The following is a 59,848-nucleotide window of genomic DNA, read 5'->3' on the forward strand; positions in this document are numbered from 1 at the left end:
TGAAACTTCCAAGTGTTAAAAAAAATTTGCTTGAGTTAACACATTTCAGAAGGGTTAGATCCTTTAAACTAGAATTACTGGTTGAGAGGACAGGGGAAGGAAGGAAGGGAGGGGAAGATCCTTTCCTGAAGGCTTGAGATGGCTTCAAAAACATCTGCACAGTGCTGCAACCAAGTAAATAAAAATAACAGTCATTTGATATGATAGCTGTTCTATCTCCTTTTCCTTTTTCCCCCCCATCTTGAAAGTCTTCATTAAAATTGATCTTTCGCTTGTTGAGTGAGATGTTGCATAACAAAAGTCACTGGAGAATAGGAACTTTTTTTTTATTGGCTTTCCCTCACAGGCCTGTTTCTGGCTTCTTATGAATGTTTGTCTCTGTTTTCACATTGGAATATTTTTAAAACAGTTTAATCAGGAGATGCTGTGAAGGCTTATAAAGCTGTAGTTCTAACGAAGGGATGCATGAAGGTGTTTTGATCTTGGATGAAGCATGTTGGTCAGAAGTTTTCTAGAAAGCCAACAGAACCATATTTAAATGCACTCAGAAGCCTTATTGAAGTAATTGCTAGTTATTTTGCATAGGTTTCAGAATTGCACTGTAGTGTGGTAATTATAACAGCCCTGCAGAAGGCACTGTATTTGCAGCTTCCTGATGCAACAGGAAAGGGGAGGGATGAGTTACAAATAGAGGAGAAATGGGGGGGGAGGGAACATGGGTTAGATAAGCACAAACCCAGCAACTTAGGAAAACATACGCAGGAAAAAAATCATGTGCTGTCGGGGCTTGGTTCCTGTGGTTAGCACAGGTTTAGCTCTGTTTTCCCCGTGACTGCAGTTAAAGCAGCAGAGCCGCAGCTGTGTACTGACACACAGTGTCTTAAACTGCAGTTGAAGTAATTGAATAGTAGTGAGGGCTTGCTTTAAATAGATTCAAGATGAACTAGGTTCATGTCAGCATGAGTTAGCTTATTTATAGCAGTTTAAATTTAGTAACATTTACTATGGTTTATGTAAATTGATTTTTAACAGTCAAACTTTATTCAAATTTTAAGGCCTAGCCTGTGTGCTAAAATGCACTGGCTTAAGAATATGTAGCAAATGTTTGAAGTGTTATAAGCTTTTCAAGACAGAAAAATAGTTAAAACACTTAAAAATGTCTTTTTCTGAATTTGTGAGGTAGTATGAGGGTATATCAGTTCTATGGCCTGTTGAAAAAAAAAAAAGGCTGATAATTACAGATATGTACAAATATATAATAATAAACATAATAATACTTTTCTGTTCCTGTGTCCTCATAAAAGCAGTGTTGTTTGCTTAACCATAATAGTTTAGGAGATCACTGGTGTGTGTCTTATTTAAAGTATTCTGCTTTAGAAAAAATGATGCATCAAATAGACGGGATGTTATGATTTTACTTACTTGGTTGGTAGATCTGTAGAACTTTGTGAGGTTGTAGTGGAAACAAGTAATGCATTGTTCTGCGGAGTCTTGTTTGGTCTTCGTTTTCCTTGGTTCTTCGGTTGAAGAACAGCAGAAACAGCAGGGCAAGGTGAGAATCCATCTGAGTCTAGCCTGACATGTACCTGTTTGTGAAATGAAGTCCTTCTTTACAGCAACTAAATATATGTATCTTTTTATTTCATCAATTCTGTTTCTTCACAGTGTCTCTTATTGTCAGTTGCACTTTCACACCTTATTCTAAGTGCTTTTTCTGTTTCTCCACTTAGACAAGAAGAGGATTTATTTCTTTCCTTACCTTCTATTGTTTTCTGTTCTTTAAGATCTGAATCTCCTGTACCATATGGTGCTTTGCTTCAAGAAATTGGAAACATGACTCCTTAGGTTAACTACAGCTCATATATTCTGTCGTCTGAGTACTATAGCATAACAATGTTAGAATTCTGTCCTTTAGGATATCCGAGGTATGTGTGGCACTTCCATTTTTAGTGTGCTTGGGGAGTGAAATTTAGGATTCAGGTGTGAGTTTGGATGAATGTTACAGGAAGCTTTTTTCAGGATTGTTAGTCACTGCAGGGCATTTTCATGCTTGAGGTGTTAGCAGCTCCCAGGAAGGCTGCTGCAGTTTAGTGGGGCAGTATCCTGTTATCTTTGACAATCTGAAACAATGTTTGCAGATGATTCAGGCTTTAGGGTTCACCTGACCCACAGGAACACTACCAGGTTGTGCTTGTGCCACTGTGACAATCCAAAATCACTCAAAACACCAAGCAGGCAAGGGTAAAATCAAATGCAGATCCTTGTTTACAGATCCACAAACCAAAAAAATAAAATTCATAAAACTGAGGAATGAAAAAACCAACCAACCAAACAACGACAACAACAAAAAACCCAAACAAAATAGTGGTACAGGACCTGAAAGTTTCCCTTACCTTGTATGCAGCCCTGTGGCAGCTGACCTCCAGCCTTCCCAGGGAGACTCTGTGCAACCCCATTGCCTTAGGTTGTGTGCAGAGAAAAGACTCTGATTTAAGGCTCTGTATTTCCTTTTATACTTAACCGATTTGGAGGTTAAGGGGTAGAAGTTTCTTTTTATTTCTTAAGTTGGTGTTGGCTCTTTCACTCAGCCTTCTTTCAGCAGACTATAGGCTGGTTCTTCCTGCTTTGGAAGTGTTGATGTCACTTGGGCATCACCAGGTTCAATGCTGCCTGCCCAGGCTTTGGAGCGCGCTTCAGCCAAGCACTAAAGAGATGGTTGCTGTGTCGCAAAGGAGATTTCATGCTGCGATGGGTGAATTTCAAGACTTGTGATATTTTTCTTTTTCTTCTACCTATACGCTTAACACACTAATAATGCTTTAAACAGTTGTGTAGTACATTTTCCCCCAGGCTACTATTGGAGTGCGGGAGACCTTGTTACTCCTGCTGCTACAGGTGACTGGTAGCTGTGTAGTCCATGTGCCCATCTTTGAGGGTGGCCATGGTGACCCATTTTGAACCATCTGTATTGCTACACGCATGTGTTATTCTGACTTAGCTTGTCTATTTACTTAGATAAGGTTTTAGGTAACCTATTACAACGAAGTATATAGTGTAGGAGTACTGTACAGTACAAATTTGTGTTAACTTGGCCCAGTGTGGCTGTGCTGTGGGAGAGAAGGGTTGGAGTGGGGTGTGCCATGCATCTGTGAATGAATCACATGGCCAGGAATGTGAATTCTGTGAGCCCGGGAAAGCAGCACTCACACCAGCTAAACCTGGGCTTTGAGTGAGCCAAGTACACACAGTTCCACATGTTTCTGTCTGGTATGAAAGCTACTGCCAGTAGGATGAGGTCCTCTGAAGTGTTTAGCGGTTTATCTTCCAGATGAGTTCCAGAACAGTTCTAAAAATGTGGGTCTGAATTTTAAGACTCCTGCTTATGCCAGTGCATATTTACCTACCTAGTGGTGCCACTGCCCGTGGTGACACTACTGACATGAATAAGTCTTTATTGAGACAGAAAACCAGAAGACTTTTGAATTTCCCCGATGAGAAACATGAGATGAATAGTTGGTCTATCTTAGGGTTGGTATTATACTGACATTCAGCAGAATCAAACTGTATTTAAATTGCTGTGCTGTTATTGCCTCCAATCTACTTGACTTCCATGATCCTCATTATGATGTACTTGTGCTTTTTGAAAAATACTTCTGTGTAATTTTGGAAAAAACATGTCAGTTAAGTATTAAATATAACTGCTTAGCTAATGACTTTTGAAACAGGGACAGTTTTTGTCTTTTCTTCAGTGTTCCAGGAGATGTAGCTCTCAGTGCTACTTACAAAAAAACTTTGCAGAATGGGATTTAAAAAAAAAAAAAAAAAAATTCTGCATTGTTTAGCTTAAAAGATAATGATAACTGTTCCTTTATTGTCTTAGGGCAAAAACACTTCCAACACAAATATATATGTAAATATTCGAGAATTAGGGACAGTTTTTGAAAGTAGAAAACTAGCAGTATCCTGCAGTACTGTGAAGAATACAGAGATGTAATTCACTATGTAGAATTCCAGTTGGTCAAAGGCACCAGTGAAATATAGGGTACACTGTGGCACCAGTAGAAGAATGCAGTGGCTTTTTGGTTGTCTGATGTACCCTAGGAGCTGCCTCCATTGCCAGTTACAGTATTCCATGATCCGATGGGTATCAATGCAAGATGGAAGTGGTGAAGGAAGTCATTCATTGTTTTAGCATTATGCTGATATTTTAATTGCTATAGTGACAAAATCAGGTTAACTCTTGAACCAGATTTAGTGAGATTGCCAACAAACATTCTGTTCTTAGATCTGTCAGGTGTGTAGTGTCATGGTTTTGGGGAGGTCACTAGGGACTGAAAGCTGACTTAGTCATTAGAAAAGGCACTTTGTCTTTTCATGTAAATGTTTTTTACATATTCTGATGAGTTGTTGGGAATTCCCTTCTCAGAAGCTCCTGACCATTTTGTGCTTTCTGTTTCAATGTTTCACTTGCAACTTCATTGTTGTTTTAGTGTTCTTAATGTATGGGTTTGTATTACAATATGTAAGATGATGGAATGAAAGATCTAGCCTATCTGCATGTTTTATCCTGCTATCAAAAGACTTTTTTTTTTTTTTTGGTGTGACATTCCTTCGTCCATCCTCTCTCAAAACTGTTGAATCCTTAGAGCTGATTTCCATCTCCATCATCTTCTTCCCCTGAAATAAGTTCTGTATTGAGTCATTGTCTTGGATGGTAATAAAAGTCCCAGGTTAGCCACACCTACAAATTTATTTAAGGTCAGTACAGGCATTAAGACGGTTACATGAAGTTCAAATTGTCCTGTCAATTATATTTTTTATAATGTTAAGTAAATTGTTCAGGTTTGGCCCTTCAAAAGGTACTTGTTAATAGTAATTTCCTACCTCTCATATATTTTGTACAGTATGTGCTAACATCTGCAAGTGGGTCAGATATTAGAGCAATGAGGACTAAGTATCTTAAAAATATATACATGTATATAAAGATATATACATTTAAGTCTTTTCTCTAACGCTTAAGATAGAGCAGATCATTCAGAATGATGAAATTGCACATTCAGATTATCACTGTGTGAGTAGCTTCTTTACAGTCTATGGGAATGTTCACGTGAATACTATTATTGATATTTCCAGATTAATAACAATGAAAGAGTTTGTTTTGGTAAGTAACTGGGCTAGTAAAACTACCTAGAACTCTAGTTTTAGAAAGAACTAGATTTTTTTTTCTGTTAGCCATAGTTGTCTTTATTTATAAGCAGTTTAGTGTGCAGAAAGGCAGAGTTCAACCATTAAAATATTAATTAGAACAGGAATAACTCCATAAAGTTCTGTGGCCTAGATTTTGCAGAATTTTTACCTGTTGTCCCATTTTAATTTTGAAGTCAAATTAAATTGCATAAATTCAAATATTTGGTTTATTCTTTTAGGAAATGCAACTTAAATTTACTGTGACTGTTGCAAAGTAGTGGTGTCTTACAAGATTATTAGTGTTAAGCATCCAGTGGTTACACAGATTGGTAAGCTGTAAAGGTAGGATTGCTGCTAAAAAAAGTGGAGCTGAATGTTCTTATTAAAAGTACAATTCCTTGAAATTGTCCACCATGTAGGACAAACCTGAAAGTAGTTGATCAGGTTGTAGTTCTGCAGTAAGTAGAAGTGAGTGATGAATTTATGTTAAAATGTTAGCTGCCAGCTGGGCAGATTGCCTTTCACTGAAGTGTTTTGAAGTTAATTATCAAATCCAAGTGTACTTATCTAAAGTATTTTCTGCTGTCTATAACTTTCTGATGTATAACTTTTCAGAGGTATGGTTCCTCAACTGAATTCTTGTACCAAGAACATGACTAATAAAGCTGTGGATGAGTTGGGCTCTGTGCCAAAATAAACTGGTTTATTCCTGACTAGGTTTTGACAAGGTGTTCATCAGCTCTACCCATACTTAGCACCAGATGTGGTTCAAGTGAATTGTCCCTTCCCCTTTCAGAGATGGAGGCTCTCTCACAGGGCTGCCGCAGCTGAATGTGCCGGCCGTGCTCATGCATGGCCTGCCGACTGCACGGACTTCTGAATGCACTGGGGAGTGCTGTAAGCACTGCTTGTATTCTGTCTGATTTTTAGCTATAATCACTCATATGTCTGAGCTAGACTATGGTCTGTGCTGCCAGAACCAGTTCATCTTGGCTGCCTAATTCCTCATATATTTAAAATGTTGTATTATCAGTACATCTGGAAGCTTTCCTAGGTGTTATCTAATATTTGTATTTTTTCATTTCAGACTTAACAATGATCTATAGCGTCTATGAAAATGATTCATTATGCAGTCAGACATTCACCCCAGGAGCTATTTGGAGTGTTGCTTCCTGTAACTTTTACACATACACCAAGGAATGGCATCCTGCATTTGCTCAGCATGCTGTTGCTAAATATTTGCAACTTACGTTTGTAAGTTACATCCAGAAACTTATTTCTCAAGTTAAAAGGAATTGTTAAGTGTTACTCATTGTCAAGTCACTGACATTTTAATTGTAGAATAATATCGTGTTGCTTGAGTTTCAGATATCCAAACTATATTCTTAACCACTTAACACCACTTTTCTCTCAGAGTTAAAAGTCTCTAGACTAAGAAGCTGTATGACTTAAAGCTGTGTTTTACAAAACAAACAAACAAACAAACAAACCACCAAAAAAACGTAGCTTGGTTTAAACCAAGAGTGAAATTTCAAGTTACAAGCCAAAATGCAATGGAAAATTGATGAGTACTGTGGACGTGAGTTAGAATAGCTCTTTGTTTGCATTATTCAAATGTAAATTCCAGATTTCAAGAAGAACAGGAAATTACAAATAAAACAGACATAATAAGTACACTTTTTTGGAAGTGCACGCACAAGATTTTGGAAAATATTGTCATTTTTGAAGAGAGAATAGAATGTTTTCAGCAATCAGAAAGTATTTGGTCTGATAAGTGATAAGCATCTACCAAAATACCATCCTTTAAAGAATGAGAAAAGACTGACTCGAGTTTGTTTCAGATAAGGTTATAAGAAAAATCTGACCCTAGGGCCAGAGCAGCATTGCTGCATGTGGTATGTACACAGGATTTCACCAAAGTTTTAGCAGACAGGTTTGAGCATGCTGCTTCTTGCCTTACTTGTAAGGCTTAGTTAGAGACATAGGAACCACATGTATTCACTGCAGTTGTCTTTCTTTGTGTATATGAAACCAAAATTGGTATAATTCCTGATTGTTTGTTGATTGACTTTCATGAGTCAGCATGATGATAAAAGAAACAATTGGAACTTCATTTTTCTTTCTTTTTTTTGGGATGGGGGGGAGGGCAAGGGAGGGAAAGACAGGGAGGGGAGAAAGAACAGCCACGAGGGTAAGGCTGCCGCTTTTAGCAGTAGCGCCAGCTCAAGCTATTCCTTGAACTGCCGTCTCAGTTTGTGGGGCCAAGTTAGCCTTAACCTGCCAACAGTCACGTCTCTCCCTTCTTCTGTCCCTTCTGCCTTCTTTCACACTTGTGGCTCTCGGGCAATCCAGATCACAGAGCTGATTGAGCTGAGATGTACAGGACTAACAATTGCTTCCATCACACTTTGGTATTAGCCAAACTGAGGGAGAGGCTGGCTTGAAAGCTGAGCTGCCAATAGGCCCCGCAGTCATCTTTGTTCTTCATTTGGTTCTTCGCCAAAGCTGGTTTATCAGACCAACAGATCTAACCACCAGGGTTAAAGTTTTTTTATTTCCTTATTACCACCCTTTTCCTTTTCCCTATCTGCACATCCTAGATCTCACAGAAAGTGCAGGTTCTACTTCACAGCTTTACCAGGAGTTGACTTTTAGTGTTAAAACACACTAATAATAACATTTGAAAGATTTCAGCTTTCTCTGCTGTTCTTAGTTGATCCCTTCCTACATTCAGCCCATCAAAGGTCAGTACAGACAAATCATCCCTAATATGCAGGTAGACATTCACTGAGGAGCTCCACCACAAGTTGCCTCCCCTTGGAAGTCTTGCCCTAGTTTTTATGCATGAAGCGTCAGTTTTAATCTTGCCTACATTTACAACTTTGAGAATTTCATCTTACTGAAGGAATACTGATTTCCTTTTTTATAAGAAGCAGCAAACTACTATTTATAAAAGCAGGCTCATGTGCTGGATTTTGCTATGCTAATTTTAGCAAACTCCTTGCAGTGTTTCATCAAGTCCCCAGATTTGTTGTGTTCACAGTATTGTGGTGAATTGCCTTAACATATGAAAGGACTCCTCATCTCTGCTTCCTTTATCACTTGCATTTAGGAAAAGATTTAATTTTTTCCTAACTTTGCATAAAGAGGATTAGATTTAGTAATTGATTAGGTTCCCTAACTACTATTTTTAAAATAGATGTTTCATGCTTTGATTTGTGTTGGCTTAAAATTCGGAAGTGTTCACCCCCAGATCATCTTAGATCAGTGCTTGGCAACTTTTTGTTTTAAAAAGACTTCTAAATTCAACTTCTCTGGGCTGTGGAGGTAGGTGTGCTGCTTGAACTGCCTTGCAACAAACAAATGTTTTGCTAGAAACGGCCTGTATCTGTTGAGACTGATGCTGAGCAAATGCTAACATGCCCTGCTTGATCCAAGTTGAATGGGATTAGATACTATTTGTCCTATATTAAGCATTGTATTCTGGAGTATCCTAGTCCTTGTTTCCTCAAACAGGGCTGAATAAGTGATCTCTCTATTAAGTATGCTGGTAATGAAACAAGTCATATGTATATTTCTGTAACATCTGAAACTGTCCTTGATGAAACAAAGTAAATACTCTTTTTCTACTCTTATGCATAAAACTTGTCTAGCTGGAGACAGAAAAAGGTGTTGGACAGTGTAATCACTGAGTACTGAGAGATGCAAAGGGCGTACTGACTGGAAATGTGAGCAGAAAGTGCTTCTCTCCACCTTTTGGGAAGCTAAACCAAGCTACAGCTGTAGGTTAGCAATTTGAAGACGTCTAGAGACAAAAATCACGACTCCCTTGTCTTTTCCAGGAGAAAATTGTCCAAATGTCAACATTTTCCTTGGATTCTTCATAGCATATAGTTTATGACCTGCTTTCTTGAAAAGCTTCTGGAAGGAAAAAGTAGAAAGGTATATGATACTGTCTTCTCGGTGTTCCAACGACCTTTAGTTTAATTCAAGATTAGATGGGATAGAAAATCTGAAATAACATAGCTGTAACTGCTTTGTATGTGTATACTTGGACACAGGCACTTTTTAATGGCAAGGGGGATGGGTGGTGATAACATCAGAGAAACACTCATAGTTTCTTTCTGTTTGTCAGGCTACATTTTCTGCTGCTAGTGTTTCCTGATCAGCTGGGGCCATCTTAAGTTGGTCTTAGTCATATTTTCTGTAGTAATAGCAGCTTCAGGATAAGTGTTGTTTGGTATCTGTCCAAACTCGTCATCGGCCAGATGAGCTGTTCTTGCTTCTGTCTTTCTCAGGAGTTAGGCGTAGCTGCTTTCATCATGCTAAACTGATTGTAATTTTTTCTGTGCTGCCTCTGCACGAGTAAATCTCCCAAGTGCTGCATAGGAGAAAGTTGTGCAAATTGTTCTGGGCATGACAGACTTTTCCTTTATTCCTGAAGAGCAGAGGTTATCCTGTGTCTGGCTGTGTATTATGTCATATATCAGTAAAAAATGGACGTTTTATGCCTCTTGTTCATTATGGCGTATTCAGCATATTTGGCCTAAAAGACTGGTTGTGGTGGTCTTTAATGTGACTGTGTAACAGTGCAAGATCCTCTCGGAGAAAAGTCTAAAGTTGACTGGTGTCCACTGGACCCACATATTTGGAAACAGTAGTGTTTTACACTACTGTCAAATCTTCTGCACACAGCTCTTTCTCGGCTCTTGCTTTTGCTGGGTAGGAAGTATGCTTAAAGTGCTGTGATAGTCATCACCTTCCATGAGAATGTGACTAACAGCTTGTCCATCCTGGAGCTGTGAGCTGCTTGCACGTAACTGCACTGGCATCGTTACCTTAATGGAAATCTTTGGTAAGTACCACTGCCACATCACACCCATACTGCAGTCAGGTGCCTGTACTGGGCTTTGCAGTGGGTTTTGCATCACTCCCCTCCCAAATGGCAAACGTTTTAAAAACAGTGAGTTCTTTTCTAATGACATTTGAGAGTCTACATTTTATTTTAGGAAACCACTTAGGGTCTCGAAGTTATTTAGAAGACTTTGGGGATTTCATTTGCAGTCTCATACGTGCTATACACAGTCTCATTAAAATCTAAAGAAAATTGGTATATGTGCTACAGTGTGCAAACCAAGCAGAGTTTGCTCCCTAGTACTCTACAGAAAATCCCTGTTTTGAAAAGTTTGTCAACATTATAGGCTTGTGTCTTCTAGTCTGTCAGTTTTATACAATGTTGAAAAACATAAAATACTTGGACAGATTTTCAACTTGTGTAACTGAACGCAGAACCACTGGGTCAGAGTGGTGGAACCAGGCCAATGTGTGCAATTCCAGAAAACTGACAGTTCCTTATATAATGAGTCTGATGGTTTAAAAAGTTGCTACTGGTCTTGCTTGTGTTCTAAAAATAGCTACATTGCTAATTTAATATTTAGCTGAGTCTGTTCAGTTAGGTGTTTTCATGGAGGAGAATCACATTTATAGAGATGTAGTTACTCTGCTATGAAGAATTATGACCTCAGTCTCAGACCAAGTGTGTATAATTACATACACACACATATATATATTTAATATTTATACTTTTCAAATATATATGGTATATGTATCTTGAAATTATATTTAATCTGCACTGTTAGTGTTCCTTGAATTAAGTATGTGCTTTCCGACTTATACTTGAGACTTAATACTTTATCAGCGATGTTGTATATGTCTTCATCCAATGTGTTGATTTTAATGAATTGTATCTGCCCAATTTTATCATGTTGCAGAATATAAGTGCCATGAGGGCAGTTTTTGAAACATCAGAAGTGAGTAACAAAAAGATGAAAGGACCTTTCAGCCCAGCACAGATGATGCTGACCTCACTTCTATGGCAAATATTATAAAGGACTATGGAAATACTTGTAGTGGAAGGGCCGTGGTGCTGGAATATGTTTTCCTGTTGTCCAGCTGCTGGAGAAGTCATTCATTCCCATGGAAAGGGATGTAAAATGCTACCTTTCTCACTGAAGTCTGATTGTAACTTGGCATAGGCGTGTAAGAAGGAACTGAGGAACAGAATTAAATATTCTTGATCAGTGTCACAATATCCTTTGTGTTGTGCTTGTGCAGTATAACCACAAAGGCTTGCTCTTTGCTGATACCGCTATAGTAGTTAGGCCTGGAGACACACAATGCATTAGACAATTAAGAAAGGAAAAACATTTGCAAAATGAATAGGAGGAATAAAATAACTACAGTAATCTCTACTTCAAAGCATGAATTGAGCAGCTCAAAAGAGGCCTTTCCTGTGCTTGTCTGATTCAGTCTTCACGAAGGCTTACAAAACTGGCTTCTTTTTCTAATTTTTTTTTTTCTCTGACGTGCCACCTTTCCTCCTGTTGGAGCTGCTGGTTGCAGTGAAGTGAGTGTAGTCTGTCAGAGAAATATTAAGATTTAGGAATGTAGAAGAAAGGGCCAGAGCTGGCTGCCTGCACTGTCCCATCTACGTTGTCAAAGAGTGCAGCAGGAGAAGCAGGAATAGGCTGGGATATACTGCACTGGGCTACCTATTAAATACTGTCATAGCAGAAAGATGACCTTGCCAAAAAGGAAGTACATGCTTTTTGAAACAGAATAGTAACACATGCACAGTGACAGTGCTGCTGCTGTGCTGGGTGTAATATACTGCTCATAAGGAACCAGCAATCCTAGACAAAGGATTTCGATAGGACTTGACTCCCTTGTACATGGCTGGGCACAAGTTCTTCACTTTATTTTTTTTTAACTTGAATAAACAGCAAATGATATAGCAGATCCCATGTCGGCCAAAAGAGCCATCTGTGGTCTAACCCTGTGACAAACAGTATAGCAATAATTCCAATGCCACAAACAGTGCGGAGTTTGCCAAAAAAGCAGATGCTTCTTTTGATAGGCGTGTTCGGTGCGGTGCTGTTTCTATCCTAGAATTGCTGTCTGTGGAGGGAGGGTGCATAAGGTAGCCAGATGAGCAGAAGGGTAGAATTGTAGTTTTGGGGGGAAAAAAGCAAGAGTTTGGAAAATAATAATAAATCAAACAAAAACCCCACTATAGTTTTTAAAAAGCTGCAGAATTCTCCAATGTGCTTCATGAAACTTGTGACACTTTAAGTAAGAGTCAATGGTTGCAAAAGCTTATAAGAAGTGTTAAATCTAATACAATGTGGACAAACAGTAAATAATTCTTCAGAAACTTTCCTGCAGAATTTAAAACTTTTCCAAAGAAAACATTTTCTTCTCTATTTTAAAGAGCTAAAGATCACTCAAACATACTTTTTTTTTTTTTTTTTATCTCTGTATTGCCAGTTTTTGTAATACAGATGTTTGAGCAGTTCTCTGAATAAGTCAAGGTATCTGAGTCTGTACTGTACTATTTTTTTAACATTGTCCTTAGACTGATCAGCAGAAGCTTAATGAGATATATAGACTTAGCTGGACTAACCACCAAAATACAGTGATTGATAGCATCCTTAATAGGTAAGAAAAGAGGATGGCCTCATGAATGTTGCCTATTTACTACTTTGTGAAATTAAAACCTTAATTACCTACAGCCATAAAAATATGGTTTTTAACATACCACAAATAGAAGTATTTGAAAAGAGTTAAGTGTTTTATCACATTGAATATTGCCTGTGGACCCATTTATTGGCGCTGGAGGTAAAAGTTCACAACAGGTAATGACAAAAAAGGTGAAGAAAATATCACTTGAGCTGGAGATCCGTGTTCTAACAGAAGAGTGTTCTCTGAGCAGAAGTAACTGTTGTGTGTGATGCAGGAAAGTCTCACTGCAAGAACTTAGTTTTGCAGGATTCAGTTAGATAAATGGTTATTTGCTGTCTCTTCCTTTACCAAAAAATATCAAGGATAAATCTAGGTGTCTTGTCCAAGTTTTAAGTCCCATCTGGTGGTGCTACTTTTGCTATGTTACTTCTTCCCATTACACTATAAATGTACTAAGAGGGTAATACATATTTTCAGATCTTAATACACTTGTTTCCAGATTCCATGAATAAGAAAAAATAATTGCTATTTTTCCTTTCCATTTTTCATTATGGGACATGTCTGATTTTTTTTTAGTTTCTAAAATAAATAAATAAATAAATAAATCTTTGTATTGCCCTAATCAGAGGAGTATTTTCTACTTTGAGGGATTAGTGCACCTTCTGTTCTTCTATCTTGTTTAGGGTAATGTCACTTATTAAGCAGCGGTTAAAACCAAAAAGTTTCAGAAGCCCCATGAATTTGAAGACTGGGGAGGAAGAGGAAGTGATAGGATCAATGATGCCTTTCAGTGTGCCTTTTGCTCAGCTCCTCCGCTCCCATGATAGTGCATGCTGAGGAGCTAATGAATTTGTTAGCTTGTGCTGTACTCCAGTTCACACCTCTCTTTTTGCTACAGAGTGCCTTAGAAAGGGAACTGCTGATCTAGGCAATATTTCCTTATTTGCTGATGAAATTATCATGTGGGACAGTGGCAGAAGTCTCAGTCAAGTCCCTAGATATTTACTCCTTCTGCCTTATCCACTAAGCTGGTTTCACTGGTAATGAAGAAAATTAGATTGTTTTGATGTGATCTGTTTTTGACACATCTGTCTGCTTTTTTTTTTGTTATTTTATCTACTAGATTCTTGTAAGCTGAGTCTTCAGTAATTTGTTCCAGAATATTTCTGGGAATTGAAGTTGGGATAACTGCTGTGAAATTCCCTGAGTCTTCCTCTTCCCCTTAAAAAAAAAAAAATAAAAATCTCAAGACATTTGATGGCTGACAAAGAAGTGAAACTATTTATGGAAATTCTATATGTCCCAGTTGCAGTTTGGCTGGACAGTTTTTTCATGTCCTGGGAATTTAACAACTTTTGTCAAGTAGAACAGTTACCTGAATACTTGTTTTTGGTTCCCCCTCCCCATGTGTTTTTGGGCTAACGTCTGAAGAGTTTTTAATTGGTGATAGTGAGTTTAATGAATGTTTAAGAAGAAACCTTACATAAAGTGAGAAAGAACCACTATGACCTTCTAGTTTAGGGATCTCTGAACCTCTTAATGCTGTGAGCACTGATACAGTCATCTAGCTGAGAAGGCCTGTGCAAATGCTGCATTTCTGCACTTTTCCCCTTAAACCTCATAGCTGCTGCCTTCAGTGCTTTAAAGAAACCTTACATGTGCTTATTGCTGGCATTTCGTGGACTCTGCTGAAAACATGGCCCATGCCACTATACGGTAGGACCTTCCTGCTAGGATATGACCCAGTGTGGCCCCCTCCTGAAATACAAAAAGCTTATTGAGTTTTTTTTGACTCAGAGAGTGTAAGTACTGTCTTCTGAGCTGACACTGAAGGGCTTGTGATCTTTATGTGATTTGCCATTTCTGGTCTAGTCTAATCTACTGCATGACATGAGTTTCTAAGTTAATTGCTGTTTCAGTTGAAGTATTTATCCTACTAATGATATCTTGGATGTTTCCTGTTGTGGAGAGCATTATAAGATTTTATACCCTGCTATTAACATGTACCAATAGGTGTGTAGTATAAGAGAGGAATTATTTTTATTAGTTGCATTCAGTGTTGTATGCTAGACTTGCTACCTTTCAGAGGCTTGCATAAACCCATTAGTATGTGAGTTAAGCCTCTCTGAAAATGGACATGTTTTTCTTCTTATTGTAATTTGAATCTTCAGTCTGGAACAAAAACTTGACCATAGTCTAAGGACTTAGTACTGTTTTCTCTCTGGATCCAGAACAAAAACCTTGGCAGGTTTCACTGAAGGAAATAGATCTTTGTATTTACTAGAGTCAAGAAGGAAGTTAGCAGTGAGTTCTTTTGTGTCAATAGCTCAATGAAGGGCTATAACCACAAAAAACATGTACGTGTTTTTTAGTCTGGTAGATCTTAGTACCAGGCTGTCTTTCTTCAGATAGTTGAGTTTTCTTATTATTTTCCTTTCAGTGGTGACTAGCTGTTGGATTACTACAGCCTGTTCAAATTTCAGAAAATAAACTCAGATATTTGGTTGAGCTGTATCTATAATTCTGTCATGGCTAGGGCATGGTACCATGGACATAGACCAGTTCATCACTCCAGTCTCTCCTTTGTGATACCTTTTGTGCTCTAGTGTGGCTAGTTCAATTTATCCAGCACCTTTTTGTCTCTGGATTAGGGGATTTAGTCAGTGGAGCACTTAAAAGTCCCTGACAGGGCGTAAGCTTCTGGGAACTTCTAAGCTTTTTCATCATCACTGAGACTTTAAAAGAGCTACCTGAAACATGAGGAGCTTGCTGCATCCATTGCTTGCTCTGTTGTTGCAACCTCTCCTGCTGTCTTCAAGTTACAATTTTTTTTTTTTTTTTCAGTAATAGTAATAATGAAAAAAACCCAAACCTAGTCTTGGAGGAAAAAAAAACCTGCTTGGCAGTGTCAGCTCATGTTTTGTCATATACTTCAGTGTGACCAGGATTATGCTCCCACTTTTTCAAGTGCCTTCATAAAAAAGAAATGCATAGATTTGGAGCTTTGTTGCATTACTAGTAGAAGATTGCTTTTGCACTAAGCTTTAATAGGTGTAATTTAAATACTACTGGTTCAATGTCCTGTAAAAATGTGAGAATGTGACATTTTGTAACAAGCTGGAATGGTTTCATTCTGTGCTTTCTGTTGTTAGTAATTGTTGCTTTCTGATGAGAATAACTTTAGTCGCACTATGCTTCTGTGAAGGGTTGTTTGTCCTCTCACCATCCTGAGGAAAAGGAAGCAATATAGCTGACAGTGGGTAGAGAGCTTGGGTTATAATCAGGAATAGTCTAGGGGTGAAATTGTTAGGAGAATCTGAGATGTGACTAAGTGTTTATGGAAGACTTTGTCTTGCTTTATTGCTGATAACGACATTCCCCATGAGGGTCTTTTAAAGAAGCTGGGAAAAGCACCTACTCATTCCTGCCTTTCTGTATTTCAAGGAAAAAAAGTGTATTGACTGCTTTAGTAGATTCTGCTGCAAATGTTTGTTGTTCCTACTGACAAAATAGTTCAAATTAGTTAAAACATAACGGACTTGAGAAGAAAAACATTATAAATAAAAAAGTCAAAGTGAAAATAACATCTTTCTAACTCTCATAGATATGTGATCATACCCATGTTTTTCTTTTCTTTCCTTTTAGTATGGAGAAAACTGTTACCTGTATTGAGAAAAATAGCTTTCATAGGACTTGGCTATAAAATACAGGCAAGAAAAAGGGCATACTCTATTATCTTACAAAGCTCCTCTTAAAACTTGTGTTAGGAACAAAAGTAAAGATGAGGAGTTTTTTATTTTCTGCTGTTTAGTGTAATTTTTGTTTTGAGTACTTGACTTTCAAACTGTTTATTGCAGTCCATCACTGTAATTTGTTTTGGGCATAGTTCTCCCATGCCAGAGGTATGGAAAGTTTACAGAGCTTTTTGGGAGAAACACAGGGTTAGATCTCCAGGCACTCCTGGGCTGTCTTGTGATATTTTGTAAGAGGGAGAGTCTCTGCTTGATGCCAGCCTCCACCCATGGGGTCCTCCCTCCTACCTAGTTGTTTCTGCTCCATGTGCCTGAAGCACCAACACCCATCTTCACTATCTAAAGGAAGATGGAATAGGCTTGGATCCTGGGTGTGCAAATGGCTCTGTATGATCGTGAGACATGGTAACTGCGGTCTTAGTCTTGTACAGTAAACTAGCCCTTGCTAGAGTAGTCCTGTTTACTCTTGCAGCGTCACTGTGAGACCGTGTTCTTTACCTGTGCAAAGAGAAGTTAAGGTTGGTGGTTTAAAGGGAGAATGGGGGCACGTCTCAGGGTTTTTCCATCCTGAGGGGATTTTCAGCCGGAGTCTGAAGGACTCAGCTTCTGAAATGCTCTCTACACTTTATACTGGTATCATCTTGAAAATGCGTAGAAAGCAGCTGACTTGCTGAATCTTCCTCTGTGACAAGTGCTGACAGATTGAAGAACAATCAGAGAACCTACCCTAAGGCAGGAGATATGAATACAGATCCGGCAAATCTTTCTGTTTCTACTGCTTGACTCATGTCCACTGGGAATTGGACTTGGAGAGGCCTACATAAATTCCATTTTGCCTGCCATAACTTTTCAGACATGATGATGGAAACCATGAACTAGAATAGTGTAGGACACTCAAAATGGCATCTCCGCTACAGCTGTCAGTTTGCAGGCTTAGACTAAGTGATCAAGGTTTAATGTTTCCTTATCTAAAGAAAGGTGATAAAGCAACTGTCTTCATCAGTGAACAGTCATTTCTGTTAAACATTTGGAGTTCTTCTGTTTGGGAAATGATTTTATTACAAATGACCTCCTATTTCCTAAGTTTTGCACTAAGTGTGGCAGCATCTTACTGCATGAGATGCATCATTTTCCATTTTCTGGAGCCCTTGCTTTCATTGTATATGTAAATCTCTGTGTTAAGCAGATGAAGAAATAAAGAATCAATCCCCAATTAATCAATAAATTTTTCAGATTCATGCAATTTAATACTTTATTTTTTTCACTGCTGCACACATCCACGAAAATGGATGGTGATTTTTATTTCAATGCCATTTACTGAAGGTGCTGTTTCAAAATGCTGTTTAATGAAATCAGGGACGTTGGGCAAAGTCAAGCAGGGTAAGCAGGTACTTGAAGCCTAGTAACCTGGATGAAGCTAGGCAAACACCACTGACAAGATTTTGAAACTATGAGATGATCCAAGTAGCATTTCAGGCTAAATCACATAGTTAATGTATGCTGTAATTTATGGTTTGATTTTAGAGTTGATGTGTGAGAATTAACTCTGTTAAAAGTCACAGTACTTTTCCCATCTGGCATTTTAGCTGCGTGAAGGAACTCATAATTATAAGCTAGCATGTTATATAACTTCACAGACATGTTTTTATAGTGCAAAGTTAGACTTAAATGGATTGCTACCATAATAATCACATTGTTTTGGGACAGTCATTATCCAAGTTATCTTCTGCTTGTTGGAGTTTCCTTGTTTTTTTGTAGTCTGAAGGCAGCAAGGATCAGTGTCTTGTAACTCCCAGGTCAAAGAAATTTCTTAGGGTCATTCTGTTTTGCTTTAGTTGGGTGGGGGTTTTGTGTGTTGTTTTTTCCTGTTGACAGCAGAGAGCTCCTCCTCCTCCTTGGCAGGCAAAATTCTGCTCTGACTCATTTTCAGTCCCTGCGCATACAGTGGTTTATAAGAAAGACAGCAGTGGTTCATATAAAGATGAGTATATTCTCCAGTTGTTTTTCAGTACTTATAATTGTTCTTGTTTGGGTTTTATACTGAGAAGAAAACACAAGCAGGCAGTTTTTCTTGGTTTAAGGCACTCCATGGGACTGTTTTGCCACTGAGCTTTCCTTTTCCTAACTAATACCTTTGATTTTCCTACTGCTGTGGAGGACTCGACAGAAGGTTCCCTGGAGATCAGCCGAGGGTGTTGGGAGTCACTCATGGCTGGCTTTAGAATGGGGTGAGGGGATTATACAGCAGATGGGATGATTATTCTGTCACTGGCCTTTTTTTTTTGCTTAGATGTTTGTTGAAGATGACAGGGAAGAAACTGGAGAAAGAATGATTGCTAAATTACCTTTGGGAGTGAAGATTTAGAAGGAAATGGCAAACCAGTGTGACAGTGGTACTTCTTGTGAACAGGAATATTGTCACCAGAAGCAATGGTCTGTTAACTTAGATTCTTATACCTCCTCTACTTGTGTTCAGTATTTTAATTTAAGATGCAACAATTAAAAAGATAAATTAGGGAATGCAGTTTTATCTCTGTTATATTATTGCAAACTGTTGTGGAGTCCCTATGATAAAATCTTAAGAACAACTTTTGATGTGAATTTGAAGTGGAGACTACTACAGTTTGTAAAATAGAACTTTTTAAAATTGATTTCAGGTTTTATAAGAAACTTTCAGTTAATGTTTGTGAGAGCTGTTTCTCAACAAACAACCCCAAACTTTGGCCAGGTCTGCACTGCAGGATGTCTTGCCAGAGAGTGCTGTATCAGCCAGGGGTGTGGAAAAAAGTCATACATACTCACTGACATTGATATGTTGGCAAAATCCCAGGCATGGATGCAGCTGTGCTGGCAGAAGAGAACTTTATCAGCTTAGCTTGTGTCCTTTGGGGAGGTGATGCAACTAAGCCAGCAGAAAAACTCTTCCCTTGGCATGCGCTGTCAGCATAGGAGGCTCTGCACCGCCGCCGAGTCGCCTTCAGCAACTGCATCCCCTTTGAACAAAAGAGGGACCCCTATAATTTAGTTTTTACAAGTAGACGCGAATGGGGAACAGAACAGAAAGAATGATTCAGATTTTAAAATTACATTTTAATGTAAAAAATGTGTTTAAGTCGTATGGCTTTAAGATGTCACTGGTCCTTTAATGGTTGTCCGTGTGTCATTGGGTTGCAGGGTTTGAGAGCTTATGGTACGCTCAGCATCTGTTCTGTAAAGCCTTAAAGGCGGGTAAAGGTATGAGTTTCTGTGGAAGCAGTGAAAAACCTTTGTCTATAAACTTAGGAAGACAATTGTAATCACATTTACATTCCTGTCGTATTTGGATGTGACCACTAGCAGTAGAGCGTCTTCATGTTTAAATAAAAGTTTACATTTCTCAGAATGGAGTGTTTATGTTTTACAGGAAGACAGAGTTAGGATTCCTGCTCTCTTTCCATGTGCACAAACGTTTTCCTCTCCTACCTTTGGCCAGCTGGTGACAAGATTTTACAAAACTCCAGTCCTTCATAACATAGAATGAGAAAGATTTTTACAGGGAAAACGTTCCAAGAAGTAAAAGCAAAACCAAAGGCACTGAAAAATCAGGATAGAGACTTTTACCCTCCAATAGTAATTACTAGTTAAGATGTAGTCTGGTATGTGTATGTTGACTTTTATGGCAGCTGAATGTGCATGCATGAGGGAAGTGCATACTTCCAAACCTTGAACATAGCAGTTGTGCATTTGATCGCTGTGTGCCTTTTGAGAGCCCCACTGAAGGTTTTTTAAGAGAATAGCACCATGCGAGACTAAGTTTGTTTTTTTTTTTTTAAATGAAAATTATTTGAAACTAGTTGCTCTGTCATTCTATGTTGCTTGTAACCCTAAAAATAATTGCATGGTGTTACTGGAAGCAGAACGGTCTGACAGCCTGATTTGTGCTGCTGTAGTTAAAATCTGTCAATGTTTCCATTACAAACTTGGAGGGAGAGTTTATTCTTTTTCCCATTTTAAATGATGCCTGGCAGAAATTCCAGATCAGCACTTGAAGTATAAATCTTTTGGAAGAGATTTGATGTTTCTAAAAATCTTTATTTAAAAACAAACACCTCTCCAACCCTATGGCAATGAAATACTGATACTCAGTTTTGAACTGTTAAATGATCAGGAATATATTTCATTCTTTTTGTTAATTTTCAGTTCAATTAAATTAGGCAACAACAATGTTTCTACAGATCAATGTTGACTTTTCTGGCTAGTGTTGCAGTCTGCTGTTCCAAGTTATTATTGCTGCATAATAAACTTTGCAATATGCTAAAATGAAAGATTTCAAAACTTTCCTAGGGAAACATAAAAGATAAACACAAAACTGTCAAATATCTGCTATAAGGCATGCCTTTGTTCTTTTCTCCCATTGATAATTTCATTCCTGTTTCTCAAGACTATCTCCAGAATAGTTTCACTCTTCTTCTGTATTAAGGCTGTAGTTTCGTGGATACTTTAAACTGAGGTAAGCTAATCCGCTCCCCTCTGCCTACGCATCCCTGTTCCCTGCCTTCTGACAGCCAAAGCTTTTGTGTAGCACAAAACCAGATGTGGTGAACCAGATCGGGGAAGATCATTTTTTTGGTTCAGGCTGTGGCTGCACAAGTCTTTGTACTAGTCCAAAAAAGTCCAAAGAAGAGGGTGGTGCTGGGGTGGGAACAAGTGAGTCTATTCTGACATCTCAGTTTATATTCCATTTTATTATTCTCCCCACCCTTCCCCCTGCCCCCTCCGTGCCTTTCATCTGCAGCTGACAGGGTGATTCTTCACTATGAGCTTCTCAAGCCCTGATGGCTCAGGCTTTTCCAGGACAGGAGATGCATACAGCCAATTCTTTGACAGTGAAAACCTTGTAGTCACAAGACTTTACTGGCAACTTTAGTTCTGTAGTATATTCGTTAAAGCATTCCTCCCTTGTAACACCCCAGACCTGGTCATAATATTTTCTGTACTGTGTTCTGCTATCTTTTTCTTAATGCAGATGATTAAGACTACTGCAGATTTTCTTTAGGACATTTTTACATTCCATTAGAGTCTAATTTTAAGAACAGTAGTATTAGATACCTTGAGGACTAGGTAGAAGTTCTTATGTGCTTATCTCCTTTTGAAACTTGATTTTTTTTGCCGCTTTTTCTTGACACTCTTGTGAAATAATCCACAAATACTGAGAACAGTAGCAGTATGAAAGTTCTGCCAAAGCACACAGTTAATTTAAAGTTTGGTCCTTCAGCTGTCTGTTCTTCCTCTCTGACGATATAAACAATAGCAGTATTGTGTGAAGTAGTGAAAGGCAAAAGAGATGCAAAAGAGGCTTCTAATTATTTTTATATTTCTGGTTAGATTAAGGAAATGGCATAATCTTTCTCTCTGCCACAATATTTCATTTATGACATGTGAAATAATCACAGTGATGCAGATTTAGTTTATACCTGCTGGAACCTAGAGGAACAATGTCTTATTTCATTTTCACATCAGATGCCACAACAAACAGTGATAAAATCTTATAAGTGATACACAGCAGAGGTTATATACAATTTGAGCCTGTGTCATGCATTAAGCGTGCTTTAGGTGGTGGTTGAGTATATTAGAACATGCCTGTGGATCTTGTCTGAAACATGGTATGAAAGCAGGTGTATTTAAATTACATGAGTAATCATATACAGACTTAACACAGAGCTCCAAGTGGTAAACAGGCTACTGTAGACTGAGCTAATGTGCATGCTGTGATTGCTATCTAGAGTTTATTCTAATATGCTTTTTCCTTTGCAGCAGTCCATTGTACCAGCCCACCCAATGGCTCCTCCTAGTCCCAGCACCACCAGCAGTAATAACAACAGTAGTAGCAGCAGCAACTCAGGATGGGATCAATTAAGTAAAACAAACCTTTACATCAGAGCACTGCCTCCAAACACCACTGATCAGGACCTGGTAAAATTATGCCAACCGTAAGTACTATGCTTAAACATAAATTATAATGTCATACCTTAAAAACTTGTAGTAGGCATACAAGATGAGCTTTTGGTGAAGAGGGAAGAAAACCAAATTTGTAAATAAAAATCCTCCTATTGTAGTAAAACGGTGAGTTTCAGCTTCCCTGGCAATCAGAAGGAAAATGTGTTTGGTACTCTGGAGAACCAAAGAAAGTTGGAATATACTGGTGAACAGAAGCAACCCACTGCTTTAGGTAAACTGATCACCGATACAGCTGCCTGATGCTGTTGAAATCACAAATAAATGAAAATTAACACCTGGATGTGTAACTTCCGATTAAGAACCTGTAACAGAGGGTCTCCTTTGTTCACTACTGAGATAATCTGTTCATACACACTCTTCAAGTAATTGTTCTGCATCACTGTAAATTACAGTATCCATTTGAATGCATATGCTATTATCAGACTAATTTTTGTTGACTGTACATTATTGAACAATTGTATTTATGGTTAGAAATAGTCAATCCATGTAAGAATCTTCTCTAGCGGCTGGAGTGCTGGGTAGTTTTGGTTTAGCAGAAGTTTTGAAGGCAATGTTGTTAACATGAGATTATTTTTTTCTTGTGTGAGTTTTTGCGTTTGGGTTTTTAAAAAATTTTTACAGCAGCACATGCCTTTTAATTACTTTCACGTGTTGGTCATATGTCAAGAGACTGTGCACTTATGTGGTTTATACATTGTTTAAAATTGGCTTTCCTAAATGTTTAATTGAATTTTTTAAAATCCTTAGTACTTCTGAAATTCATAGTACACTTTCAGGATTATTTTGAAATCTAAAGTACTTAGCTAAATTTGCAATACCACCTGTAAGAAACCACCTAAATCTCTCTTGAATGAATGGAGCTTCATTAAGATTTGTATATAACACTACTGTCTGTGATCCTAAGTAATTCTATGTTAAATTAACAGATCAGTAACTAGGAATAGACAAAAAATCATGCCTAGGATCACAAATTATTAAAATAGCTAGGAAAACCTGTATGTCTTGAATTCAGCTTATATGAGGTGCCTTTTGGTTTTGAATATTACAAAAAAATCTTGATACTTAATTTATAAAGAGGATTTTTTTTTTAAAACAAAACATAATTTTTCAGGATTGTAGTCACATATCAGTCATCTTAGAATCCTAATAAAAACAACTTGCTCTCAGGTCTTTAAAAAAAATTTCTTTTCCATTAGTCATTTTCCCAACAGCAAATGAAATCCATGTGTTTTACAAAAAAGAAAACATATTATCAGTCAGTGAAAGCATTCACTGGTAACAATTTTTACTTCTTCCCATGTGACAGTGATCTCTTGTCACTTGAATTTTAGTTGCAAATGTGTGTTTTACAGAAGTAAAGATGGAAGATTCTTCCTTCCCATTTTTGTCTTTTGAATCTATGAAGAAGCCTTGGCCGACGCACTCATGTTACCTTAGGTCAGAGTTGTGAGGTTATTTTGCACTGGGGCTGCCCAGTAACTACTATTTGTGCAGTGGTTACTATAGCTCCATAATCTTTTTCTGAAGATGTTTTGATTTGCATGGTCTTAGATGTCATCAATGCATGAACATTCTAGAAAAAAAATGTCCAGTACTTTGTTGTAACCGGTCCGTTTCTACTTGGATAGCCAAAGATTTTGATTTTGTTGTTGCAGTCCAATATATAATTGTAGCTGGAACTGCATGATTTTTACAAATAAAGAAAAGGCAAGAACTTGCAGCCCTGAAGTTATTAAGCTGATGTTCTGATATGAATTTACAGACTTGGAAGGTTGCATCCTGTTTTTCTGTGAGAGATTTCTCTCCTAAACGTCTTACTTGAGAGGAAAGGAAGCATTGTCTCAAAATTCTCCATTTCTGCTGAGGAACCAAGTGAGATGTCCAGAAATTTTAGGCTTGGAACATCTTTCAAAAATCTGGGTAATCTATTAAGAGCCTTAGCCTTCTCTGCCAACATGGCCCCATAGCAACTGACTTGATGTTGCAGTAGGATAGAAATGACAGCATTCTCTCCTCATTCACAGAAGCTCAGTAACCCACTTTTACAGACTGGAAAGTTTCAGATGCAAAATGTTTCCTTCCTACAAATTTGCCTGAACTTCTGGGACACAGAGAGTGAAATACTCTTGAAAGTGAACCTGCCATGTTCATTTTTTAAGCTGAGACAATACGAAATAAATGGAGGGTAAAATCCTGGAGAAATAGAAGTTAATGAAGAAACTGCTGTTTACTCCAGATGTGTTAAATACTTTCATTAGTTCTTTCCAAATGCCTTAGGATTTTACTGGGAGACTTTAGAGTAATTTTAGTTCCTTTTCCCCAGATAGAGTGAATCTTGCCTTCCTAAGAGGGTGTCCACTGGAGTGCGTGATGCTAAAAGGAAGGCTGTTCTGCATATTGTAGAAAATTACCTTGCTAGCTGGCAGTAAGCAGTTCTCAGTGTTACAGGAAAAGGTCACTGACTTTTGTTTTATGTCTTCTGGCTGTTGTCAGACATGACAGAAAACCACTTGTGGTTGAGGAAATAATGGTTGAGAAACATCATTGTAATGATAAATAACCTGAAACATCTCATCTGCACACATTTGCCTTCTGATCATCATGAGCTTGTATCATATACACTGTACTGAAAAGTTATTTTTGGTGATTGGTTATTGTAGATAAAGGCTGCTTTCAGTATAATCCCTCAGATTACAAGGTAGAAGAGTCTACAGATCTCTTGTATGGGTCTGGTTATACAGTGGCTTTTATGTGCTTTAGTCAGTATGTTTGATTTAGTTCTTGCTCACAATAGCAAGCAGTGCTAATTTTGGCCATGTTTTCCTTTTGGTATTTCTGGTGAAGCACTAGAGAAACCTCTTATCAAATTATAAAATTGTTGGGCTTGCTTTCCTGTTGTAACACAGCTGTACAGTATTTACAAACACAGTTAGCACATGTTCACCAGTTTTGTGGGAAAGTACTTTCCTGGCAAGAGTGCAATTTGCCAATATATGCCTCTGCAAATCTGCACTCCACCTTCATCTTCTTGGTTCTTTCTAGTTTTTTGTTAGTTGAAGCTGCTTCTTCTTCTCCAAGATGGAAAGAGCATATTACTATTTTGTTGTGAGGGTTTAACTGGGAGTACAGCTATTTTCAGACAGCATCGTTGACTTTTGTGTGGGAAATGAAGCTGCCACCTTTCTAAATAGTTCATTCAAACTCTAGCCTGCTACTCCAGTTCTGCAGTTTGGGAAATTCCTTCATATCTCTTGTGCCAGAGGCAGAAGTATGGGGAATAATGAAGTAGGCATTATGTTTGTCACAAGGATATCATAACAGCCAACCCAGAATGAGTGTTGGAGGGACACCATATGAGTCAGTCCTGGCCGTAAGAGCTTTCCATCAGGTACGTAAAGGTAGGCAAAGCAATCGATGCCATAGGCCACAGATATTTTCTGTTTCTGTGGGAGGCTAGACAGGAGTGATCAGCTAAATAGAAGGACAAGACCAGAGGAAAGGAGAAATTTGAGTAAGGGGCTGATGTGCATGATTTGGGGAAACCTGCAAGAAGCTTCCTGGCTCTTCTGTGCAGTTTCTCTTCCTAAACCAGATAGCGCCATTGCATGAGATTGGCTGTACAACAATGTTTAACTGTACTCCCTCTGGCATGACTGTCAATACTTGTTTGGTATGCTTCCTTCAGCTGTTGTGTTTGGTTTATTAATGCATTATTTAGTCTTTAATTGTACTTTCTCATTTGGCGACAGTTTTCCTGTCTTATTAGACAGTAATTTCTTATAGCTTATTTAATATCTGAATCTGAAGATCCATTCCAATTTTTCACTGAAATTGTTGAGACTGCTTATGTGATTAGGGACTTATGCAATTGAGTCTTAGGAGTTTTGACACATTTTCAAGGTGCTTTCCAGACTCACTAAGCACTGTGCCTCTCTGTGGATGACTTTTATGCCCAAGCCACATGGTTCCAAAGCTCTGTGCTTCCCACTGTCTTGCTTATGATTTCTTTGCTAGCCTGTAGCATGGCATCTCTGTAATGCTGAATTTCTTCAGCGACCTCCTTTTGTGGCATTTGCAACATTAAATGAGGATGTTGCAGCAGTCTCCTCATCCTTCTGACAATCCCCCGGCCCAGGGTGAGATTTCAAGCTTTGAGGCTTAACCCCAGGTCTCTCCCATTCAGTTCAGCATAAGCCATTGCACCAGTCCACTCTTTGGTGGGCTCCCTTCAGGCTGTTTGCTCATACCGTGCTGCTTGTGTCAAGCTCTTTGTAGTCTATATTGTATTTTTGAAATCTGTTTTTGCTCTGGACAGTTTCACTTAGGCCACCCCCCTTAAATTATCACTGTATGGTTATAATGTGGGTTCTTAATAGGATTACAAATAGGAAAGCAGCTGGTTTAGGGTAACAAAGTTAGTGATATGATTACCACGACAGACTGCTCTGCATCAGGATGGTCAGAACACAAAACCAGAACCTTGTAGCAGCTGCCTTTGCTTATGTGTGTGTTAGGAAATCACGTAGCTTGCTGAGGGAGTGTTTTAAGGATTCCTTTTGAAATATTCCGCATCATGAACACAGACATAGCTAAAACGAATGGTAAGTTAATGGCTGTTTTGAAATAGGTGAGACAGATGTGGTAAACAGCTTTGTTTCCACAGCATGGGACCTTCTATTTTTTTGTAGTGCATACTCTGTTCTCCTGTTTTGAGGCAAGAGGACCCCGAAGTTGTTAAAATTCCCCGCTCTTAATAAAATGCAGATTTTCATTAAGTCATGTGATGGCTATTAGCATATTAATGTTTTCATGTTCTTTGCCATGTAATTGTGACCTCTCATTTGCTGCTATTTCCCATCTCCTTCAGACACGCTTGAGACTGAGAAGTGGTGAACTGGAGCTTGAACATTTGCTGTAGCAGGGAGCTGTCATTGCTGCAGTCAGACCAAAAAATCCGCTAGTTTTATTTGGCTTATCTCATTAGAAAAAGGACTGGATTTCAGGAAAATAATCTGTCTTTTGCATTTAACCTGGGAGAATGGTGACCTTGGGCAGGTCACTGCTGCTTAGTTTGGTGTAAGGAAATGTCTGTAGCTTGTGAATGCAATCTCTTTAGATCAGTGGTGTGGGTAAGGGAAAGTGGAATGGAAGATTTCAAAGCTAACTTCTCCAATCTTTTAAATGCACTCTCTCTTAATTCCTTTATCCTTCATTTTGCTCACATTTTTGTTTCATAGTTTCTCAGCTGCAGTGAAATACTGCATTTATCAGTGTGGAATATGATTTCATGTCATATAATTGTGTGATACATTGGGGTTTTTTTCTGAAACTGTTTCTTTTAAGATCAGTATTAATACTGATTACATTGGGGCATGAGTCTATCAGTTCTTCTTCAGGGTGGAATTTGTGCACAAATTAGCTGTTTTAGAGGTTTCTGTATCATTTTACTATTTTTAAAAAAAAAAAATACCATAATTGCATACATCTCTGAATACATAACACCCGGTTTACAGAGGATCGTTTGGTTATAGGAGGAGGTAAAATCTTTATTTATTGTTCAGCTCTGTGTGTACCAGCATCATCTTTTTCTTTATTCTTTCTTCAGGGACTGTGGCATGGTTTGGACTTTGTATAATCTGTAGTAGATTTCCCTTAACTGCGTTTTTCCATCCAGTTTTTCTCTTCAGAGCAAACATAACACCAAGAACAGTGAAGGTATGTTCCCTAGATGTAATAACTGATTGCACCAGTGCTGTGTTGCCTGTGCAGGCACACATTGGTGTGGGACGCAGTGCAGCACTGCAGAGGAAACACCCACAGTAACCCAGTAACCTCAAGAACAGGATTTAGATAGTCTCACTTGTTCTGCCAAGCTGATGCACCCAGTTTCTCAGCTAGACAGATTGGCAGAGGAGGAGTCACAAGTCAGTATGGCATGTAAACTAGCTCTGTTAGTTTGTCTTAGCTGATGATCTTTTAAGAGATTGCTGTCAAAAGTAAGTATCCCATTTCTACACCTCAGAAGAATTAGTACTGGGTTTTTGTATGTCCCTTTTGCCAGATGCACTGAAGAGATGTAGGCCTGACATGGGAACATGGGAACTGAAATACTCCTTTTTTTTTTTTTTTTTTTGAGCTTGACTTCCACAGTCAGTGGTTAGGCATTTACATGATATGCCATGGGAATTGCGATTGACCTGGAGATGTGATGTTTGGTTTAACTAGTCACTTCCATAATTTTTTAGCAACTGTTTTCAGCAGTCATGTTATGAAGTGTCTAGCCTGGCAAGAGGTGAAGGAATACTCTCCATCTTCTTCTCAATGTTTGCCCTTTAATTAGAAAAAAAATTCAGACAGTTTTACATTCCTGATCAAATGAAATCCACACTGAAATCCTCTCTGAGGAGTTCCAGGGCTTGGGTTTGGTTTTCATTTGTTTTAATACTGCCTTCTTGTAGAATGTCATTAAGGAACCGTATGTATTTTGTGGGAAAGTTGTAACTGAAGAAAAAGTTATCTTCTAGAGTACTATCCTCTGGATGCAGGCAGTTTCTTAAGTTTTCTGCCTTGGATTTAAAGCAAAGTATAATTTTAATCTTCCCTTTCCATTTTGTGATTATGCAAAGATTGAAACTTTTCAAACTCAGTATTTCATTTAGCCTAACAGTAATCAGCAGTTCTCCTTAGCACACCCTATTAAAAATCAAGCAGTCTGAATACAGATGCACTGAGGAACTCTCTCTGCTTTGTGGTCACCCAGCGATTGCATAAAGCCCCATCTGCCCCAGAGGATTATAGGGCCAGAGGAGAGGCAATCCCATGGAATTTCCTTCAGGAAGTGGGGGTGAGGGAGGGGAGGAGAGTGGAAGGAATGTTTCAACTACAGCTGCTTGTAAAAGAAGCACTAGGAAAAACTAGGTAAAAGATCTTCAATGGCAGTAACTTTTGTTGGAAAACAAAGCTGATTTGGTGGTGTGGGGTCTGTAAAATCTGTGAGCATTTGCAAGTCTGCAGATATTTGTTGTGTGGTGATGCAACCCTTGTTCCATATCGCAGAGCCAGAGGAAAGAAATGTCCTGTGGCATGCCTTTGATCAGGGTCCTGGTCCTGAGCTTCCTGATGGCAGGGGCCCTTCTCACATGGGAGGTGATAGCAGCGTAGTTATTCATCTGAATAACCAGTAACTCAGGAACATTTTGGGGGGGTTTGTTTGATTTCAATGGACTTTTTAGTGGATTCCATGATGGCAAAAACTGTCACTTGTTAGAAATCACTTAGGCAGGCATTTCAGTCAGAAATCAGTTTAGAATTGAATCAGCCTAGAGCCCAAGCTGATTTCTGCCCCAGCATACTTACCTTAAGCTCGCCCTTTTTAGCAGGTTATCATTCAGCACAGAAAGCAAGATCAGTATTTGCAAGCAGATTCATATATCTAATGTCTAATATCTCATGTGGTTTCACATAACTCATAGAAATCTTATGAAGTCTTGACTTTGTTTGCTAAAGGTTAGTTCTTCTTAGCTCTGATTTCTGTAATGTTAGCTCTTTGAAATGAAAAAATGAGCTATCAGATGTTGACGCATTAGAAGACCAGTCTTTTTTTTTTTTTTTTTGTCACCTTTCAACCTTTTTTCCCCACGTTGTTGCCAAGCTGCATTTAGGGTTGAGAAACTAACACCTCCAAATTGTATGCAACTCAGATAATAAATACACATATTTTACCTGCAGAGTGAAAGCAGTGGCAAACATAGGTAAGCAAGTTAAGTCAGATCCTGCTACTGCCAATGATACTTCTAATTGAGGAAATAGAAAAATCAGTGTTTATCCTTGAAAGAAATTCTACAAGCCTTAAGCCTTAGTCCTCTTTTTTTTTTTTTTCCTACAACTTCTAAAATTCTACCCATTTTGACATTCAAAAAATGTCAGCTGCCTCGGTTCAGTTTGGGCTGTGCCGTACTAAAGACTCAGACCAACCCTATAGAAAATTAAATTACTAAACGGATGATAAGAGAATTAAAATTCCATCGTTTACTTATCTAATTTTTGCAGATAGGTGTGCAATTTACTTTGAAATTTGATAACATTAGGATACATGGGCATAGAGTGAAAAACACCAGTGAAAACAAAACAAAAGAAGACTTTGATTTGGGGTCTGTTTTGGTGTTGTTACTAGTACAAATATTCCACTTGAATAACCTGTGTGAGTTGAGTTAATCATTAACAGAATCAATTTCAGTGGAAGAAATGTGTTCTGATTTGTACTCCTATCCTGCTCCTTCCATTGCCATTTCTTCCTCACTTTAATCTCTTATTTTCCCAAAAGAGGAAAAACTTGTAATATGTTGCTGTGCTGCCACAAGAGAAAACCACTGAGATAAACTTTGTGTGTAACTTCACTTAACCTCTTTGATATTAATAAAGACATTTAAATAACTGATCATTTGAGCTATCTTAATTGAAATATGTTAGCCAAAAATGTGTGTTCTCCATAAATGTTTGTTTTCTCTATTCTGTGCTGTTGTGTAATTTTACATACTATTTTCAAAAGACAGAGTGTGGGTCAGTGTTTTTGCCTAGGGGAATACTGTGGACTTAGGCCTTACATGCTATCAGTATTTCAGATCCTATGGCTGCTTTTTGGCTTAGATATAGTCGCTAGTAAGCTTTCACAAGGCTATCAAAATATTAGCAATTATTCTGGTGCGTTAATAAGAACTTTAATGTCTGAGTGAATGCAGCATTGAAGTAAGAGTTACGTTAATAAAGATCTAAAACCAGGAGAAAAAAATGATTCATACAGTGTAATACAAATACTGGAGAAATCTCAAATCTTTTATTGGCAAATCCTAGATGTCAGTAATAAAGTGATCTAAACACCAAAAAGAAGCAAAGCTACTTATTTCTCATTTCAAGGACTCTGCTGAAAGTGAAACTAAAGAGCTTTTGGAGCCTGGAGGCTAGTAGAAGTTTACAGTTCAGTACAGTGGTTTTATTTAGCGTGTATGTAAAATTGCCAAGGAACTGGCGTGTTAACAAACCAGGTGTAAACCAGGCACAGTTACGTATGCCCCACAGGTGATGACAAACCACTCCTGTTTGTTCGCAGTGTGCCTGCAAAGGCGAGATCCTAGAAAGCACAGAGCACCTGCAGTGCCTGCTGCCAGTGTAGGGGTTTAAAACCACTTTGAGCTCAATAGCAGGGACTTGGCATTTGTTTGATATTGTGTATGCTGAACTTTTCAGCTACATTAATTGCACAGTATCAGATAAAATCCATGGTCTCTGGTTCTTTCTTTTGGTGTCTGGTTTTGTTTGTTTGTTTGTTTTGTTTTGTTTGTTTAGGTTTTTTTCCTTCACCTTTTTCTTTCCACCCTGAAGCTGTGCAGTATCCCAAGGCAGAAATCTCCATGGTAGAGGAGCTGTTTGGCAGAGAGAAGGGAGACTCTTTCTATTCAAGGCCTGAGAGTATCAGCATGGTGGGCTAATGGAGCTGACACAGCAGTGTGCATTTCTTTCCCTGCATCACTGTTTGTAGTACCATGATCTGAAAAGGCCTGTTTGTAAACCATCTGCCTTTTTTTTTCCTCCAGATATTCTATATTCAACCCCTACTTGTTTTTATTGTGTGGCAGGCTTTCTCTTCACTTTTTTGTTAAGGCTTTTCTATTTATTGCCAAATGTCTCTTTGCTATAATTTGAAGATCTCAAATACTGAAGGCTCTGTTGCTCCATGTTGCTTTTTCACAGTGTCCGCTTACAGGACTCCTGTGCTGCGGTACGGAGGTACAGTAGTAGGAATGAAAGACCATTAGCCAGGACTGCTGCTGAAAGAAGTCCATCTTCATACCAAGGCCTCAGCATGAATGTACTTTTTATTATGTACATTAGGTCAGTTCTTTTTGAACATCTTCCAAATATTCAGAACTGTGACATTATAAAAATATATAACAATCTGTCCCAGTCTTATGTTTTTCCCAAGTGAATTGCATGTTACTTTGTTCCATGTAAAATTCTGAAGTTTTCTCCAGCCATTTTATTAATTGCTTATTCAGTTAAATGTTTGCTAATTCTCTTTGAAGTCTAGGACACTCAATCTGAATTATGCAGTTTTGCAAATGTCATAAAATATTTTATCCCCCAGGAAGAGGGGATAGCCCTGGCTGTCACTAAACTCTTTCCCGCCCAGCACTTGATCTGAGATTGAGGGGGTAGTCTAAGGAGCACAGGCTCGCTGTTTTGAACAACTGAATTTGAGTAGTACTGATAAGGTGCAAAAAGGAGATAGGTTTCAGTGGGTCACAGAAAGGCGTAAGTTGTTAAAAAGTTCTTGGGTAAATAGTCGTGGTAAGAAAAATTTTTGAGTCTGACTCTTTTTTTAAAAACAGCAAAGACTTATTTTTCTTCCTCTTAAGTTTCCATTTAAGCAATAAATTTCATTTTTTGGAGCTGTGACCTGAAGCAGACCCTGTATTTCTTCTGAATTCGTATGGAACATGGGACTTCTGCTTCCTTTGTGGTGATTCTTGCAGTCTTTTCTATCAAAGATATTGCCCTTTTAATTGTTACTTAAAATGCATTGATCAAGGGACACTATCTGTATGCTCAAGATAGAGCCCTCCACCTGAACTCACTCAGGTCCAAACTCCCTCACTTAATCATAGGAGGTTAGATATTTGGACTCTTCTGTGGTTGCAGCTGAAAGGTGAGCAGCAGTAAGACTTCACTTTCAAAGGTAGCTTGTTACTGACCAAACATCCTAGTGATATTTATATGTAGGATGTAGGTTTGGGGAACATTGTTAGCTTCTTTATCTCATGGGATAGAAAATGAGATAATTTAATTAGAAACAGAGCCAAATACATGTAAATATATGGCTGTAAAGCCAGATGCCCAATTTCTTATAATTGGCTCACCATGTACTTCACAATATATTAATAAAAAACCTCCTGAAAAAGGGACTCACTGCTGTTTATATCACCACAACAAAACTAGTTACATTTTTGCTATGACAAAGGGGCAATTAGTTTCTGTTTCTGTGGATGAAAATTTATGAGTCCCTGTGATAGAAGACATTTTGGTGCTGTGAGGACGTTTTAGCTTTGCTCTTCTTTTTGTGGTAGTTAGTGTCTTTTTTTGTCCTTTCCTGAAGGGGAAGGAGGGAGCTTGAAGTGTGGAGGGAAGAGTAAATTCTCAGAATTCTGTACTGTAGTCAGGAAAGAGTATTTCTTAGTACAGTGTTTTCTTCTGCTCATTACTGCCCTTTCCAAACTTCTGCTTTGTAAAGTGGGACAGAATTTGCAGAAATTTTAATTATTTCTCAGGGATTTAACTGAATTTGTATTTGGACCCAAATCACTTGTGTTCTGCCTTCTCCAGGATCTTACAGTTGTCTTCTACTTATTATCGTGCCAAGGATATTTGACAGCTCTTGAGTTCAGCTTCTACAGTGGTGAAGGAAATGTGACACTGTTTCTCTCAAGTTACTTACCTCTGGTGGTAGAGGTCAGTATTTGGCTGTGACAGCTCTCCTTTATTTTTTTGGCAGGCAGTTCTCTGACATTCTTGTTGCTGAGATCGTCCCCACTCGGGCTTTTGGAAGAACATCTGACTGGGTCTCGAATTCTTCACCTTTTGCTGTTCTGACCATATAGTTTGTTATAAGAAAGATCTCAGTCCTTTGTCATTAATTAATTTGCTTCTAGATACCTTTTATTGACTCAAAGATCTGTGAATTTGTGGTTTCTTCCTTTCACTGTGATTTGGTTTGACACTGAGGGTGTGGATTTTTTAATCCCAAGGATCATTTAAGAGGAAAAAAAAAAATCATTAAATTACTGCCATCTGAGTCATACTTGGTCTGTGAGTTTGGTTCCCTGGCCTTCCCACACAGCATTTCCGATATGCAGTGAGCCTAGGGTGTGCAGGGAAGACTGTAGAGTGACCTAGATACTCTTTAACTCTTCACTAATAAGTGGCTTTCTGACATCAGATATAGTTGCCTCTTTGGATTCTCAGTCCTGTTCTGTGTGATAGCTGTGTCCATTACTTTTCCTGCTTTTGGCTGGTTTTCATAAAAAATATTTTAAGACTTCTATTTGGATTAGTTTAAGCATCTTCTTTAGATAACTGACTGGAAAAAATTAGTATGTGAACTATCTTAGAATCTGAAGCATAGGCATTGAGATTCATCCTCAAGTACAAGTTATGGGGTTTTTTTATGTAGTACTTTATTACTTCAAAGATAAAAGTTCATTCTGCTGTCCTCTCACAGGCGAAGAAATAGTCATCTCATGCTCTTGATAATAACAATGGTCTGTAAAGCCCAGAAACACTGTGACCATGTCATACAAGATCCCTTGTTGGCACATGTCGTTGAGTCTGTTCAAGAAAGGTTGTGACGCGGAACTGACTTTGGGCTTGCCTGTAACTTATCCTGTCATTCAGTGGCTGGTTGATTTTTTTTTTTTTGGCTCTGTATGAAAACGTGGGTTTTGGATAGTTTGTTCTGTAGCTGCTGTTGCTCTGAGTTTCTGAAACTGCCATGGCTGCTCCTTTTACGAAACTTTGAAACTATGTCTTACTCTGTTTAGTGTAGATTCCATTTGGGCTTGCAGTTAATACAGCCAACTGGAGGATCACGATTTTCTGAGCCCAGTCAACCCAGTCTTTAGTCACCCCTTTGCACAGTTGCTAAAGGGTTGATTTTCCCATGCTAGGCTAGGATTAGCCTTCATTGTCTGTGTTCTTCACTGTGAAGCCAAATGAGCTGTTATGCCTGAGGAAAGCACTTAGATAAAGTGCAATCTGGGACACTGGATTTATGCTTCCATGGTGGCTCTTGACATTATACATAAGTCACTGGAAATTAGGGTCTGGGGGATCACATTAGTTTCAGCCAGCTTGGTTATGTTCTACGTGACAATCTTGTAGTGCACAGTGTGCTGTGACTGCAGGTCTGTTGGCAGCTCAGGGTTCAGAGTAGGCTGAATGCATGGTGGTTCCAGAAGACTTCAATTGTACTTGGCTAGCTGCTGTAATGATGGAATTAGAACAGGTTAATGATGGTTTTAAAGAAAATGGTATATTTAAGCTTCGAAGACCAAATTTCCATACAGGGTATCTATTGCATTCTCTTTGCAAAACTGCAGAAATCAAACTCTGCCTCCTGTCTGCTTCAATTGATAACCAAAAGACTGTAGACTGTATATCTTAAGCAGCATGAAACTCAGGAAGCATCACTAAATATGATCCTGATGCATCAGCCACAAAGGTTGCGCTTTAGATTTTCTGTTACAGCTTGATTTTTTATGTATCTAAAATTTGGCAAAATATGGATAGTACTTTTTTTAATGCATAACACTCTGCTGTCCCTATCTCAGCACTTAATACTACTGCAGATATCTTTTCAACAGACACATACAGTTATAATCAATAGTATGCGAGCTGATGTTTCTGCTCAGTAACATACAGCCACTTAAATGGCCCTTCTGAAGTATTTTGACCCCTGGAGAGAACTATTTTAGTACAATCATTTTCCCTATTGAAACGGAGGTACTTGCTATTCAGCACAGCTGGGACTTGCGACTAGAGAAGCAGATCAAATAGGGATCAAGTCTACATGCCATGCTATTAAGGGGCAAGGCCTCTGGAAGGCTGAGCAGTGATTTTGAATAATTTGTCCATTTAGTGCTATTCTACTACGATTGACATTAAGTTACCAGAAATTAAAGGAGATCAGACTCCTGTATTAATTATACAGTTTCTTCATTTCAAGGCGTTAATTCCAGTATAGTTATTGAAAGCAGGACGTTACTGCATTTCATAAAAGAACCACTGTTGAAATGCAGTTAAGAGACACTAGCAGTTATTTCAATGTATTGGGATTTTTTTCCTCCTCTGCCCTCCAGACAGAAGATAGGCAGTCAGCACTTTCCAAGATGGGTTGTTAAATTAGTGCAAGATGCAGGTAAGAACAAATAGATATCTTTGTGCAGAAGCCATTTTAACCCAGCAGGCCAGGTCTTGGATTAATCCTGTTGGCTTTGTGTTGTCTTAATATTACAAAAATAGAAAGAAAACATACAAAATAGACTGATGTAGTTTAAAGTTCTCAATGACAGGCACTGTTCCAGAGACCAAGCATCCTCCACACAAGGTAAATGCAAGAAAAAGCAATATGTGTGTGTACATATATATGTATGTACTTCTTTATATATGTAATTTACACTCTATGTGAGACAAGCTTTTGTAGTTCAGATTTGACAGATGGGTCAGGTCTTTGGAAATGGGATGTGGCTGAAAGTGCCCTTCCTTGTACTCTGGCAATTTCCAATCTCATGATTTTCAAGACTTCGTCAACATATTCCTTAAGGTGTAATTTATTTAATCTGAGGGTCTAAAACTTGGTTAGAAACCTTCATGAGAAGTGAAATTCATAGGCAAGAATAAATGAAAGGATTATCTTTGCAAGTGTACAGGTTTGTAGCATCAACAGGTATCCGTCTACCCATCCAGACAGAAGGTAACTTCACACTAGCTACAACTCTAGCCAAAATAACATCTTTTGATTTGCACTGTTTTGAGTAAAACAAGGGGGGAAAAGTACCAGGAAGTACTGATAAATAATATTATTTTGCCTTTACCTTGTCATTTTCCTCTGGAAAAGCCAGAATAAAGGACAATGCATCATAGGCTGACAGTGAGTGAATTTGCATTCCTTAGATGGAGGAGGAGGAACTGAAAAATAAAAGATCTCCAGGTAGAGAGACTAATTTATGCTCCCAAGCTGATCTGTACTAAATGCACAGGGAAGAGAAATAAGAAAGGAGTTCTTGTTATTCATAACTTCTGTCTTCATAGTTCTAGTCTTTTAAGCTGTTAGTGTAGGCTCTGCAAAACTGGTGAAACGAAAATTTGCTAATATTTATGGTTTGGTGTAGAAATACTGCCTTACTTTCAGATTAAAACAGCGCGCGGTGGTAAATCAATACATGTAGGTCTGCAGCCCTGCCACAAGCTTGGCTTATAAATACATATTAGCATTCAGCTGGTTTAATTTCTCATCTTCCCAAATCATGATCTTGATTAGCTATCATTTCTTAGTATGAAAAAAGGATAATAGAAATGGCTAGACTGTAGAAATAATATTCCAGCCTTTTAATTTGATCTTGTTTGTAACTCCGTTATTTTGTTTGCAAATGAATTGCAATTTTCTAATAACCCCTGTATCTTTCATGGCAACGTGAAACTCTGTGCTCTCATGGGGTTTTTTTTATATTACTTCTGGGAGCCACAGGAGGTATAATAATTTATTCTGAAGGAATATTGCTTCAGTTTTTGCTTTTGGTTGTGTGTAAAATGCAGATTTATTTTTTTCATCACTTTATTCTTAACCCAGGCATAATTTGTCCCCATTCTGTGTCGCTGGGATAAAAGAACAACAGGGTGAGAATATTTGCTTCCTTAAAATGACATGGCTTTGTTCTTCCATCTTGTAACTGTAGGAAATTGCAGCCTCTACCCATCTACCTGAATAGCCTTGTCAGTAGATGCACAGGCAAATTTCTGCAGCAAACATAAACTGTCCTGTGTTTGCTTGAGTGAAAATGATTGTTGTACTAAAAATGGGTTGGCCAAGAATTCCAAATATCTTTCCAGTTAATTGTAACTTTTTGCAAAGTAAGGATTCTCTTTGCTCTGCTACACTGGATACTGAATGATACAGATTAGGAAGTGCAGCTTGCTCTGTGAGGCAGGAATTAAGATGCAGAAGTCTTGATTTTTTTTTTTTTTTTTTCTAATGTTGTAGTATTTACTGGTAACTTAATGTGTTAATGCCTTTGTACATGGTAGTTGATTTATGATAATTCTGAAATTTATTGTTTGGTATTATCTGAATAACTGCACAAATAATTTTCATCTGAACGATCTTTAATTCAGTGTCTTATGGTAAAACTTTGAGTTTAAATGTTCTTCACATAAATTACAATATACTTTATCAAAAGTAGAATAGTAGCAAATCAGTTTCTAAACCATTCAATCTTAATTTATGCACATCACTTCATATTCCATCTAACTCTAAAATATTTTTCTCAAAGAACAATGCCACATAATTATTGAAAGACCACTCTGTATTTTTCTTCTAAATGCTAGTCATCAAACTCTGTAGAACATCGGCAGGAAACAACACTTTTAATGTCAGCCAGCATTTGCATCCCTGCAAACAGATGTTAGAAAACGTAATGTAATTCTATGTAGTTCACACCTTTTAAAATACTTCATAAGTGAGTTTTCAAATGCATAAATATAAAAAAACTCCTGAAAGCGTAGGCAAAAATAAGTTATTAAATGTTTACTTAGCTCTGCTCTGTTGATTTCATAAACTGCAAAGATGATGATAAACTTCAGTTTCTTTTCTGAAAGAACAGACACTTTGGTTAATGCATTACTGTGATTTTTATTTTCTTCTGTTTAGGAGAAATCAAGCTATGATTAAGAGAATACTTGCACTTCAAAGTGTGTCAAAGAGGCAAATCCTTTTGTGTTTCTGATGGGTTATTTATCCTGCTTAACCTATAAACTGTAAAGTAACAAGGCTACTGAACTGATAGCCTAGCAGATGGTTCAGAGATTATGCTAAGTCACCTCAGCTTGTCAGAAGTTAGGTTGGGTTACTGCAGGAACAGTGGCTGCAAGAAACACTGCATGGATTGTTTTTCTCAGTTTGTTGCTTGAAATTCCATTTTTCTTTACAGTATGTGCCATCTTGTGTCTTCACAATTAAAACAGATATATAATCAACAAATTTAGGACCAGAATGTTAGAATCCTGGGTTTCATTAGAGTCATTAGGATGATGAGAATTTTTAGGTGTCTGTGAAAAATGAAAGATAATCTATTGCATAGGCAAGAGGTTGGCTCTGCCACTTTTGCTGCTGTTGCCGTCTCCTTTTTCAGTGTCTGGAGCTGTTGCTTTGGTCTCTCCCTAGCATCAAGTTGAACATTATTATCTTGCTAGCCTGTGAAAGATTAAATGGAATTTAAATGCCATATGTTTAGTAGTAAAAATCATGTTCCAGCTGAGCAGGGATAGGCCACAATTCAGGGCTTTGAAAAAAAACTCACCCTGAACAGTGGGTGATTATTAATCTTAGTTCTGCCAAATATCTCTATTCACATCCTCAGTGCAACAACTGAGGCAGCAAATGCCGATAAACTTGTGAGAGCCTAGAACAGAAGTTATGGGTTCATCCTTCAGAATTTGTTTTTTGGTTTTTTTTTGTTTTTTTTTCCCTCTCCTTTTAAATGAACAAAAAGACCCCCAAACAAAACCTAATATAAAGACTTTATACTTTTTTTTTTTTTTTCCTTAATATCTCATTATTTTGATTCTACTGCTGTAGTGTTTTTCTCAAAAGTAGCATGAGCTGAATTCTTCTTTGCCTGCCAGGGAAGAATATGTTTGTGGTTTGGTTATTTTTTCCCCTCCATGGTGGTGTTGTCATAGTACTGAAAAACAGTTGCAACATATTGTAATGTTCTTAACCTTATAAAGTAAAACTACATCAACATGCCATTACTTTTTTGTGGATTTAAGATTGATGGAGAAAACACCTCTGCAGGCAGTTGTTGTAAATATGTTTGTTTACTACACACTAGAAAGCCACTTTAAGAATGCTTTTTTCAGTGTCAGCTGTAATATGTCTTTAGTAATTAAAATACCCAGAGATGATGATAAAAGCAATTTTCCACAGTTGTGCTAAATGAAAGGGCATTGTACATTGGGTCGTGCTTTTTAGATAATCAATTTGTTGTGCAAAAAGGAGCATACTAATAGAAAAACCTTTGCAAAATGTCATAAAAATAACTGTAGGATGCTAACCAGGACTGACCCTTGACTTTCAGTGAGCGTCTAAGGAATGCATAGAGATTATTCGCATCTCTACAAAGCAAAAGGAAGCAAACATTTCCTGATTCTGAAACCATTTCTTCCCTATCCCCGCAGTTCATCCTTGGCTAAACCAGGAAATAACTGCTCTTAAAAAAAGCAAATGGGTAGCTGAAAAATAATAACCTTCAAAATCATATTCCTGTGTGTCACTTTGCTGTTTGTTGTAGTTTTGAATTCATGGCTCTTTTTAGCTATAAGTAGCTATATTTGTGTAGACCCTGTACAGCACATACCTATTAATATAATACTGCTTTTTATCTTGCAGTTTAGCCACAGCTGTTAAAATTATACTGTCCAAGAAGCTAAGAAGGCATTTGTTCACACTTCACCAAATTGTATATATCCTTTATGCTAGGAATATGCTCTTTTAAGGACAGATGACTGTGAGAGCTGATAGTGTATCTGATTTTCCATCTGGTTTTGCTACTTTTGATTACTTCTCAGTGAAATCTGGAATTGTAACATGAAGATGGTTTGTACCAAAGTAGTCCTAGTTTGTATTGTGCTGATATTGGTAACTGTGTCAGTGATGATGATGATATATGCTTTTATCCACTGATTTTTAGTGAAAACTTGCATATGCAAAACTTATACGAAGCATTAAAGGTAGAGAGGTTGTGGAGAAACCTTTCTTGATCTTGTGAAGAGTTCACAGCAGCATCTAAGACTGCTGAATTGTGAGTAAAGGCAAGGACCTGTGGGGCTGAGGGGCTTTTTTTTTTGGTTGTGATTTTTTCTTTTTTTGTTTTGAGTTTCTTTGTTAGTTTTTTTTTTTTTAGTGTACAGATGCTAAATCCTCAAAAATTGTCTTTACATTAGCAGACAAAACGTAATTTCAGGCATTTCTTGGTAAAGACATAACAGTAGTTGACTTCCATAATAATAAAGATTCTCATTTATTTGAAGGTATTACTTATCTCTCAAGTAAAACAATGAAAATCGATAATATGAACTGCTTGGAAATCTGGATATTTTGAAAATACCATCTTTCTCTCCAAAGTAGCAGAGAGTCAAAGTGACAATTAATAAGAAAGGAACTAGCTTCAAAACTACATGACCATGTAACAGCATGTCATCAAAGCAGTGCTCTTAACTATTTTAGGTTCACAAGGGAAGTCCTATTTTGCACATAGTGGAAAATATCCAATGCTTGAAACAAGCCACATTTGGCTGAGTCAATTAACCCAGTGCTTGAATATCTGAAACTGGTAAAGGAGATTTTGGTGAATCAAATTGTCCAGATCCATAACAATTTCAAAATACAACTCCTACTAAACTAGATTATGCATATACATTAACTGTGAAAAAAAAAAAAAAAAGTATAATTGCAATTTTTTATGTAACATTTAATTAGGTACTAATAATGATTGGTCCAGCTTTTGGTGGTAGGTACTCATTATGTTCCAGCAGCAAATTTTTAGATCCATGATGGCCATAAAGCAACTGAGTGATTTCAGAGAGTTTCTCAAAGAACAGTGTGTCTTCCAACAACAGAAAACAAAATACGGACAAAATGTTCTCAGCAATGTCTCCTTCTATGCTAGGGCATAGATGTGGTGAAGAAGAATTTAAAAATGAAAACCATATGGTTTGATTCAGTTCTCCAGACTCAGTATTATGCTGGATTGAATAAATTTATCAAGTTCTTGTAAAAGAACATTTACTCATAATTAAATAGCAGGATTGGAGTAGGCTATCAGGACTAGCAGTATTGTATGGCTAGTTATTTTCTGAAATTCCCCTTATGGGAAAATTAAAATTTGATACATGGCAAAACAAAAACTCTCTGTTTATCTAAGCTTAAAAGGGAGCAATAGTTTAAGATTCAGTACACTACTTTGCTCAGGTACAGGAGAGAGAGGGAGGTATGGGAGCCAGATAAAACCTCTCTTACTGCTTAGAGGCTGCTCTGAGCTTGGTTTTTTTGGATCCAGGAGAAAAGATTGCTGAGGCTGATAATATTCCTTTGGCTGTGCTCTTGGCTTAGAAATGCACTAAGCACTGGAAGAGCAGTGAGGAATGGGAGCCAGCTGTACCAAGTCAGCTCTTGCTGACAACTCCCTTGACACTCTTTGTGAGTTACAGGGAATTTTCCTTGCCTCTTTTGCTCGAAATGGTATAGAGGAGCTGAGAACTACAACACAGATGAAACCTTCCCATGGACTTCTCAGGTTTCTTTTCAGGTCTCAGTTGAGATGAATGGGTTTGGCTTCCACATACTCTACAAGTGAGACAGACTGTTGTGTGGGTTTGGCTGTTAACATTTATGTGAAACTAATGGTCTTATGAGTTGCACAGTTTAAAATAGAATAGCCCATGTTTGGGGAGGTGAGGATGCTGTCTGAGAAGTTGCACATCACTGATGTGCAGAAGTCAGTTTGTTAACGTGCATTCATTTAGAGTCATATTGAAGGATGTTAGTGGGCACTTGCAAGGTGCCCACATGACCATGTTATATCCTGAATAAGGCCATGTTTGGATAAGAAAGTTTTTTGTTTGCTAGGTTGTTTTGTTTTATTTTTTTTAAGAAAAAAAAATGCAAATTTACAGACTAAGCATCCCCACCTGCACAGCTGGTTTTTTTTTTTTTTTTTTTAGTGGTACAATTAACATACAGGAATTGCTTTGGAAGTATTTGTTTTATTAATTTTGCTCTAGTTATTTACACTAGTCTAAAGCTCATTTTGATCTGCAACCATTCAACAACTGCAATGTATTTTTACCATTAACTGAACTGCTCTCCCACATGGCTCTCCTTGCTGGATCTGCATGTTTGTTGTGCTCTCTTGTCTTCGGGCCACCTGTTGAAAATATTTGGTCCCTACCTAAATTTTTGTATTCAGTTAAGTTCTCTTTCACAATTCTACCTTAAGTGAGTTCATGTACTTAGAGCCACTTATGTGTTACAAAATCCATGCCTGGTTTTACCACATGATTCTGGCTCTTAGAAATCAAGAGCATTCCATGAAGGGCAATGATAAGATGCTAAGATGTAAAAATTAATCTAGAGTGTAAACAGAAGATATGCAGGATTGTTTCTGCATAGCAGAGGAGTTCTGACAGCACTATAGTAATGCAAGGGATAAGAGCAGGATCTCTAGGAATGCTCCTTTTACAGCTGGAGAGGAGTTAGGCAAAGAGAGAACACTCTTCCTCTTCAACATAAAGTTCTGGACAGTTCAGAATGGAGGACCTAAGCAACTCTGAAAGGCAAGGACTTTGCAAGATAGTAGAGATCCTTATGGCATGTTGGTGTCGGAATCAACATCAGGTGGTAGAGAAACCATTCACAGCACAAGCTGGAAGACCATTTGAAAGCACTGCAGAGGGAAGCACTGTGACCTTGGTGGTATGTCCAAAGCAGGACATGGTATGAGGTATATTACCTTAAGCTGTTGTGGACAAAGATTTGAACAATTCATTCCAGACAATCCCTCTCAAGCCTCTCACTGCCTGTTCTTTATTGCACCTCCCCTAATGCACACACAAATGAGTTCTTTCAACACTCAGAATAGCACTTCTGGCAGAGATTTCAAGCTACTTCATTCCCCATTCTTTGTCGTGCTCACGGTGGCATCTTATCGCCCTCATGTTTGCAAGTATGTTATACTAGCAGATGTACAAAGGGAGAAGAATAAACAGTAGTTCAGTTTGACCTGTGTACTTAGTTTTCTAAGGACAATTTTCTTTCAACATCATTGATGATGTCAAAATTAGGCTTCAGGAATTTTCTTTTTTTTTTGTATGTTGAAGGTATTTCTAGCTATTTGTAATATATTTGTCGGTGTGATTATTTGTACTAGGTTTGTCCGTTTTGCTGGACAACGTGTTTTTTAAAGTGTATGTGGTAATGCTTTTCTTCCAAACTTACACTTTAAAAAGTATCTAAGACAAAGGTATAGCACTGTGTTTTGATATTCACTTTGCCTGGCAGTAGATCTTGTTAGGGCGGTTGAGTAGGTGGGGGTACCCTTTCACTTCTGCCCAGTGTGTGTGGTGGATAGTGGTAAGCATTATCCTCTTAAGTAGCAGTACTACAGATCTTCCTAACTCGACTTTTGAACAAATTTCTTCTTTATGGCCTATCCAAATACACATTTATATTTGACTGCTGTACTGTAGTTATAGCTTGTACACTGGTACAGTTGCTGTGAGTGAACATATCCCTTTTAATACCATAACCAATGTACCCTGGCAATTATTTACCTGCCTCTTACCCATGTCCTTTCTTTCTTAATGTGTTTGTTGAGTGCTGTATAGAAAAGATAATTATCTGAAGATAATTCAGTCTAAAGAGAGAATGTGTTTACAGCACTCAAAAAACCCCAAACAAAAAAAAAAAGTGCAACTCTTTATTGCTGCTGAACATTCATCTGATGTTATTTTTGAGAGAAAAATAACCTTCTTAATAAGGAAAACCTAGCTGCTTGTCACCAGCCAGATTAGCAGATATTTCTCAAGAATATCACTGAATTTTAGAGAAAAATGTATTTTTAAAAATTGCTTCAGAGGAGAGCGAGTGAGCAATCGCCAATCATTAGAGAAGTGATTCTGCCAGCCATGAGAGATGTGCTCTGCCATAGGCAGCAAGGCTCACCAAGCACACAGTAAGGCTTTGGAGCAGAAAAGTAGCCTTGGCAGGGTGCCAAAGACAAAGAAATGTGCATGATCTTTGAGAGGAATGATGATCTTCAGGAAAGACCCAACATCATAGACATCTTTGGAATATGTTTTCTCTTTCTTGCTATATTCCTTTTTGCAAGCAGATAATACGTATTTGTTTGTACCAGGACTTTGTGTTTTATGGTTCTGTGATTTCTGGTGGGTCTCAACTGCAGTTGGACCAGCAAATGCGCAGCTGAAGACAGTATTAGAACTGCAGAATTTAGGAGGAAGGAAGTACATTTTTATGACAGTCATCATTTGAAGGAAGCACTTAGGAGGAACTGCAAAGAGTAATTTCCCCTAATATCAGACCATGTGGTGGGAGCAAGGAGGGGACATATCCCTCTGTCCAGGCTCGGGAGGGGTGAACTGCATTTTTGTGCTTCCTTGTGTGAGTGGAGAGCTAGCACTTGGGAGGAGTATTCACCAGTAAAAACCTAGGAGAAATCCTGGTGATATCTCCTATTGTTATGCTAGTTCTCTGAATCGTTCTTAGACTCAAACTGGTGAAACTTCTCAGCAGTCTTCCGTGGCAGCTGGTTCTTTGCAGGACTTGCGTTATCTAGGACAGTGAATTAAATGACCAGTGGTCTTGCACATTGGAAGAGGGTCCATGAAGTGGCTGTAAAGAACAGACTTGCTGAGGTGCGTCAGCATTTGTGGGCCAGCGCAGTCCATAGCCAGCTCCTGACTCCTCTCCATGACCAAACTGGCTGAGGATTGCGGTTTGTTTACATAGATACCCAGTGCTATAGTTTTTCACAACTATCACAGCTTTCTAGGCTTTCAAAAACTCAGAGAGTAGCAGAGGCAAGATCATCCTTCAAGGATTTTTTCCCACAAAAAGTGTTGTGGTTCTTCACTTTAAGAAGCTTAGGGAAGCTGCTAGGGTATGGAGAATGCTGGCTGTCAAATGTAATACTGGGTCCAAGTGACTGGAGACACAAGAGTTTAAAGGATCTTGAAGAGCACTGCTCCTGAACAGTTTGTCTCTCTCATTTATAACATGTATGTTCACTTCACACTCAGAAAAAAATGAGAAAGTTTGAGAAGTTTTGACTTATGGACTACAGAGCTTTCAAAAATGGAATGATGTACTTGTAAAATAAGCGGCACTAATAAAGAAGTACTTGCTCCTAGTATTAGGCATAATTTCTGTTTACAACTTCTAGTGTGGTAAATTTAGGTATGCATTGATTTTCGTTTATGCTTGTACATGTATAGGCTATAGCTGGCTAGTTCTATATTATATCACTGCAGATGCTCACAATTTCAGATACAATAAGGAAGTCAATACCTAGTGGCTAATGTCCGAGGCTTACCCCATTGCAGCTCTTTGAAGCTATACAATAACTCATTCAATATACAGAAGGTGCTTGAAACTAGTCACAAAGAGTGGTAAATACACTGAAACACATACTTAAATGTTCTTTAAGGGAAAAATACTTTGTAAATAGACTTGATCCTTGAATAACTATCATTTTGCAAGTGAACAGTTGGGTACTCTGAGCTTACCTTTATTTGGCTTCTTATATATTTTGAAGAACTTTTAAGATGAATACAGCTGCTGCAGAAATCGAGTTATTTGAAGTAATATCTTTCTGAAGTGATACACCTTCTGTTGTATTTAGCAGGTGAAATGGCAAAACTTCATTTTCCCCTGAATTCTTCTTCCTTATGCTGATTACATTTCTCATAATTTTCTTTTTTTTTTTTTTTTTTTTTGAGTTCTTGGCCAATGATAAAGAACCTTTTAATGCACAGGGCTTGGGTATATCCATTAATGTGGTAAGTTAGATTATATTCTCATGTGAAAACAAACTCATGCTGCATTGTTTCTCTCTTGTATAATTACAGCACCGTATCAAGTGTAGTTCACAAGCAAATAGATTAGGTTATGGTAAAGAACTTGGAAAACCTCTGCTCGGTTTCTGATGCCACTGCTGATGCAGGCCAAGGAAGTTGCTTTTTAAAAATTGAAACTAGAATTTGACTTCCAAGGAAAATTGCAAGTTTTCACCAGCAGTGACAAATTCTACTCTTAACTTTGATCAAAAAACCTAATACCGATAAACTTTGCAGAGCACTTCAGAAACATCAGTCATTCCTATAGCTGTGGTCACTGCCTGTCTGTTTCCCAAGTTTACTGCTCTTAGATCTCTGGATGCTTACCTTTGGACTTAGTAGCAGATTGGCACCAGGGCTGCCCTGTTAATGAGAAGCTGAGGAACAGACAATGAGTGCGATTTTCTTAAAAAATAAACAAACAAAAACACGAGAAAAGGAAACTTTCCTGAGGGATGTTTTGGCTTTATTTGAAGTTGTTTACATTTCAATTTCCAATTTTAAAAATACAGAAAATCTTTTACCACTTTTGTTGATCAGTTTTCATAAATCTGACTTTCACTTGTCACCTTCTGGAATTGAATTTTAAATCATTTTGGGTTTGTCATTGGGAGATGGTGGCAAGAGACAGCTAGGTTTTTCACTCTTGGTTTGGTTTGGGGTTTTTGCTTTGTTGTTTTGTTGGGGTTTTTTTGTTGTTGTTGTTTTTGGTTGTTTGTTTTTTTTTTTCTCCTTTTCCCTCCGTACTGTAATAGTTAATGAGCCTATCACTGACAAGGCAGCTTGTCTGTTTTGTCCAGGTATATATAATGAGAGAGTCCAAGTTTATGTCTAAAATGTGGGGGGTTTTATATGCCAGGATTTTACTTGTATTCTTTTCTCTGGCTTGTTTTGTGATTCTGCTGTGCCATTGAGAACACAGAGAGAACAGAAGAGCATGCTTGAAATTGTTCATCTTTTTTGTCACTTATATCTACATAGGAGTTTTCAATCTAAAATTATATAGTCTATGTATTATTCTGTTTTGTTAAAAGTAAAGGGGAATATGATATAAAATGATGTGAACTGAGTATATATTGTGTCTATTGTAATAGGGTGTTCTTTTCCTATTTTCCTTATATATGTATAATACTTTTTAGGTATGGGAAAATTGTATCCACGAAGGCAATTTTGGATAAGACAACAAACAAATGCAAAGGTATGTATATTTGCCTTTATATTACATTCACTTGAAAGTCCTAGGTGATTCTCTTAAATATGTTAATGTTATATTTTAAGTGCTTCTAACACAAACACACCCCTTCTTATTCCTAAACTAGTTCATTCTTACCCATGGTCTGTGTATTGAATCCATTTGTTTCCAGCGGAGCTGGCAGGCAGCCTGTGTCAGAGGTGCAGCCAAGCCAGGGTGAAGCTGACATACACATTGCTAGCTGGCAGCTTGCCTCTATTTTAAAAACAAAAATGGAGTTAAAAGCAGATTTTCCCCTTTTGCCTGGAGAAATGAGGGAAGCTTACAGATGACCATTCAACTGTACTAAGCATCTGAAAAAATTCTAAATTGTGGAAATCAGCTCCATTGGTTAGAGTAGTTGAAAGCAGCACGTAATTACATGTTCCAATATTCTGTTTTGTTATATGCTGTTGAATGTATTTGGGAGCAAAGAGAGGGTTTGTTTTCACCAAAGTAATTGCAGCTGGAAAAAAATTAGAGCTTCTTTAGATAAGCTGGATACATCCATTCCCCGATTTTCATCACTCGTTGCAGTCTCAGTGAGCTCATACTCAGCAGTGTGCACGATGGGAGGAAGAGTGGTATCAGACACCAATTTCAGACTTTCTTTTTTACAATTAAGAGGATAATTGTAAAGAGTAAAGTGAAGAATTAAGTCGGCTGATGTAGCAGTGTTAATAAGCATAAAGCTCGTGAATGAGTAATAAAGCTGATAGGCAGAGGCAGCAGAGGAGAGCTGATCATTAATAAAGAGACAGTTTTTGTGCAGAACTTGGAAGCAGTGCAAGGACATAGCTTCCAACTCCCCAACTTGAGCAATTAAAGGGGTGCTGACAGTTCAGAAACTGAAGTTTCTAGAAATGTTTTTCCTTGCTTGTACACAGGTGTCATCTGCATATATCGTGACTAGGAAGGAGGAGATGCCCTTTTCAGTTACATTAATTCATTCATACCTATGACAGCATTTAACAGATTTGTTCTGTCCATTTCCCCAGTTCCTGAAGACTTCAGTAGCTCTGTCAGTGATACAGAAAAGCTCACATTAAGGTTTCAAGACAATTAAGCTGACTTTTGCAATACAGGTTTTAAATGTCACTGGTGAAAAGCAGTAACAGTCTGCTGTAACAATATACAGCAAGTTAAGGCTGCAGGGAAACTTCCCTGCATGTCACTGAAATTGCAGCGGGAGCATAAGTAGGCAGAATGCAGATACCTAACTGGAATTTAACTGAAAGTTTGACAGCATCTGGCTCTTTCCCACAAAAAAAACATACCATGGGATTTAAACTAACGGAAACAATGAGAAATTGAGTTTGTATGTTATAAAGAAGATGGCAAAGACAGCTTTGATGGCATGCTTGGTATCAGTATGTAATGTTGTCTCTGTATTGCACCCTGCAGTGTGGTGGTGATGATAACATAGGCTGCCATGGGTATGGACAGCTAGTTTTGGGTATGGAAAGCTAGTTTTGCCTTGACAGCACAAAATTTGATATAAGGTAATTCACTCTGTTTTATGTCAAGATTTAACAGTCCACAACACCACATATTGTTACATGGAACAACATGTGCTTTCTTCAGCTTCTTGGCAGGTTAAATAAGCTTGCACTGATGTACAAGGCTGCTCAAGTCGTTTTTCCCAAGTTAAGAACTTTAAAGATGGTTCAGTTATATCTTTACACAACCTTTTTGTCCTCTGTATAGACATTTTGTTAAGAAAATACTATTACCTTCTGAAGAAATAATACCATTTTCTACTCTTTTCAAGGTTTTGGTGTTCTGGGTGTTAATTATTATTTTTTCTGGAGTTTTTGTTTGATTTTGTGTTTTGTTTTTTTTCTTACCCAACTTGGACACTGGAGAGAGCTTTCTTTAATAGTTGAGGTGGTTCACTGGTGGGAAGGAAGGGTGCTGAAAAATACAGAATAAGGTTTGCAATAGCATCTAGGGGAAGCAGCTTCCGAACTCTGCCTTTTGGTGAGACTTGAGCATCCAGCTCCCAGGCTGCATTAACAATCCCACCCTGTAAAGTCAGTGTTAAAGGCCAAGGTATATGGCTGTTCAGATGTCCCAAAATCCATTAGCTGTATGTTGTTATACAGAATAAAACAAGAAGCTATTACAAATACATGGGAATTGATACAATTAACTTCAGACTTATTTTAATACTTATAGGTTGCATTATATGGCATAGAATATGCTTTCAGGATGGTCTTTTTTTTACATTCTGGTTTTGGTAAAAACAATGGGAGAACTACTTTGCTTTCACTGAAGCTGGGTTTTCACCCACTATTTAAGTTTAACTGTCATATGTGTGTGTGTGTGTGTGTCTACACACACACATAAAATGAAGGAACTAATTCACCAAAAATTGACTAGAATAAGTCTTCACCAGTACAGGGAAAGATTTTGGTAAGTTGTTTTTTTTGGGATTACATGAAGAACTTTAGAGTCCATATTGACCCTCTTCACCAACAAGAACTGTGCTAGTAGCATGTGAACATTTTGATTATAAGCTGATTGCTGTCTTTTTAATGAGATGGTTTATATTTCAGGTTATGGTTTTGTTGACTTTGACAGCCCAGCAGCTGCTCAGAAGGCAGTTTCTGCTCTAAAAGCTAATGGAGTCCAAGCACAGATGGCAAAGGTGAGTTAAAATAACGGGCTAATTCCTTCAATGGGTTGTGAAACTTGTACACGAGCAGAGCATCAGCCATGAGGATTTTCAAGCTGCAGGCCCTTTACATAGAGCACAGTCCTTGCGTTACATGGTGTTATATACTAAGTTAACAAAATGGGGGCTTTTGGCTGCTGTATCTCAGATCATCTCAACTAACGAAATAAAGAAACTCAGTATGGTAAAGTGTCAAATTGATCTGGTTGGATTTGTTAGTCTATTCATGATACTGTTTTTCCATGGACTTCATCAAAAGAAAGATTAGCAATATACTTGTAAGAACTACAGCAGGCTTAATGGTTTAAACACATCATGTTAATTCCTGAAACAAGTTTAATAGCTGAAATAGTTTACAGCACAAAGGTAGGAAAAGTTTTATGCATTGTCTGCTTGTTGTTGATGAGGTTAGCAGCCTCGCAATTTGGGGATGAATTTTTAAGCACAGCATGGCAAAATTTAACCTTGTGACTTTGTCTTCAGCCTTTCTAGTGTATTTTCTGTTAACGTAAGTAAAACTGAAATCTAGGCATTCATAACAGATGTCTTGAAATTCTTAGACAACTCTTTGACAACCTCTTTCTCCCAAGCATTATCAAAAATAAAGGAATATGATCTTTTTTTCCTCTCATTTTTACTGATCCTTGACTCTGAATCAGGTTAATTAGCCAAAGTGATCTTCAGAATAGTCCTCCTTTGCCTTAAGTTTCTCGTATCTATGAAATCAGGGAGATTATCCATTAGTAAAGGTCAGATGGCCTGCTTCCAATAGAGTGCCATGAACACTACAAACTTATTTATCGAATAAAGAAAATATTACCAACACAATCTGTTCATATAACTTGTGGTACCTCTTAGAATGATTTTTTTGTGTGTTTTAAAATTAAATTCTAATTAAAAAATAATAATGTAGTAATTAGCTAGTAATCTCAGAATTTTTTTTTAATAAGTAGTTTGCAACAGATCTAGCAAATCTTTTATAGTTTTCCATTAGGTACAGATTTTTTTCAGATGAGATATTTTCCACAGCTTCTCAGTTGAAGAGAACAGTTAAGCTAACAACATAAAATGTCTTTGGCTGGATTCCAGGGCAGCAAAATGGAAACCATATGTTTCATGCTGAATGCATGTTTCATTACAGCCATGACACAAGCATACATGGTTACTGGAAAATGCTTAGTGTATTGTTTTCTTTTTTTTAAGGTTTTATGTGCTTAAGAAAGACTTTTAAATTAATCTTTAGTTTTTAGGTGATCACTTTAAAATATACACCAGATTTTTCAAAACCATCTTATGGGTATGGTATCTAGGTAGGAAGAGAGGAAGAGAATGTCAAGTCATGTAAATTTATTTTGCTAATGAAGTTTGATGTCTGATTTAATTGTCTTATTGAGTAAATGGAGGATCTAATAATTCACTTCAGTAATCTAATGAATAGTTTCTTGATTTTTCCCCTAGTAAATTTTTCTGACTCATTTCCTCTGACAGTTGCAGTATTGCTAATATATCCTTCTATTAGCATTAATGAAAAAATGTGCACCATAATACTTGACAGTTTTGATTTTTCTGACACTGTGTCAAACCTGGTGACCTGTGGGAAATATGTTACTACAAAGTTTGCATGTCAGTGAAACCTGTTGTTCTGCTTCTTAATATGAAGAGAGTGTCTGAATTATTAAAAAGCAAAGCAAACAAGCAAAAAAGTTAAAACCAACCCAATGAGCAGTACCACAACAATCAATCACAGGTGAGTAAGAGTTCAAATGTTTTTATTTTTATCTATTTTGAACCACTGGATTTTATTTTTTTTCCTGGGCAATGCTGCTCTCCTTTTGTCTGAAAAATCCTATCTCCACTTGGGCACTCCACACTGGGGTTTGCCAGTCACTTACAATTGTTTTGACAAGATTAACAAATCAGACTCTTCACATGCAAGACACTATAAAAGGTTATTTGTGTTTGTGTATTTAATATTTTCTCCTTTTGCATGTTATCACCTGTGCCATAAAGTGCTTGTCTTGCAGTGAAACTGTTCAGGCTTTAGCCTGAGTGGCAGAGAGAAAGATTTGGATGACAGTTTCTCAGCTGTCTGATGTATTTCCTTACTGACCACTACAACTGCTTTGGTTTGAAATAGAAATAAATGGCTGTAGGCAGGATTTGCCTGTGGGAAGGTGTTGTTACTAGGCTGTGCCCAGGGCATTGGCCAGCAGCATGGCTTCTCAGTGTTCTTGCCTTCTTCCCAGACTTGGTGGTAGTCCCTCACCCACAGCAGCTGATGGGGAAGGAAGTTGCTGAAGCCTTGTTCTAACTGGCTGCTGTAAACCCTTTTTTTGTGGTGTCCTGCTGTAGTTCTGTATAGGTGAGTTAGAATTCGTTTGTGTCAGCAAGTTCATCCACAAATACTAGTTCAGTAGACATGGTTTCAGGCCAAATCCTGTCAAATCTGTTCCGGGGTATCACTCTGGGTGTTGGTAGAGAAGTGTCTGCCTCTCAGGAGATGTCATGGTGATAGAATCAGCAAAGGAACCCAGTGTTAGACAGCCAGCTCAAGAAACATTGCCTTCCATTATTCTGTTCTTTCTGAGATGTGATGTGGGAGCGTTTGACTAGAACAAAGTGACTTGGAAAGTGGTTTGCTCTGTGGTGGTAAGCAGTATCTTCTGGTCACTGCTGAAATGGAAAGGCTTCCAGTGATTCCTGTTGGTCACATAAGCTGCCAAGAGCTTACATGAAATGATACTGCATTGCCAGGGGATAGGAGTAGCTTTTGGATGGAAATTTAAAATGGAGACAATGGGCTATTGCCCCTCTCCTCTCTTCCAGTTGACTATTACCAGTGTTTAGTCTTGTCAGTTGTCTTTTTCAGGGTGTACAGGTGGCTGTGGAAAAGGATCAGGAGATGATGTGAACTGCAGTGATAGCCAGCTTGTTTCAGCACTTAGTGCAAAACCAATAGCTTTTCTCTTAATCTAGAGATCAGGTATGGGAAGAGCAGATACATGTCTTGCGAGAATACTGTTATTTTTAAGCTATTTAGTAACTGGTGAGTGTAGTAATTTTCATTTCTCAAAATTTCCTTAATGTAGTTAGTGAATTGTCCTTGCTCCTGGTGGAGCACTTTGATAAACCAATAAGTTCAAAGGCTCTGATTTTGCAGAACTGTGCATACTTAGGCAAGATTAGTAGTACTGTTGAAAAGCTCTGTCCATTTTCTTTGTTAGCAAAGTTGTTAACAGTTGCTTTTAGAGTTAATTTTTTTTTAGAAATGTGTCTCTTCTCTTCCCTCCACCCATAGGTAAAATTGGTGAGATAACTGTAGATTTCTGTCCTTTTTAGGTCAAATAGGAAATAACTTCATACAGGAAGAGAGATGCACATTGAAAATCTACTGTATATTGGGATTTTAAATGGAGATTCTAGAAACTGACAATCTGTAAGGGATGTTTTAGAGATGGTGAGGTGTAAATGCTATGGAAATATGAGTCACCTAAATTGACCTTGAACTTAGCATAGGGCATTTGAGTCAGTGCTCAGACAAAGTCCAGTCCTATCAAATGGTATTCAGCTGAGCTGAACTATAGTTACTGATGTAACTGTATTTCAGGTGATTGGAAATGTGGCTTTTATAAATGGAAAGTTTATTTTTTATTCTTCTGGGTGTAACTAATGTGTAAATATAAAAGATAAAAAAGAACTATGAAATAAGAATTGTTAACAAAAAAAAAGAGTTCTTATCTTTCTACCTAGCAAACTTAAGCCAGGAAGGGAATGATTGTGTTTGCAGCCCAGGTAAAGCCAGCTAGAGAATATCTATATTGTACTGACAGCGATGTAGAGATACATAAGGTAGCTGGAATATCATCCTGGCTGTGACAGCTCAAGAGTTCGAGACCTAAACAACTTCCTTCCTGGCATGGCAGTGACATTTGTATAGACAAGTTGAGTAGCACATCATAGTTTAACATTCCTGAGGTAATAGACTGAAAGGCCTATATAAAGGCCTACTAAAACTGTTCCACATATGAAGTTAACAATTTTTGCAGAGAGCTTGTAATGTTCTTGGGGCATCAGAAGAAGGATTAACATACATTCCAACATTCTCACAATTGTATTTCAGCCCTGTCCTTAAAATTAGTCTAGTACCCTGGTTTGAAAATTATTTTACCATCCAAGTCCAACATAATTGCTCTAGGCTCCATGAGCCTGATCCTCTAGACTTTGTTTTTGAAGATCTGGCCTTTCTTCACGTTTCCTCTATTCTCTTCCTTTATTAGTGAGATTTTTAGTTGTTCTGTATATATTAGTTTACTCTAAGATTATCTATAACTTAAGTGATATTCATTTTTTCCCAGTTCGTGTTTTCCGTTTTTTTTTTTTTTTTTTTTTTTTTCCTTTTTCATTGCAAAAGCACAAACTTACTTTTAGTAAATATATACCACTTAGAATAGAACCCATGAAAGTAGTCGACTGACATGGAAGATTTATGTGGTGAATGAAACTCATTAATTTGAGTCAAGGAATCCTGTTCCATATTGCATTTTTTGGGGAAGACTAGCCGTTCAAAGATTTCCCCACAGCTGCACATTTTTAGGACTTAGGGATTTATAATGTTATTTTCTTCTCCATAAAATCTTCACTGCCACAAGTAAGCTCCTCCTTATATCGTATTAGCCCTCACATTAACAAATCACTAAATATTTTCAGGTATTTTAATCTTGTGAAAGAAATTAGGGCTATCTGCAGCATTGTTTCTTACTCAGATTGTGTCAGAAGGATGCCTGTGATAACAATGCGAAGTATGTTGTACCACTACGTACTGATTCTTCCACCATTCTTAAGATATAATTTCTATTTTTGGAGCAGTCTATTGGACATCAAAGCAGCAGACAAAACTCTCTGAAACCCATTGCATGGGGATGGTTTTTAGTTTGTGATAAATATTAGCCCACTGTCTGAGCTTGTATTGATCTTTCAGAACCCAGAGATGACATGACTTTGTAATCTTTGGTTTTTCACTAATGGTTACAAAGGCAGAACTGTGAAACACTCCCTATGTGCTGGTAGCTTTATCTTTCTTTCCAATTAAGTTCAGTTCAGGAACTTTTTCTTAAATTCTCGACATATTATAGGTGACTTTTTTTCCCAAGCGTATTTGGAAACGATGAAGTCTGGCAATTCATAAAGCGTGAACTGCACAGCAGGTACAGGGGTTCGGGGAGGGAAAGGCTGGTTAGCCACTTGTCCTCATCTCTCTAAAAGAAATCAAGGCTTTTCCCCAGCTATTAAACTTAATGGCATAAAGGCAGTATTCCTTTATGTCGCTGATGAAGAACATGGTTTTGAGTTAGCAAAAATAAGAAATAGTTAACTTTTATGACTTTTAATGTGCATTGCTTTTTGCACTAGTATTTACTGTGGCCACCTTCTGGAGAATTAAATCACTTTTCATTTCTACAGAGTAAAGTAAGAGAAGACGTTTAGGTTACCATGGTAGCTAGTGCACTTAATCTAACTAGAGAAGGTAGGCATATTGCAGGTTTTTTTTCTTCTGCATGTGGGCTTCTGAATGCCAAAGAACAGATGACAGGCAAGCAGGAGCTAACTCAAGCATATTTTGCAGTGGTTTTTAGTGTTTTTTAGCAACCGTTTTGTAACGGAAGTTTTCTTTTTACCTAGTTTGTAGTGCTTTCTCTAGGGAATAGTATTAAATCCAACTGTAATAGAGTATATTAAGCAAATATAATAAATTTTCCTCCTGGTACTTGTGAAAGTTAAGTCATTATAAAAGAAGTTGAAGGTAAGCCAGATTTTGCTTACTGGGGGAGCTAAATGACCATCATTTCAGGAATTGCATGTACATTAAATAAGACAGTTAACAACCACTTCCCTTGAGTACACAGCTTCGACCCACAAGTCTTATCTCAGTTGCTAAGCAGTAGCTTGTTTAGACAAGAGCCCAGTGCCCTGTTATGAACCATGGTGGGCTCATTCAGCTCTCTATTGAAAACAGTGGCATCCATGAGCAATATGCTAAACTCCCAGGGAGCATCCTGGTGCCCTTCCAGTAAGGGAAAGCGAGAATGCCAAGGGATGAAAAGGGAATGTATGATTGCAATGGCTGTATGATCGCAAACTTGAACATGGTGCTTATTGTAGTTAAAAATTCATTTTCATAACAGTTCTTATTCCTCTTCATAATACAGATGAGCCTGTGAAAATGAGTTTAAATGTTTAGCTTTATTAATCATATATAGTGTATTTGCAGTTGTGGAGAACAAGTGAATATTATAGTAGTGATTTTTTTCCCCTGAATTGTCTTGTTAACAGCCTGTGGTCAGACACTATTAAAACTGTGGCTTAAGCAGACATATTTCAGTGAGACACAGGCCAATTGTAAATTTTAAAGTAGTTTCTGTATGAAGGCAGACAAGCATTTAATCCCTTCCCTATCAGCCAGAGGATCTTCATGCTGTGAGCAGTGCCTAGTCACATGTTTCTGAATGGCTATCTGTTCACTCTGACCTTACGCAGAGCAAGAGAAAACAGATGTCGTATCATTTTGCCAGGTTTCTTGCTTGCAATTTAGGAAGGATTCCACATGCACAGGGAGGTTTTTGTTAATTACTTTCAGATGATGTTAGAGCATTTCATATGTAGGACTCCTGATAACCTCTTTCTACAGAAATGAATATTAGCAGTTGATTATTGTTGTCCTTTTTACGAGAAATACAGTATCTTGTAGTCAGCTTATTGAGTTAGAGCTATAAGTGCTTTTTAGGAATAAGTGCATTAATCTGCAAGAGCACTGTTCTGCATCTTTGTATTATGTTCTGCTACGGAAGTTCTGGACATATGGCTGAAGGAGTTTGAGAAAAAAACTGTAGAAACTTGCTGATGTGAACTGCTAAAAAAAAGACTTCCTAGTTTCCTCAGCAATATGCATACTTAAGAGTAGCCCACAAATTCCCTGACACTGCCACTAATTTTCAAATACTGAGCACTTTCAGTGTGTTTCAGGATCTGCTGAAGGCTCTGTTAACTGAGGAGACACTGCATGAGATGTAAAGACCCTAAAATTAAGCAGTTTTCTGAAATTGTGTAGAATTTAACAAAAAAACAACATGCCCCCCCCCAAAACCCAACCAAACAAAAAAACCTCACCCCAACAAGTTACTGGTTTATATTTTAGTGTTAGCTTGCTAACCTGAAGTTGGAAACTTTCCACTGACTTTAGTAATTCTTTTTGATCATTACCATAGAATGACACCAATAATTTCAATATATTTAAGATTTCTAAGGTGAAAGCAACTTACATGATTTAATGGATTTTAAGCACAGGAAAATACCCTGCCTTTGAAAGCACTTAAAACGTGTATAAAATTAACTTAAAACTGTGTAAAATTCCAAATACACTCTAGAATGCTTTCAGTCTTGCTTTAGGTCTACCACAACAGTATTATCTTAGTATTGTAAATTATCTCTTTTGAAAACCAATAGCAGTCCTTTTATTTTTTCCTGCAAAGTGATGAAGTGTATTAAATTAATCTATCCTGACATAGTTGGTCTCAATGATCCTTATGAGTCCCTTCCAGCTTGAGATATTCTATGATTTATTATTTGTCCTCATAGCTGAACCGCTGCAGCTCCACAGGGAAGCTGTGGGTTTTCACCTGCAGTGCAGTTAAAACCTTGGTGCACTGTGGAATCCTATTTCTTGGCATTTCAACTATTTTGCTCTGAAAGTATTACAGATTAATGAAATTTCAGCTTGGATTCCTGGATTTCAGTGTGACATCCTCATCCACTGGCCACTTTTTTTCTCTTTCTCTTCCATGTCTGCTATCTTTACCAAATTCTAGCTCTGGACATATATAGGAGTATCTTCAAACTCCCCTTTATTCAGTGTCAGTATGTCAGAAGCAAAAATAACTGAATCCCTGGGAGTATTCAGTCTATAATAGACTGTGACACAGAGAGAGTCAGGAAAGCACAAATAAATCCTTTTCAGTCACCCATTCAGCACAGACCTGATGAAAACTCAATCTAGTTACTAATACAAAATTCGAATTGTTTCATGGGCCACAGGTAAAGTTTTTTTCCATCACAAAATGCTTTCTGTTCAGAGTAAGCAATTTCCTTAGAGCAATTTCCTCAGATGCACTTGTTTTTCCTCTTGGTTCGTAAGGGATTTGCGATGTGGGTTAGTGGTAAAGCTGCTAATACTTGCAAAGTTGAGCATTCCCTTTTGTGACAATGTTGTCACATGATTTTATGGCCTGAAGTTTTCTGTGCTAGGTGGATAGGTACAAGAATAGAGCTTCACAGCATGTGTGGAGGAAGATTTTTATGTGTTACAGTGAATTACAGTAGTCTTTGTCTCCCTTTTGACAAGGAAAGCTCATGATCTCTCATCCTGAATACACTACCTGTATAATAGGTGTGGCAACCCCCTAGGCTGGAATAGAAGCCCAAGAGAAGGGGAATGTGATCTACCCAGCTACCTGAATAAAACAGATTGCTCTGACATTCTGCAGTTGACAGAAGTTCTTTCTCTATTAGGTGTTTCTGAATGTAAGCATTCCTTTTTTGCATGTAAGTTATCTTTTCATTAGTGTGAGCAAAATGGAGCCTTTTTTAACCTTTCCAAATGTTGTTAGGCTTTTTAATGACAATATTATTATAATTCAGACTTTGTGTTATTATAGAATGAAAATATTGGCAAATTAGATTAAAATATGCAAAGGGTCTTGTTTTCCAGCTTGTATACTGGTTTAGGGTTTTTTTCAGGGAAGTTTTAGAATATTTGTGTGCACTAAATTTTACAGCCTATAATAAAATAGGAAAAAAAAAAATCCCAATCTTTTTCTTTCAAACACTATTCTGAGTTTCAGGAAATGGTGCTGTAGCTACAAATGCAATTTTGTCATCCTTGTGGCAAAAATCTCCTATAAAGCTTTTGCTAATAGTGTTCATTAAAGAAGTAAGCCTACATATCAGGGACAGGTACCCTGGGGAGAACAC

General features: G+C 37.8%; 1 long non-coding RNA gene across 1 annotated transcript; it reads left to right on the forward strand.

Annotated features, from left to right (window-relative positions):
• Positions 1–22,324: 22,324 nt before the first annotated feature.
• LOC103781986 lies at positions 22,325–50,797 on the forward strand. The gene is made up of 3 exons (XR_608214.1): positions 22,325–22,429; positions 48,056–48,114; positions 50,706–50,797. It is a non-coding gene; the product is annotated as an uncharacterized LOC103781986 (long non-coding RNA).
• Positions 50,798–59,848: the final 9,051 nt, after the last annotated feature.

This window comes from Merops nubicus, unplaced genomic scaffold (genome assembly GCF_000691845.1).
Source record: "Merops nubicus isolate BGI_N331 unplaced genomic scaffold, ASM69184v1 scaffold49241, whole genome shotgun sequence".
Classification (NCBI taxonomy): Eukaryota; Metazoa; Chordata; class Aves; order Coraciiformes; family Meropidae; genus Merops; species Merops nubicus.